Raw genomic sequence first — 62,034 nt, 5'->3', positions numbered from 1 at the left:
TCCACTGTTGCAATGGTGGTAGCAAAGCTACTTCCGTTATCTCTAGATCAAGGCTGAAACTTAGATTTCCTCACACCCTTAATGGCTCTCGTTGATGGATTATCCTGTATATCTCAAAATAACAATCACCTTCTATCTTCACTTGTCTTTCAATGAAGTCAACAATGTCTGTAAATGTGGCTCTCCTGACACGCCTTTCTTGCAACTCCCATGCCACAGTTCTCCATCTGTCCCTATTTTAATAGGGAAACTTCTATATGATGGTTAGCATAGTGGCAGACATGTTCAATTCCCCCATGTGTTCAACTTCTTCCATGGCATTTTCTCAACATCCTCTCAGAAGCAGACAGTAGGTCTGTAGAGATTTAACATCCTCTGATTTAATTGCTATCCATACAAAATGCTCTTGTAGCAAAGCCTTAGCCTTGGCGTATACCCTCATGTGACATATGTTGGCGGCTTCTGACAAGCTCCCTTGGCTGGTGTACGGTTTGATTAAAAAGTATAAGCAGTCTTAAGGATTGCAGTCTGTTATCTGAGTCACTTTACACCAGATTTTTTGTCTTGGCTACTTTGGTTTAAACATTTTTGAATTAAAGCAAGACTTTTATTCAGCTTTATTATGTTCACATACAATTTTTTACTTCCCATTACCGATTCCAATACCTAAACTTGCATATCAGCCAAATACTAATCTGAGTAAATATTAAATATTAAAATTATTTACAGTAATTGCACTGTCACGTTTTATTGCATGTTTTATCAGACCTGGTGTGTGTGTCCATGTTCTACTGGGAATAGTGCTAATTGTAAAATCTGACAGCAGCAGGCAGGAAAGACTTGCGGTACTGCTACGTGACGCCGCGCAGATACAGCAGCCTGTCACTGAAGGAGCTGTTCATTGCTGACAGAGTGTCCTGCATGGGGTGGGAGGAGTCATCAATCATGGAGGATAATTTGTCCACTATCTTCCTGTCTCCCGCCACCTCCACTGCAACAAGGGGGCAACCAAGAGCAGAGCTGGCCTTCTTAATCAGCCTGTCCAGGTTGTTCCTTTCTGTCACTGCAATGCCACTGCCCCAGCAGACCACTCCATGGAGAATGCTTGATGCCACCACAGTCATAGAATGTCCTCAGGAGTGCCCTCTGCACCCCAAAAGACCTGAGTCTCTTCAGCATATACAGTCAGCTCTGGCCTTTTTTGTAAAGTGCTGTGGTGTTGTGAGTCCAGTCCAATTTATTTTACAACTTTGTCAGACACACAGCCCTGTGTCCTTATAAACTGAGGTCAGTTGGTGAGGTAGTCCAATATCCATCCAGTGAGATGGAGGTCCAACCCCGTCTGCTCCAACATTTCCCTCAGAAGCGTTGGCTGGATGGTGTTGAAAGCACTCGAGAAATAATAGAACATGACTCTCAAAGTAATTCTAGCCTTTACTAGATGGGTGAGAGATAGGCAGAGAAGTTATATGATAGCATCATCCACCCCAGTGCCAGGTTGATAGGCAAACTGAAGTGGGTCCGTGGATAGGCTCATTTGGGATGGAGATGGACCAGGACCAGCCTTTCCAGAGTCAGTGCCACCATCCTGTAGCTGTTGAGATCCTTGGGATATGGGGTCTTTGGCACAGGTACCACGCAGGATGTGTTCTAGAGCCGTGGCACCTTCCCTAGCTTCAGGCTCAGGTTGAACATTGGTCGAACTATCCTGCACAGCTGATCTGCACAGGATTTGAGAATTGGGACAGGCCAGCAAAGCGAGGTGGGGGGGAGGGCAACTGGAGCGTGTAGCCCTGTGTTATTAGCTTTGACTCACCATCCTGGCCTTCATCCGGTGTGCCTCAATAAATATTCTTTGCAAAATGCAATGAATATTTACAGAGTTGACCATGGCCAGTTGAGAATCAGAGGGATGGAAAGGTGAGGCCAATTTGATACCACTGTTAGCAGTTCTATAACAATACCCATTGATTATTGGTTCAGCATTATTACAAAAACACAGTATAATCAAGACAACAAAATGAAAAACTTTATTTAGTTTAAAAACAATCATCATTACTCTGAAATCTAAAAGATAAAAAATGTGGTTGTCCACTACACCCTGTTCTCTTTGCAGGCAATACAGACACATGGCCTACAGGACTTGGTGAGCTGGTGCTGGGGTTTTCTTGGTAGAAGTGTTCGTGTCGTGATCCCCTCTTGTGTCGTGCTGCGTATACGGAGGGAGTTTCTGGATGCTTCAGGGCAGTATGTCAGTTGGGTGCCTGTCGAGCTGAGCACAGGTCCTGGGCCCATGAATCTGCCGGACTGCTTCCAGAAAGGAAGGGGGATGGATGATCTCCTCGAAAACCAGTCGCATCCGGTCTAAGACATAGCCTGTGTTGGTGAAAAGTCATTTTTAGCACCTATACCATTGCACATTCAGATTTGTTGTTTGAAGTGTGTGAAAAGTTATGTTTAGTGCTATATGACGCACATTTATTTTTTGTTTGTAATAAAAAAATATTGAAACTTACAATTGTTGGCTCTGTCTTCACTTGTGTGACGGTGTAACCTCCCCTTTTGGCCTTTGGGAACAGACGTCTGTAATTAGTTTCCCCTTGGCGTCTTCCATTGTGGCTGCAAGATCACACCTGAAACAAAACATAAATTTTGTAACATAACTGTATTACCTTTTACACCAACAGCAAAATACTCCCGTTAACTCACAGCAAAACAGTTGTCTTACAAGTGTCTAACAGTGGGAGCATCTTAAAACTGAAATGATTACATTTAGATGGCGGCAATTAGGCTGATTTCTCTAGGACCATTGCTCATGGCTCACTCCTTCACTGAACAAAACCAGTTTCTGCAACAATTGTCCCCCATTCACATTTGCCTTTTTAAAGACTTGTATGTGAATGAACAAGTTCATAGGGGTGTACAGCCTGCAAAAGGATCTTCAACACACAGTCTAGCATTCAGTCATACCTTTTGTATACAAACACATTCCTGCCTATGCAAATTATTTTCACCAGCCTCCCCCACAAAAAGAATGCAATGATTGAGATCAGACCATCAGTGATAATCCAGATGATAGTTCTATTCCTACTTTAAATAGTTCACTAATGTGTTGTGAAAAGCTCACATATTTGATAAAAGTCACTCACTCATCATGGTAACATTGTTAGATAACACTGCTCTGCTAAATGCTACACAGTCACAATCAGGGCTGCCAACTTTTCCCAAAACCTTGGAGTGAGATTTGGGGGGGCAACCCATATTTTGCCACGTACAAAGCAATTTTTTGGGGTCTTTATCCTTCAGGGTTTAAATTGTGATTTGTGATATGTGGGGGGGTGGGGTTCTCCCTAGGGGCGTCTGGGGGTATGCCCCCCAGGAAAAAAAATTGAAAAATAAACCATTAAAGGGCACTTTCTGGAGAGTTTTTTTGCAAAAAAAAGGAGAAATCAGCTTACATGATATGTGCAAAACTGTAGGGTTAAGAACCTTTGCATTGTTGTAGTATCAACAGGTTTTACGGCATTCAGCATTTACATATATACATTTTATTCTTATGATATAAGAACTGACCCAGACAACGTGCCAAACATAATGAACCACATGATGAGACAGTAGCAAATCTCCTCAACAGCTGAGAAGATTGGGTCTGTGGGGAACAGGTCCAGGGGTCCCTGGTGTTGGGACAAGGGACCCAAAGTTAATTAATGTTGAGGATCAACTAAGACCAAGAAATTCTAAAGAATAAGAACCACTGATCTAATAAATTCTATCCTTTAACCTTTGTGCCAAGGTTCAGTAATGTTTGGCCTCACCTCTGTGCCTCACTTATGGATTTACTTTTGGGAAAAAAAGACTATTGTTCATTCATAAAAAATCAATTAATTTTACAGTTACATTTGAGATGCACCGAGGTTAGAGAAGCACAATAGTGGCCCAGTTGAGTATATATTATAGTATGTGTATATATGTAGTATATTAGTATAGCTCAGATGTGTTTCACCAGATTTCTGCCCATGTTTACAACTTTGTGCACATTCAAAATAAATCCTCCCATCTCTGTTTTCCGAGATTTGGAGAGTTGTAATATAGTCGTGTGCATGTCATTTCTCCGCTGATATGGTGGATCTCATTCAGACCGTCTGCAGACACAGACGCCCATTCGGGTCTCTGGTCTCTGACAAAGTTTAGAGGAGGCTGTACGCTGCGCATATCGGAGGACTACACGGAGCACGCGTCACTGTCCAAGCAGAGCAGGTCCACTAACATGAACTGAAGTTGCTACGCTACCAGCCGGCTGCTCACCTCTATTGTTACAGAGAGAGTGACACGCGACGGACGGGTCTGTGATACTCAGAGCTCATACCTAAACGGGGAAATGGGATGGATCGTTAAAAAATGTTCTCAGTTTGCGACAATTCGAAACTTTCACAGACAGGAGCGCTCTTGAAACCCCTCACAGTCTCTGAAAGCACAACTAGTGGCTAAACAGATAAATCTATAGATAAACCATCTACAGAAATTTGACCGACCGGGTTGACACTTCAGCGTGAGAAATCGGGGGTGTGGCGTGTGAGCGTGTGAAACCAGTCAAATGCGTGTCTCACGGCCAATGCGTGAGAGTTGGCAGCCCTGCACAATGCTACACAAACACCATAAGACGTCTGGTTTTGTAAGGATAAGGAGAAAGGTTACCTTGTATGATATGTGAGGTCTTGATGTCTTATGAGACAGTTGTGTCCCCGAGATGACACACTCTGAGCATCTGTTTAGCAAGCTGCATCTTTCGTGTCTTGACTTTCTTCTGTGCTCTGAAATAAAAAAAAACTGCAAATCAATACATTGCAGTCTATATACACACCGTTTTCACGAGATTGACTCGATATCATATGAAATGATAACGTTTCTAGTTCTGTTGCCGAAGCTAACGGGATGATATAGCTAGCTAGCTAGCTGAGTAACGTTACAGCTTAACGCTAGCTCGCAACCAAACTATCAGGATTCTACTCAGCTGCAGTTAGCTTTCTTGCTGAAATACAATAAAAATTAACCTACCAAAGTGGACCAACATGCATGGTGAACTATAGATGGAGCTACATGACAACACGGGGTATTTATTCGAATGGAACAGTTAGGAAAATGAAACGTTAGCCCCTTTGCCATTACAGTTATCAACACACATTCAGCCTATGCTAGCTACAGGCTACGTTAGCATTGCTAATGTTACTGTTAGCGACGAAATCATACTTACAGCTTGATGTTGGGATGACCAGACAGTCGGAACAGCAACCGCAGCTTAGCAAATCCTGCTTTAAATTGTCCGAAGTTTTGAAAACTGTCTTTGGGGGAAAAGTTCACAGGGATCTCCTTATAAACAGCAGCCATGTCCGTCGAGTGTTTGCTTCCTTGGGAAGACTAGCTATGAGAAGTGTCTCCGTTCCCTGTACAGACTGGAACTCTGCATTTACAACCCTGGTTCATTGTCAATATCCTGGGAAATATTCCAAACTTTCTTCTTAGTAAATCCCGTCAGAGTACAGGAGCAGCGTTCTCAGTCGGACATCTAATCGACCTAACGCTAGCTGCATTAGGAGCTGGTCTCAGGTCAGTGGCCTGTGTGTAGATGTTGGGGCTGGACCGTTCTCCTTATACGTCCATGGGCGTGACAAAGCTAATGGTTCTGAGATCCTGACGTCATCTTTTGGCTTTGTTGGGATTCGCCCGTTTTCAGCGGCAGTTTCAAAATGTGGGATTTTCAGAGGAAAGGCATGTCAATGGGATTTAAAGCTTCTATGTATGTCCTATTTACCCACTGAACTGTCGTTATTCACCTATGACAAGGTAAAATCGGTTTTGCATTCTATCACCCCTTTAACATGTCTGTCAGTAGCTTGTTGATCTTTATTAGTTTAGAAGTTTATTACTTCTTGGACTTTAACTTATCATTGCACTTCCAGTAACAAGCGTGAATGTGAGATATTCGAGTCACATGCGTCTCTTCTTTATATCAGAAACAAGGAAATGAATTTGGCGACGTACGTGTGACGTCAACCCGTTCTCACTCCCTCTTGGTCAATGGCTCTCAGAGTCACATACTGAAATTTGCGGAAAGGTTGCAGTGATTGGTAAAAATTGCAGGTCGCACCAAAGTTTTGGTTGGTTGAATTTGCGATGAATTGAATGCGATGAATTTGGTTGAATGGCGCGATCGCGACATCACAAAATCCTGGAGGGACTGTCTATTGACGTGGCCAGCAGGGAGCGCAGAGCCCATTCCGCTGCCATGTGAGGCCTGTGGCCGTGTAGGGCAGCCCTTGGTAGGGCCTTGTTGAAATGGCGGTGGCCGGTCACTGTCAGTTAAGGAGCGCCTCTGCGTGCAGCGAGTGAGTATACTTGTGTGGGGATGTTTGTCAGTGTGATGCTCAATGGAAAAAATACTACTTGGTTGAGAGGAAATTGCTCTTTAGATACAGGGAAGTGGCTCTCAAAAAGGCTGTTGTGGTTCCTGCTCTCAACTGGAGTGTAACAGACGTTCCTTGTGCCCCGTCATTGCCTGTTTCGCTGCATCTTGTGCGGTGGCTCGGGGGGTGGGTTAGACCAGGTGGGGGTTGTCCACACCATTTTCCAGCCTTGTGGAGCCTGCCGACTAGGTGGAGCTGGCTGCCGCTGCGGGGAAGGAAGGTGGGGCAGAGGAGCGGAAGAAGTAGCTGCAGAGGCGTCTCCTCTTGGGACGGTTGTCACGGTGCCAGCGCTATGGTGGGGGTGCCACTCTCCATGAACCAAGCCCCTGTAGACTCTTCGCCTCTTTGGTTGCTTGGCTTATATGGGACATGGTTTTCTGTAAATGTAGCTGCAACATGTGGAGCCAGATGCTGCGCTGGGCCACAGTCTCCCATGCCATAATCCGAGCAAATGCATGGATGCCGTCGCCAGAGTGAGGATGGCGGTCACAGCCTTGCAAATCTCCAGGGCTAGCTCTGGGGGGAGCGTGGCAATGTCAGAGACAGTAGAGGCTAACAAGGCAATGTTATTCTGTGCAACGAGGCCCTGGGCTTCACACTGGTGTGAGAAGTCAGTAACCCGCGCACATTGGTCTCTGGGGGACGGAGGTGTGGGCTTCTGGTGCCCGAAGAAGTTGGCTCTCGGAAGCAAGATGGACGCCAGGCTCTGCTCCATAGGAGGGACTGGCTCCTGGGTATAAACATCTCCGCTCAGATGGCCACAAGCAGGGTCTGGGAGTTCAGCTGGCATTTCTTTGCCTCTTAGGTCTTCCGCTTTCTTTATGATGTCTGGCAGGTCCAAAAAAAAAGCCTTGGTGGTGGAAAGTGGCGCCGCCTGTGGCAGAGGGGAAGTTTGCTGAGGTGATGCCCCTGGCCGGTTAGAGCCGCAGAGGGAGGGCGTCAATCCCTGTCTCAAGGTCCAGTCTTTCCATTGGGTGGGGACAGGAGAGAGAACCATCTTCCGAGGGAGTTGAGTTGTTGGACTTGAGTCTGTCCAAGAGGTCCCATCCCTGCGGATTCAAGGTGTTGTGTTCCTGGTCTGCCCAGCTGCCATGTCCCTCATCATCGACCTGAAGCCCCAGAGCAGCGCCTGCCTCCCTTTTAGCTGTGTAAAAGGCAGACGGACGCAGAACTGGAGAGAGGGCTGAGAGGAGAGTGCCACCTTGGCGTGAGCGGGGCGGAGGCAGGACTCGCAGCAAAGGTGGAGGTCCTCCAGAAGGGGGTAGCAGCCGGTCTGGCAGCCAGGGAAGAGGCAAACACGGCTGGATGTAGAAATCTTCATTCTGCTAGCCCTGTAGAAAAAACTGGGAGAGGAACAACGGGTCTGCTCATGTCATATACAGTCTCTGCAGATGTAGTTGAGGGCCATGCTGGACACAAGGGTGGGAAAGAAAATCTTCATGACTGGACACATGCAAAGGGATAAACCCAATAGCGTCAGCTCTTACAGACCGAAGCCTATACGAAATAAAACAGATATTACATAATTTTATTTATTTGTTTATTGTATTTATTGCTCTGGCAGCCGATCATGGCCAAAGTCTTTAGTGTGGATGTTTCATTAGTATGTATGTATGTATGTATGTATTACTATCATTGTTATTATTATTATTCATTAGGCATGCAATGTATGCCATGCAGTTTTGCTGAAACTCTTTCTGAAATAACTCACTTTCCTTTGTTTTGTGATCATATATTTCCTCCACATGATGGCAGTATCAGGCTGTCTATTCTCTCTATTTCCCAGGTTTAAGATAACCTGCAACATTGGGCACTGCCGATGCTATACTTAATGGTTGGTCAAATCCCTAACTTTGATATATTTTTGATAAACCTCTTTCTTTGCCCCTGTTTGGTCACAGCATTACATTGTTATAAAGGTTAAACAGTGAATAAAGGAGTAATTTATTTCTATAGCAGAAACCAATAATGTTTAGTATGTACATCTGCTTATTTTTGCAGTTTTGATGGGATTTCATGCATGAAGAGTTGTGGCTATACAGTACATAGAGTATAAAATGTAGTGTAATTAGTAGTAGGTCAGGTAGGATCAGAAAAAAATAATTTTATTAATTTAAGGTCAATTCAAATAAAATGTAACTTTCCAAAGACATCTTTCAGATAGAACAAGGTATGGTTGATGCATGAACATCACTTATGGCTCTTTTTGCCAATTTACAGGTGTTTTGCTGATTGGCTGCAGGACAGCGGCCTATTCTGCACAGTTGGCAGAAATAGAACCTTGCTCTCTGTTAATGGACCCAAACACTGATTACACTGGTCAGTGGCTTTATGTAGTGGAACATAATAAATCCACCAACACCTACAATACACCTACAACACCTACAATAATTGACACGATCACATAACATAACAGCTTTAGGTAGGATGTTTACCTAAGTGTTAGGTTGAGTGAGAGTTTGGGCTCGGTGCAAGAAGTACCAACGTGTGTTAATATGAGGAAGTTTTCAAACTTATTGCATTATTGATGCCACCAAGGGAGATTTCAGGCCTCTTCAGGCACGTACTCTATTCTGTTCCATAAGCATCTGCTCATATATGGGCATCTTCCTTCCTTCTGCTCAGTTGCACTACACCCACTTCCTGAACATCACCCTCCATCACACACATGTACACACTCCTACTCACGTTGGTTAGCTATGGGCAGAGGCGGGAGTGGCTTTTCCCTGTGCAGGAAGTTATGTGGTTAATACTCATTTGATAACCGGTTCTGATGACTTGCATCCATGACCAGCAAGACAGCTGGTTGTGCACTGACTCATATGTCTGCACGTGAAACTGATTGTTTCCTTCACGCCTCACATGCCCCCACTTCAATTCTTTCATGGAAGAAAAGAAAACCATTTGATCTTTGATCTAACCGTCTTCTTCTCAGCCAGGAGCGGTGTGTACTGGGTGGCCTCCAAATGCCCTGGGTGCATCCAGATACTACTTGAGATTAGCTGCCCTATCTGCATAGCCTATAATGTAGACACATTGGCTTAGTAGACCTCCTTCAACGGCTCTCAATCTCCCCTATCTAACCAGCCCCTCCCAACAGGCGAGCATTCACATATAGCGGCAATTCTACGCGTTTTCTTAAGCCCTGAGATGACATACTGTGAATCAAGGTTTTAGTTAGCTACATAAACATGAACTTGAATTAGCCACAGCCGCTAGTTAAGATTAACAAAAGGCAAAACTAAGGCTTGTGTACTTCATTTACATTTTCTCTCTGGCGTGTCAATTCAATTCAATTTTATTTCTAGTATCAATTCATAACAAGAGTTCTCGAGAAACTTTACAGATAGAGTAAGTCTAGACCACTTTAGACCGCATAATTTTCAAGGACCCAAAAATTCTAGTAGTTTCCTCCAGAGCAAGCATATAATGTGACAGTGGTGAGGAAAAACTCCCTTTTAGGAAGAAACCTGGGACAGACCCAAGCTCTTAGGAGGCTAAGGCTTCCATTAGGACGAGGAGATGCTGAAAAATGTGTGAAAGTAAACGTAAACATAACAAATGAGCCAGTGTTCGTGCTAGGATAAAAGCTAACCCCAGCAGACCAGCTGTCCTGGCTGTTTTCACTGCAAATCTGTGCTCCCTGGACAATAAAAAGAACTTTTTTTTTTTTTTTTTTTACACAATTTTGTTCCTATTTACTAAATGCACATCTGAATTGGCAGAACAGCCAATAGGAATCTCTCTCTAAAATTACCTGTAATTGGTCAAAGTTTCTTGTGACGGCTAGATTTAAGCCCTACATAGCCAAGGACGATGTGCAGGAGTCTAGTTTTCCCTCAGACCACTGGAAGTACAATATGCATCTGATTCAAATTTCTTAGACCAAGGACACCAAGAATAAACCCAAGCTTTAATACTAAAAATGTAGCAAGGATGCTTATTAGCGCAGGAACATTTCCCGCTTGAAGAAAACAGAATGTCCACTGCAGCAAAGATTGTGCATACACAAAACCATGAGCGTGAATGAATTATTACGGCAGTTTCAGTATCAGCCCACTCAACAATTAGGTCACTGCCGATCCTGTTTCCATCGATAGGAATTTCACACAACTGCCTACCAGGTGCTTATTTCACGTTACTGTGGAGAATTGCAAGGAGAGTTACATGTATGTATGTATTGTTTTAGCTAATTCTTCAGCTAATAAAGTGTTACCCAGCGAGCACTCGGTATGTTTGATATGCTGACCTGGTACATACAGGATAATAAAAAGAGCTGTTCAAAAGTTGTGTTCTTACGTTTTCGCCCATCACTACTACTACAACTTTTGTCCAGACTGAAATACCTTAACAACTATTGGATGGATTCAGTCTTCTATGAAATACTTGAAAGCAATACTTGATTAAAAGTACAAGTATCTTACTAAAAAATGACTGTTGTGACTTGAAGTTGTAACTTACGTGCTAAAAACTGTGTCTTGAACGCAGCATAAGGCCTCGATCAGACAGAGCGTGACTTGTACGCTGCAAATGCTTTCTTTACTTTATTAGGAGGAGAGGATCTGATGCTGGAATGCCCTAACTCCCCAGTGGATCAACTATTGCTGCCATTAGACAGGTTAAACCCAGCAGCACCAGCAAGCTGTGACCCCATGCGCTGGGGTTTGCTGCTGGCTAAATTCAAATTTCCACAGCTGGTCGGTCTTCTATGCTCCTAGAAGGAATGTTAGTGTCAGCAGCTGGGAGTGAGACAGAGAGGGACGCTATCGTTCAATCCTGGATCATCAAAAAAAAGTTGTCCGCCATTAGTCACATAGAAACAAAAACGTGAAAATAAGGTCCAAGTTGAAAAGTTCCACTTTAAATTAGTAGTCCTCAGGGGATGAATCCTATTAATTTTAATGATCCAAAGTTATCGATTTTGATTTGTGTGGAATGCATCAATGCATAACTCGCTTAATTCTTTACTGATTTTCATGAAATTTGGTTTGCTTTAAACATGGGAATTTGAAGATACTGGTTATTTGTTAGGTAGCTCTCTGTCTCCATTCTCCCCCTTCCCTCTGTCTGTCTCTGATTGCAGGAGTGGAGTCTGGTGTGTGGGTGTCAGGTGTCCAGCTGCAGCTCATCTACCACAATCATCTCTACTTCTTATACCGGGTCAACCGTCCTTTATGCGTCAGAACTTAGTCAAGATGGTCACATTCTACTGAAATCCCGGCCCTGTTTACCTCTCAGGAAACTTAGTTTCCCTTTTTGGACACTCAGGCTGACATAAGTACTTTGAAATAAACTTGTTAAACTTTTGCTCTGGCTGTGTCTCCTGTCTGCGTTTGGGTTCAACTCTAGTCTCACTCGTGATATTTATTGAAATGAATTTCGGTTACTGGGGGCAAATCTAATCTCTGATCTATGTCTATCTAAGAGGTAATGTGAGTGTAAATTATTCAGAATTTCAGATTTTGTGACGTTCTCCAACAAGTAGATCATCTATACACCCTGAGACGCAAGTCCACTTCAGCAGGCGGGACAGTTGCTATTTCACAAACAATGTCACAAATTGTGTCTCATGTTTTACTTTCAGTATTATTGATTCACTTGAGACGCTGACACAACACAGTATTCTATCATTACTTACAACAATATTGAAAATATATTAAAAGATTTTTGGTAAAAGTTATAGTTAAGGAGTAATCAACTAATCATCACAACCAACCTATCCTCTGGATACCACCTTCAGACCAACGGTCAAGATGAGAGTGCGTATCAGGAGATGGAGACTGCACTTTGCTGCGTCATGGGATCCAACCCTGTGTCATGGCGCTCTATGCTTCCCTGTTTGGAATATGCCCATAACACTGACTAACACTTCCTCTGGCTTGTCCCTTTTTTGTGTGCTCTTGGCTATCAACCTCCCCTGAAAGAAGGCCAGGATAGCCCTGTCCTGAGCATCGTTGTGCATGCAGAGGCAAACCAACCGCCACCAGGCTCCGGCTCCTAATTACTCTCCCGGGCAAGAGGTATGGCTCAAGTCCCATAATCTTCCGCTCAAAGTTGAATCTAAGAAAATGGCACCTTGCTTTATCGGCCTATTTAAAATACTGTCTGTCATCAACCCCTGTGCTGTGAAACTCCAGCTTTCTGCCTCCCTACAGGTTCATCCCACCTTTCATGTGTCCCGGATTAAGCCTTTTTCCATCAGTAAAAAGTGATCATTAGTTACAGCCTTAACCCTTGTGTTGTCTTCCGACTATGAACTTGTTGAAATGAAATGTAAAAAGAATTAAAATGTCGCTTTTATTTGATGATTTTTGGCGCTTTTTAAAATGTTTTTGTCCCTCTTTTCAACACATTAAACATTAAAACCTCCATTATACCATAATACCATTTAAACTTTTTTTCCCAAATGAACAAAATTTTATAAAACAACCAAAATTAAATGAAAGTAACCATTATGTTAACTTGGAAGCATGATGCATCCAAGTTATTTTGGGGCAATTTGGTTGTAAGAAACCATTTCTGATGGACAAATTTGACCCAAGGACAACACAAGGGTTGATCCCCATCAGCTCACCTGAGCTTGTGTTTATTGATAATTAGCAAATGTTGTCCTAGGATTGTCATTGTGAGCATGCTGACATTAGCAATTACCCCAAAACACATCTGCTATCATGGCTGTAGACTTGTTTGAGTTCTTAATTGTCTTCTCCATGTCTATGGATAGAAGCTCTTTGGAGGGAAAGTGCTTCTGCATAGCAACATGTCTCCTGCTATCTGCTCTCTGCTCATGGCTGTGGGGTCTTGACAATAAACACAGCTTGCTTTATCAGCCGCTGTGTCCACTTTGACGCTCCTGTGCCACGTGTCTGCCAGACAAGAATTCCAGCCACCCTGATCTTTGCTGCAGGAGCCATCCAGAGAATGTCACCCTCCAGTTAACATAAGAGAGGAAGACCACGCAGCAGTTAGGGTGTCACTCTGCACAGAAAATCTGCCTAGCCACTGGTTGCATGCCTGGGATTCTTTTCTACAAGCTAATCTTTACTGCTTTTTATTTTTTTCTCTGAAACATTTTCCTCCACCAGACAGTGGCAAAGGAATTTTCCAGTCCAGAAATAAGTTGCTTTTAATTGCATTGCCTTGCAAGTATACACTTTGTGGTCTGTGCTGCTGTAAGAATGTGCCTTTGATTGATGTTATTAGGGGTGAAACAGGGCGGTATGCTGCTCGGCATTGCAGCCGCGTTCCATTGGAGTTACACTGTTAAAACAAACCGCCGCAACCGGCCCACACATAGTTTCCCTGTGAGATCCTGGTCACTGCTTTGAATGAATACAGCAGTATAATGCTCCAAAATGCCCAACTGAAAAAGGCTCAGTCATCATTTGAACTCTGCACCAGACTGTGGGAATAGTGTGAATATCACAAAATGTAGGTCGTTGTTGACTGAAGTAATGGGAACTTTGGTTAAGGTCAATGAGGTTCCCGTTTTATCTAATGAGCAGTTTAACACTGCATTAAACTATTGGCTACCCTTTCAAGGAGCAGACGTCTCTAGATCTTTGTGATCTTATGATGACATGAATGGTCATAACATGTCTTTTGAGAAAAAAATACCAGTTTTCTGGATTTGAGAGGTTGTGGTAGTTGGTGTGCACGCAGGCCTTATAAGAAATACATTTATGCCTTGCAGCATTCCCTTTTTGGGCCTGTATATTTAAACTGTGTTCTGTCAAAATCTTGTGTATTAGCACTCATGCTTTTCAGCATCCTGCGCAATGTGAATTAAACATGCATGTACGCACTACTTAGCTTTTGTACCACAATGTCATACCCTGTTAATGGCCGAATCTGTCTCTGCACAGTGATCTAAACAGAACATACACACACAAGTCCCTCAAGAAAGTCAGATTCTCCATCTGGTCCTTTATTTTGCAACGCTTCACCATGATGAGTTGTGCAAAAATTGTGCCCTAAGTAGAAACTGCTTTGTCTAGTTTAATCTAAGAATCTGCTCTTCTCTCTTTGCCTCAAGATGAAAGATTATTGCCCACTGCTTAAGAAACTCTGTCATGACTTGGAATTGCAGGCTTGGAGCCAAAATCCAGAGGGCACAGATTTGGACGGTTTAATAAATTAATACTTTAGCTCACAAACAAAAAGGTGTCCTGAAGCAGGCAGGTCAAAACAAAAACCAACACACCAATCACAAGGAATAAATTGCACAGGGATAGATCCAGGGAATGACGCAGGAAGTAACAACGATCTGACAACAGAGAAAGCAAAGAGACTAAAAACATAAACATTAACGAGGGACAGTTGACATGAGGGCTGATGAACAGGTTGAACACATCCGGGGCCCGTTTTAGGAAGAAGGTGTGATAGGGGTGGGAATCTCTGGGCACCTCATGATTTGATTCGACTCAGAGGTCAACGATTCGATTCTATACCGATTATCGCTGCATCTTGATGCAGCTATTTTTTTTAAGAACATTTCTGTGCGTAATTTAAAAAATATATACATATAAATTTGAGTTTGTTAGATTTTGACATATGCTGTATTTGTCACACACAAGTTTTAATGAAATGTTTTGTCTACTGAGGTTTTTGTTTTGTAGTCTCATGTATGTGCCTTTAACATGATTGCAAAAGTCACCTCCTCTCTCGGTAATCTGATGATAATGTCAGAGGCTCAGTCATGTTTAAAAGTGGAGAATTGGCTTCTTAGAACATGAAACATGAGGTGGTCAGATTTAATGTGATAAAGTAGATAAATAGCTTTTATGTGTGTTGCCTGTAAGTGTTATTAGATCATGTGTGTATATATACAAAACTTATTAGGGGTTCAAGCCTGAGGGGGCTGGGAACCGTGGTAGCAAAGCAGGGTTGTGGAACCCTATTGTTTTTCTATGGATTATTATTTTTCTCCACCTAAAACTCCCGCTACAGCCTAAACTTTAGGCCTAAATGTTTGGAGTGTACCATTTTCAGGACTGGTCCAAAACTCCGCAAGGACCTCAGGCACAACAGTTGACCCACTTCCACCACTAGGTGGCGTTATAATAGAAAAAAACCGTGTTTGACCCCATAATTCAAACCGTAAATCGCACATTTAAAAACCATATATCCACACGTTTGCTGGATCCAACGGAATCTGCTGATATAGGCCATGCCAATTTCCGCATAGACCTTTATGCGTGAAAAATCACAATTTATCAAAATACTTTTTACCTAACTCCTAGAGTGTGCAATTAATCTGCACAAAACTTGGCACATAGCACTTCCAGACCAACCTGACAAAAAGTTGTTTAAAGAATTTTATGGGATAAATATTTAGCATTCTACGCACAAACAAATTTGTGTAGCTAACTATGAAAACACCAACTTTGCCATATCTTGACCAAAACGAGGCTATCAACGTGAAACTTTAAATTCTTGTTTGCTTCACACATTTTACAAAAAATGGCCACTAGGGGGAGCTGCAAGTAGAAAAAGTTTATGTCTCATGAACAGCTGATCCAATTTTGAGAGGTTACCATGTAAGGCCACTCCTGAGGCCACCCCTACAGTGGGGTACTGATTGGTCAATGTGGGCGTGGCTTATGGGACCCACGTTTGGATTCACCACTTACACTAATGTGAGCAACTTTAAATTTACAGGGCAGATGTACAATTGGTCATCGACCTCATGTACTAAAAATAACATGTGGACCATTAGGTGGCACTATACTGTGTTTATCCTTTAACATTACACATTGCACATTAAAAACCCTTATATACACGTGTTCACTGAATTAAGCTGAATCTCATGATATTGACCATGCCCATTTCTGCTTAAAAGTTTTTTCTCAATATCGTGCAATGCTCAAAAACAACTTTTTCGAACTCCACCTAGGCCTTGCAACCGATCTGCACAAAACCTGGTACTTAGCATCTCCAGCATGCTGCTGGCTCTATAGCAAGTTTGGCAAAGATCGGCCATAAGGGGGCGCTGTAGCCAACGTAGACCGGTTTTGGCCCTTCTGTCCATCAATGTAAATGGGATATTTGCAACAGCAACATACCGCAGAACTACCGCAGACGTTTGCCTCTCCACCGTTACACTGTGGATCTCGCTTTTGCGCGCTCCTTGGGTCGACTCACGTTGGGGGTGACTGGAGACAGGAGGCTTGGACCCCGGTCATAACTGCTTGCAGTTCTAGTTTTGGCCATTTTTGTTTTATTTTTCTGCACTCTTGCCCAAACTCTAAGTTGTTGCCCATTATTCCATCCTTTTTCAGACACTCTTTTTCCGATTTGTACATCTCTGGAGACAGTAACTTTTATATAAAAATCAACACATTTAAAAGAGATAGTGATGCATCTAAGAATCAATTATTTTCTGCACCCCTAAGGTTTAACAAACTCTGAGGCTGAGTTTCATTCCGCATTTTCCTGTCAGTACACTGCTAATGTACTGACAGGAGAATAACCACGTACTGCCATAGTGACCACTTTCAATGGTTTGTATTGTATCAAAAGGAACATTTATGTTAAAACACTTACTGGAAATGACGAGCGTCCGGCTCGTCACTATTAAACTGACCTTTGTTGATTAAAAAAAAACTATTTCTAGCTTAAAATGTTTTCAGAAACACGTTGAGGTGAACTATTTTTGTAAAACTCGAGATTGTATTACGAACAAGCCACCATCTGGCCACCATTATGCTCAATGTTGAAATCCGTGAGAAGTCAGAGCCACTTGACGCGTTTTTCCAATTAGCTACCAGTCAACGTTACTGGTCCCTCCCCTTTCCGCTATGTAGTCAAGATGGCGCCCATTTAGTGTGAATAGGGTCCATCGTTCCACACTTATTGACTGTTTTTAGAGGGTCATCCGAGTACTTTCAGTGCATTTACCTTATGCGTTATCTACGCTTTGCACTTAAAACCAAGTGTTTAAAGTGTGCAAGTGGGGGGTTTGAGACTGAGTCTTACCTTGAACTCTGAGATGATTTTACGCTGAGATGGGAAACTGAGTTTTTGGTTCCAGAACAGCTGATTTGAGTTGGTTCAATCAACTCAGACTAGGGTCCAGTCATGCTGCCTTTTTATCGTGGTGGTGCACCCGCTTAACTCAGAGTGAGCTTACTCTAAGTTGATTAAACCAACTCAAATCAGCTGTTCTGGAACCAAGCTTTAAAGAGGTTTTCATTGTTTAACTGTCCGTCAGCTGCTTCACTGTTTAGGTTCACTCACGGCTCTCCTAAATGGCTGCAGTAGGCAGCTGTTCGGCGGCAGACAATGTTTGTTTTTTTTAGGTTAATTTAATTAATTAGCTGGGGAACATTGGATGGAAGCATTAATCAACTAAAGAGACATATATTTCCCTCAGGAGTTGGTAGGGTCCAAAGGCAGAGCTAAAAGAGAGTGAATATTGGACTGGCATTCATCAGGCGGACAAACTCCAAATTAATGATAATGTTGCTCCATAAATGCTGGATGTGTAAATAACAAGTTGCTGACAAGTTCACTTAGAGCTAAAATATGTAGCAACCCGTTGTCATTCCTAACTTGTCAAATACTGATATTTGGTCAGTTGCTCACAGCGTCAGCTAGCCACTCAAAAATCACCTTCTAGCACAGGCATCTTCAACAGGGGGTCCGGGAACCCTAAGTGGTCCTCAGAGTCAATGCCTCCAAATCATTGCAAAAAGATGAAGTTTAAAAAAAAAATTAAGTCTTAATATCAATCAAACATATTATTAGCAAACATAAATCCCCATTGCTTAATGGCCTATAAGTAAGGTAGTCTCTTAGGCCTTCCACAGATACAGATATTTCTAAGGATTCACTGTGCCACATGTATTTTTTAACAATTAAACATGATTCACAGGGCACTTGGATCACTCATTTGGTAGAGCAGGCCCCCATATAAAGATTTGCACGAGGGCCTGGGTTTGACTCTGACCTACAGTTCTTTGCTGCATGTCATTTCACCTCTCTCTCCCCTTAAAAAAAAAACAAACATGAATTATAAAACCATGCCAACAATTATTAGGCTTAGTATTGTATGCAAAAAAGGTACAGCATGTATAAAGGTTTTAGGCCACCCAACATGTCATTGTAGGCCCAGTTTAATACGCAATTTAATTTTATACAATATATGTAGTAGGGGGTCCCTGCTCCGTCTCTCTTTAAGTTAGGGGATCCTTGGCTTAAAAAACGTTTAATAACCCTGCTCTATTCTGTATGGCATGCACCCACGGCACTGTATGATTGCGTAGTATTCAGAGTGAAAACAGTAGTAAGTGCGAAATCCACGTAAAGAGAAAGGTGGGTCAAAAAACACAGGACTTCCCCCCAGAAGACCGGGGTTTTGTGTTCCATTCTTGTCCTGCATGTCACTTAAATGTACATTTTGTAACCCCATCAATCTTTTCCTGAAGCAAACTGTCCCGGTCTTGTACAGCATGTCAGTTAAACATACATCCCCATCCAGAGCGTCAAAAACTGACGCCAAGAGTCCCACAAAATGAGACTTTTTGCATCACCAACAAACGCCAAAGGCACCTGACCAAGCATCACTTTTTGACAAGTTGGGAGTGAGAATGTGTTGTATCTAGGAGGTATTGCTTATTGTTTGCAAACACACAGTATTCAAAGTTGGCCCCTCCTCCCTGGCTCTACGATACAGAGATAGAGAGAGAAAGAGAGAGAGAGAGAGCATGCAGTGATGGTCAAGCGAGCTAAGAGTGAATGAAAAGAGGTAGTGTCGTTAGTAAGTTAAAGGTCATTAATCAGAATGAATGAATAAAAGGTTATTTTCTGATTACATTCTAAAGCACAAATGTATTATCACATTAATTGAATGATAATAACAACTTGTTTGTTGTCAAATGGGCTGCACACCCTGCACACTGTTATTTGCGGGGGGTTACACACCCTTGTCGTGCACAGAGGCTCTTTGCAGATGCCCATGAACACCCCACATCACAGAAATTAAAAGAAAAGAGAAAATCCAGGCAGCAAAACAAAAGCTGCAGTGAGATTTGATTACAATTGTTATTAAGACCAGTTGAATGTGCAGTTCCCCCAGAATGCAGGACAGCTCAATTCACAGTGATTCACCTAAAAAAGTTAATATCAGCAGTTGGTAAATTCATGCTTTGTACAAATTGTTGAAAACTTGAAACAAATGATTGATCATTAAGCAGAAGAGCACATGGAACTTTCCCGTGGGCTGACGCTAAGACTGTGAACTTTGTCTGAAGTAACCTTTGTGCAGAGCTGGGTAAGGTGGATGCTTTGGATTCTTTCTCAGATAATAATACCTGATACATTACCCTGAATCTTAATATATGCAAACTCTCTGGTAACAATGTCTACTGTAGGTCCAAAGGACAGATTACTAATTTGTCAGGATTGCAGGTTTACAATCAGGTGGCTTCCAGACAGGTGGCTCCTGTCAGTGTGGAAAAGCTGCAGCCACTTGTGGAGCCTCCCTAAACGGACACATTAGACATGGTGTCTACCCAAGCAGCTCTTAAGTCCAAAGCCTTCTCCTCTGCCTCCCCCACGCCTGCTCATTATGTGCAGTTTGGTGCTCACCCAGCTTTGGGGTGCTCCAAAGTATACAGGATGGAAAAGAGATGGGGGTGGGAAAGTTATTCCTGTTACTGAGGTCAGAAGGCTATGTTTTTTTCCCAGCCCTCCCCTTATTCTGTCTCTCTCTGTCTTTTGTTTGTCGAGATAAGCAGTCAGGTGGCAGCAGTGAAGAAGCCTCCCAATCACCTACCAACACTTTACCTCAGTGCTGCAAGTGCTGATTAGCCTTTTTAACTGCACAAACCACAAGACCAGTTTCATTTTGCATCTATTCATTCCCTTATTCTGTTGATGCAGTATTTGCATGCTTCAAAGTATGTGTCATGAAACCTTTTTATTGCTGTAGATATGTTTCAATCCATTTAGTTTATGTTTGCTATTGTGCAAGGTTACTTTAATTTTACTGTAAGTGGGTAGCATTCAATCTCTGACATACATTTTCAGTTGGGAATTTATGATGTCAGCACTTGTAAAATTCTTGCCTTGGCCCTATATGAACAGTATTATAGTTTGTTGGCCTGTTTTATTAGGTCTGTTGTTACTAAATGTTTTAATGAAAAACTGTTGTTGGGGCGCAGGCAAAATTATTTCAACATAAAAGTGCTAGAATTTCAGAAAAACATTACACCCAGGGGTCAATATCATGCTGAATAAACCTTTCCTGAGACTGACTCAATCAAAAATGAACGCAAAGAAAACCTTAGCGTGCATGTAAAATGATGACTGTATGAGTGTGTTTGTTAGTTAGGCATGTGAGAGTGGGGAAAGTAGGGAAAAGGTGAGAGGCAGTGTTAGTAACCTTGGAGGAATGGCATGACAACACCAGCTTTATGTGCAACTGTAAGGCTGGGTTGAAAGAGTTTTCATTTTTAAACATAAGCAATGGGCCGTGTCAAAGAAGCGCATTGGCCGTTTGGATTAACACTTCTCCATGCCCGTCCCACAGCACTGTTTGCATCCAATATTACTGGTTTTGAAGCTTGATGTGAAGCAAGCAGAGCGTGATCTGCGTGTGTTGCAGTTGAAGCCTGTTTCTGCAGCCTGTTTTACATTCCTACACAGAAGTAAAAAGGGCTGCTTCTCATGCACAGAGCACACTGTTTAGTAAAAATACACCAATTTGTGTTATTTTCATGAATGACAGGATGGTGCATTTAGCTGGTGTGTTAAAGCTGGATTTTCATAACAATGAGAGCTGTGACTTGGTTGTTTGGTACCATGTGAGAGCAATAGACTAAAGGTGGTGTGAGAATGAGGGGCTGTGGCTTTACTGAATTCCTATCCGGTGAGTGAAGCATTGGTTTCTGTCTAGACAAAGCTCAGTTGTCGGGGAGACCCGTGCAGATCCACGACTGCCCCGGGCTTCAGGAAGTATTGGTGGGAGAGAGTGGGCCCTTTTTTCTTCCTGCTTACTTTTCCCTCCTTGGGGGATTTTAGCAAATGCAGCCAAACTAACATTTTTTTGTTGGTGGTGGGAGTTTTTCTCCCATGTTAGGGTGGAGACAGCTTGGTGCATTTGTGCAGAGATATCAACTGCATCAAAACCTCTCCCACTCAGCAGGAAATGGCAGCCTGGCCCACCTTGCACACAAAGCATATATATTTGTACACACTGCAACTCACACAAAACTCCCTTAAGAGAGAATACAATGTAGGATCCACCAAATTTGTGACTTTTTACTTGGCACCAAACCGCAAAAGCCATTCTCAAGCTCTCTGTTTATGGAGCCCCTCTGTGTGACGCTATTGTCTTTGAGTGACTGTGTACAGCCACATAAGGCAAAGACAGGTGGCGTGGCGGCTCACACAGCGTCAGACCAGTGAGCAGAGAGGGCTGACTAAGGGTTCATGGGTTCATTAACTGTTACAATCAGCTGTGGCCTGAGGACTCTGAGCTGTGTGTCCCATCTCACTGGAGCAGAGACAAGGTTTTGCGTGCTAGTTATCATATGTTAAGGGGTCTAGAAAGAGCAAAATTGTTCACAAATATAGGATGCAGGACCTTGTGCATGCCAACATCCATTTGAAATAAGCCAATATTTAGTTTGGACCCATTGTCAGCTGTGTAACTGCTTTTATTAAAGAGTGGAACAGAAAGGGTTTTCTCACGCTAAAAGATATTGTTGGACAAGATGGTCTCCTTTTGTTTTAAAACCTTAAAGTTCCGCATTACCACTGTTCTTAAGTCACTCAACTAGCTCCCTGTCACACATACGATTCAATTTAAAATTCTCACTCTTACGTACAGATCATTGCAAGTTCAAGCACCGGCTCCTGTGTCTGAGCTACTTGCTCCATATTTGCCAGCTCACTCTCTTGGGTCTAATAAGTTACATTTTCTGCATCTGTGGACTCTGAACTGTGTGCACGTTTTGTATTATTATGTATGGTGTTATCTTTTGGGTTTTACATGTAAAGACTTTGTGATTTTATCTGTGAAAAGTGCTATATAAATACGTTTTACTTGCTTACATAAAAGTAATCTTAAGCCACCTAATTTGTTTAATTTGTTTTGTTTTACAAAAAACACACTGCACTACATGCTGATGGAGATGTAACCTGGCCTTTTATCCTCTTACTAAAAGCAATGTGCTAAAGGAGAAATCTTATTTTTTTTTACATTTATGTGATTGATTGTTTACATAACATATGGTTGCAAGACTTTATCCTTATACTTGATTTCACATGGTTATTAGCATGGTAAAATAGCATTCCTCCATCGTTAAATGATCCACTATGTGCAAATTCATAGTGTAAGTTTGGCTGAGGCGGAGACACAAAAACTGAGACAGTTTGCAGTCCAGATGTAAAACTGTAAAAATGTCACATCCAGTTCCTGCTCTTAGTTTGTTTTGTTGTTTCACTGACTTCCTTTTTATTGTTGATAAACTGTCTGTCTCTGTTTCAGGTCACTTGTCTTCCGGTCTTTGTCTACCTTCCCGCATATGTGATTACCCTCCCTTCCCTAATATATGTCACCTGTGTTTACTCATCTTCCCCTGTCCCAGTGAATATGTACTCACCTTGTGTCATTCATCATTTGCCAGATTGTTGTTCTCTGGACAGTAAAGCTCCATTACCTTTCTACTCTCTGCTCTGAGTCGTGCTATTGGGTCTGCTGTTGTAGCGTGATAGAAAAAAGTTAAATAAATAACCTATGCCACTTTAACTATAGGCCCTTGTAGGTCTCCACCCTGGCTTCACTCAGTTCCCATCAATCCCCCATGAATTCCAGCTTCTTTTTTTGTCAGCAATAGGGTTGCCTTCAGGGCACTAGTAACCCTGTGACACATAGACTTTTACTTTTCCTCAAGAGTAAATGAAAATAGCTCCTAAATTGCTTATTTTGTTCTAATGGCAAGCCAGGAACTGATGGAAATGTCCAAAGGTCATGAACCAAAGTTTTGCTTAGATGAAGACTCATGAGATCATCAAAGTTCTTACGATTCATCATGAGGGGGACATGAATCTGTGTAACACATTTCATGGCAATGTATCTAATAGTTCAAAGTGAGTGTTACGTATGCAACAGTTTTGCATGATGACCCCCAACCACATTCATCTGTATCACAGCACTTCTTTATTAGTTAAAGCAGCTGATGGCATATAGCATCTGTCTTTCCAGATTTACCTCCAGACATGGTGGAGCATTTTCTTTCTCCTCTGTTTGTGTCAAATCAAAGCAATATCTAGGCTACAGTTTTCTTGCAGTATGATGTGTAGTAGAAGCTTGTAGCACCTGGTATAGGGTGTTTTAGTTGCTTGTCTTCCATTGTCTTCCAATCTTATTAAAGAAAACTTCAAAGAGAGCCCTAATCCATGGATAGTATTCACTAAACCTATTTGCAGGGTGTGTGTGAATATGGATGGAGAGATTTTTTTCAGAGAATCAGAAGCACACTACTCGGATCTTTGAACTTACAAACACACACACAAACACACACACACAGAAACACACACACACACACACCTGTTTTTCTGCACATGGGGCCCAGGTGGGAAGAAAGGACAGGATGACAGAAACTGGAAGGAGAATATATTGTCCTACAGCTGACCTCACCCTAGGCAAAAGTGCTGCATGCCATTGCAGAGCTCAGGAGACAGTGCCGGTGTACAGTGGAATGTGGAGCCCAGAGAGAAACTCACAGCCTGTGACTCAACGGCTTGGAACCCTCATCTCCTGTTTTAATCTGCAACGCAAACACCAACGTTTCTTTTTATGTCGGTTGACTTCACACAGTAGGTCTTCCAAGTTGTTTTGGACAGCACCCATGATGCCTTTAAAAAGCTGTCACCAGCAGAACTTGTAATCCACGATGTTCCTGCAGATTGGAATGTTATTGCATTGGTAATACAGTTTGTCTTCACCAAACCCAAAAGCCATACTGTCTGTGTTTGTTTCTCTTTGGGAGGCCACTGTCTCTTTCCTTTGCATGCCTGAATGGACAGTCTGGCTCCCAGATAGCATCAGGCTGTCTGAGATTAACGTTCATGAGGGCACAGTTAAAGTTGTAAAAGCCCTGGCCTCCTGTTCTGCCTCTGTTCTACACAATCCCGAATAGCAATCATGAGTGTGGCACAGCACTGATAGTCTGTCTGCATTGTCACCGTGCCTCTCAAATGTGCTTAAGCCTCAGAGCTTACTGCAGATCCCAGCCCAGGAGCAGACTGTGGTGACTGCCAGTGTTGTTCCCAGGCAGTAAAGCAGTGTAACAGACAGATAATGGAGTTGCTCAGTGTCCCATGGACATACATTTTTTGAACTGGACAGCTGATAACTAATCATTTAGGCTGTAGCACTCTGCCTGCCTCTCTGTGTTTCAGACACTGACTAACACCTCTGTAATCTGTGAGCAAAATGTACCTTTCATGGTTTTTATTGTTCTTTTATTACAATATATATGTAATAAATGCAAGCAGTTTTTGAAGTTTATGTTTCATCTCAGTGGTGAGGAGATATGTCAGATCTAACGTATAATAGTGGAACACAGTTCATTGTAATCTCTATAAAGATTTGCATATTAATACAGAAGAATATTTTTGCCGGGAGTATTCTGGTTTATGTTTGTAGTCCATTTAAAGTCTGAGTAGTATTGACCAATCAAATGGGCTGGCTTTGGTTGCATGCAGGTATACAGCCTGGCTAAAGAAGCCAAACGCATTGGCCGAAATGCAATCTTGGAACCCCTGGGCTATCATCTGACAATAAGTTAGCTTTTTATTAGATTCTTTTTATTTCTTTATCTGTATCCATATGCAGATATATTTTTATGGAGATTAGCCAAAATGTTGTCTGGACCTAAAAACACCCACAAGAAATATTCTTGTAGTTCTATACTCCAACTGTAAACAATGGCCAGCACATGAGAAAGAAAGTCTTGGCCTGGATATCCGACAGCAACACCAGAACCCTAGAAAAATTGGCCCCCAGAGGCAAAATCATGATCAGACAATAGCCGATGGGGTTTGGGATTGAGTTTTTGCTCAATGGGTTGACAAGTTTGTCTTCAAACATTTCTCAAATGCCCACATGTATATTTTTGGGTTTTGGTTGCTGTTTTTGTTCCTGGTCAGTTGTTGTTTTGAAAAGTATTAAATTTGAAACTGTACAAAGCCTAGAAAATGAAAAAGATTTGAGAACTAGAAGCAAGGAAAATTTGGCACATTTCTTTAATAAATGACACAAAATTGTTTTGTCAAATTTTCCAGCTCATATATATATTTATCTTATATTAACCAATATTTGATATATGACTTTACATACATTTGCCATGTTGTGATTTATATTTATGATTTATAATTGATTAGAACTTTTTGCAAAATATCACCTAGAGATGTACAATACCCCTCCACTCTGCTTGTATGAGTTTAAGTATTACCCCACTGTTCAGTACACAAATGTACATTTAGTCCTGTTGGCACTGTGGGAGCCCACCTGTGTAAAGCCCCATAGCCACATCAAAGAAATGACACCACTCTGAGACAAATATATTTGTATCAATGTTTTCAGTGTGCCACATGTTTACATTTACTACACATGCTGGATGCAGACAGGCCCACCACAGCTGAAGGCATTGCAAACATTCTTTTGGTTAGAGGGATTTTAAAGGCTAAATCCTCATACAAAGAATTACACAGCCCTGCAGTGACACATTCCCCGGCTTCTTTATGTTTGTTTTACTAAAATGAAGACTCTAATCACTCATACATTTGTTGGCTGAGGCAAAGATTCTCTATAACTAAAGAGTGCATTAAACGCTGCACCAATGGTATGAAGTACACACCTCCTGTCTCATAAATGGGCGTGGCCTTGGTTGAAAGTGTAGTGAATGTCATGTGGATGGATGAAAAGTTGTATTTGCAGGATTTATTAATATTTTCTTTTGCTAACATTAGATATTTAAGCAGCTAAAAGCCATATGAAACATTACGAAATATGGTTTTGTTACAGCGTTGAATGCAGTTAGCTTATTTGTGTTGACAGATGTTGCAAGAGTTTGTTGCTGAGACAGAAACATTGCTCATACAATTCATTTTATTGTCAGAATGTTCAGTAGATTTGTGACATGCGAAAAATATGACCAATACTTACTTTGGTAACTATGGGCCAAAAGAATTGTTCATAATCTGTGTCCATGTTCACTTCTCCCATTGGAATCATTACACTCAGGACCTGCCGCTAGTCTCCTAAAGAGGCGTAGCGGTGGAGAAACCCACGTGACACAGATACAGGAAATGACTCTGCGTTGGAGCATTCTAAATCGCCTCTCACTGAGGTCTTGATCCCACAATAGAATAAAATGTCAACTAAGCAATAGCTTAAAACATGTTTATATTGTCCTTATGCAGCTTCAGATTTTGCACGCAATTGATGGTCTGCTACAAGTGTTCACTGTAGAAATAGTCTGTCACATTTACTGTCTGCTAGTCTCACATTGCCAGACCGTCTTCCACAGCGCAGTGAAGGAGGTTCTGAACCTGCTCTGGTTTATTGGCATTTCTTTAAACCAATCACAATCATCTTGGCCGGACAGCCACAATGCTTCTGCAAAATAATCTCAGGAAGGAAATTGTTTTGGTGTAACGTGCACGTACAAAAGTTGTTTTAGTTGTTTAACAGCAAACTAAGATAGGACAGATAGTCTAGCTAGCTGTCTGGATTTACCCTGCAGAGATCTGAGGTGCAGAAATCCACTGGAGTTTACAATTACAACACAAAAAAAGCGGAAAGTAACGGACATCTGGCCAAAAAGAGTGACATCCGGCGCATTTTCTGGTGGCAATGGAGCAATTCCAGAAGTGGAACGTTGTGGATATACAGTGAGGGAAAAAAGTACTTAATCCCTTGCTGATTTTGTACGTTTGCCCACTGACAAAGAAATGATCAGTCTATAATTTTAATGGTATATTTATTTGAACAGTGGGAGACAGAATAACAACAAGAAAATCCAGAAGGACGCATGTCAAAAATGTTATAAATTGATTTGCATTTTAATGAGGGAAATATGTATTTGACCCCCTCTCAATCAGAAACATTTCCAGCTCCCAGGTGTCTTACAGGTAACAAGCAGAGATTAGGAGCACTGTTTTAGCGGGAGTGCTCCTAATCTCAGTTTATTACCTGGATAAAAGACATCTGTCCACAGAAGCAATCAATCAATCAATCAATCAATCATATTCCAAACTCTCCACCATGGCCAAGACCAAAGAGCTCTCCAGGATGTCAGGGACAAGATTGTAGACCTACAAGCCCATTCCAGACTGGAAACATTATGCTTTGGGGGTGTTTTTCTGCTAAGGGGACAGAACAACTTCACCGCATCAAAGGTACAATGGACTGGGTCATGGACCATCAAATCTTGAGTGAGAACCTCCTTCCCTCAGCCAGGGCATTGAAAGTGGGTGGTGGATGGATATTCCAGCATGACAATGACCCAAGACACACGACCAAGGCAACAAAGGAGTGGCTCAAGAAGAAGCCCGTTAAGATCCTGGATTGGCCTAGCCAGTCTCCAGACCTTAATCCCATTGAAAATCTGTGGAGGTAGCTGGAGGTTCAAGTTGCCAAACGTCAGCCTTGAAACCTTAAAGACTTGGAGAAGCTCTGCAAAGAAGAGTGGGACGAAATCCCTCCTGAGATGTGTGTAAAACTGGTGGCCAACTACAAGAAACATCTGACCTCTGGGATTGCCAACAACGGTTTTGCCTCCAAGTACTAAGTTGTGTTTTGCCGAGGGGTCAAATCCATATTTCCCTTATTAAAATGCAAATCAATTTATGGCATTTTTGACATGTATTTTTCTGGATTTTGTTGTTGTTATTCTGTCTCTCACTGTTCAAATGATTCTACCGTTAAAATTATAGAGTGATCATTGCTTTGTCAGTTGGGAAAGGTACAAAATCAGCAGGGGATCAAACATGTTTTTCCCTCACTGGAGACTACTGTAGTGGGGGTTTCAGCAATAAACCAAAATCTCCACTATGTCTGTTTGCTATATCCAAAAGACCGTTAGCTTAGCTTTGAAGATTGATACTTGGGAAAACAGCAACAGTTTGTTTTTGGGGGATTTCACAAATGAGATATAATGTGTTAATTTGTGAGCTTTAGAGCTTTTGGTAGGCAGACATCTTTCCCCTTTGGCAGACCCAGGCTATATACATATACATATACAGTATGTGTGTGTGTGCATGTGCACATTTACAACAACCGACAACCTGAAAATAATGTAAATAGATTGTACTTGCTCAAAGCCATGAGGAGAAAGTTTGTTTCACTGTAACTTTTCTCATCCTGTTATACAAGGACAGGTATAGTATAAATATACAAGACTTTGCTCACATTGCATTGCGATAACATTTTTCTTGCGCTAAATGCAACGCAGTATTTATGTACAAGCAAATAATGAGACAAGATGGAGAAGAAGAGTTCAAAAGAAAGACAAAAATCAAAATGTAATGTATTTATATAAAATAAATGATTCAATGTAATGCAATTGCATCTTTAATTTTCATCTTTGCACTGTGCATGACAGTGGATATCAGTTATGATCAAGTGGTATCAGGTTACTTGTCTACATACTGCCACTTTCAAGGCAATAAGACAACCTCATATACAACAATGGAACAGTTACTGCAGTCCCTGCAGATGTTGGTTGATGAGGAAGAGACCATCTGTGATGCAGCTCTCCCTTTTCCTGTGTCCATTCATGCCTTGCCCGTGCAGCTGAAGGCTTAAATACTACAGCTGTGTTGATAAGAGAGCCACGACATGGAGTGTTAAGTGGAAAAACGTGTGCACAGTCAAGACAGCTAAAACTATTAAATCTATTTGTATTAGTCTGACTGTTACAAAAACTGCAATTAAGGTGTTTTAATATCATGTTTCTTTAGAAATAAATAGTCTCTCTGCCGCTATGCTTTCTGTTTCTGTGGTTACTGGCCCGTGTGTGTAGCTTCTATTTTTAAAGCCTCCACATATTTTATCATTTATACTTACGAGGGTAACTGGCGATACTGCTTCCTGTGTAGGAAGCGGAAGGGAGTGGGTGGGGGGATTAGAGGGAGGCATGGTCTTGTCTCCCTTCTGTAGTCGGATCTGTAGTCCATGTTTCATCTGCCTTCCGTTTCAGTGTGTCCCCCCGCCTTTGTAACATCCTGCACCAAAGCAGAGAGCAAACAATTACCACACCACATGTAAAATATTATGTTTGTCAGTCCTACAGAGCCACTTTCTGCTGTGTTTTCTTAACTTGTTCCAGCAACAAAAGCTGTAAGTTATCAATGCAATAAGAATTTCTCTTTGTTGGGTACACAGAGAAATTCTCATTTTTTGCTCAACAGCATGTACAGTGTTCTACTATGAAGTGAACACACAATGTTCTTTTAAGATTATTTTTTAACAGAAAACAGAAAAGAAACTTCAGGGTCCAAAAGCAGCTTCCTCTTTGAGCTCTGCACTGCTGTTGGCCAGAGTGAAAGGTAGAAAATTGCAACGGTGCAGCCTCTCTTTCAAGTATTCAGGGAATGACGTAATGAGCCAGTAAAAGAAAACCATTGTGTCCTGGAAGTGGGAATTGTGAAACAGGAGTCCGTTAGGTTGGGCCACAGCTTTTACGCACATTGAGTGAATTCCAGATTAGGTCAACTGTCACTTCTGGGAAGTTGCACAGCTATAGACATTTGTGCAGTAACATTTTAGTAACTTCACTTCTTATAATTTCTGCAATATTGTGCAAAAAGCTGGTCATTCATTAAACTAAATGCTGCAACCTATGATGCAGCTTTCATAATTGTTTTTAAATTTTTAGTGGTATAAATAGGGGCATGATACAAGGATGGTGATGCCCGTCGGTTAGCCGGTCAACTGTTTTGACCAAGACTAAAATTTAAAAAAAAGATTACCAAAAAATGGTTGTAAAGACATTCCATCACTTTTCTGCTAGCCAGCTGCTCAAGGTTTTTTAACTTACCTTGAAAAATTACTAAGATCGGCACAAAATGCCCCCATATGATGATTCATCATTCATCATTAAAATTGGTTTTAGTCCAATACTTAGGTTTATTGATTGATTGATTGATTGATTGATGGATAGGGCATTTTGGGACAAAACTGTTCTGGGGACTCCCTGAGCGGAACTGCCCACTGGGGAGATCCCTCTAGAACTTTAATTCTGTTCACATTGGCACCGCCACTTTTTAAAATAAATACCATGTGCAGACAATCGATTGTCACATTGCATCATCACATCACTACACTAGTTTAACAACTACAATGCTGCTACAAGTCTTTGATCTATGTTGTTCATAAGTGGACTAAGTGGAAAACCATTTAACTATGTTGACTACTTACTTCTATGGAAGAAGCACAAATATCCTGGAAAAATTACCAAAACAACAAAATCTGCGAGTAAGGCAGGCAAGACGCTCCAGCTCAACATATCACAGGGCGTTAGTTTCTAAAAGGCGTACATTATTTTGAATTTGAAGGCAGTGGTAGTCTCTTTAAATAATCTTCAGGAACATCTTGTTTCCAGGAATCATGTAAGTATATGTATTACACTGTGGCTTTGCTGGTTTCCTCTGTGCAAATACCAAGTGTGTCTCCACAATTAATGCATTAATGTAAAGTAAGTGTATTTTGTTCCAATTCATGTTTGTGCACAGCTGTCCAAGTACTCCAGCAGCACTCCAGTAGCATAGCTCGGGCCAGGCGGATGGTGCAGCAGCTGAGGATAGATGCCAGCATTGAGAGGATAAAGGTGCCTTTAAAATCAGTTATTCACACGATTCTGAGTGACTTCTGTATGTCAAGGTAGATCAGCGTGTGGACTGATTTTTTGCAGGTTTCCAAGGCTTCATCAGACCCAGGGCAATAGTCAAGAATGATTTGCTGCTCGTGGCCATCCCAGCTTCAGGAAACCCTTTCAAGGACAAGACCCCTTGCACTTTGAACTCTTGCTGCTTCCCTTTGGATTTATGTGAAATTTAAAAAAAGGAGATAGTAAAACCATTCACAACTTATCTTAAGGCCAGTGTTTCCCCAGTACCTTTTCGCATGCCTGCTAAAGTTCAAGGACTGTAGTCCTCTCTGCTTTGCAGTCAGATAGTAGTATCAGCAAAGAATATGCCCTGAAGCTGTGGCCTAAAAGGAGCTGTGCCATGGATGGGAGATTTCCTGACTCTCTAATTATCACAGTAAGCATAAACAAGCACCCTTAATCATTGGTCCAATCAGATTTAGGCTTTCAGCTTTCACCTCTTACTTTGATCGGGCTTGCTTCAGGAAACTGTTGTTGTAGGTTGTGTGCTACTGATAATGAGCACCAGAGATAATAATATCCTGTCGCCGGACGGGTTAACTGTGCTGTCCATTAAATGGAGACAAGTAGAAAGAGTGGAGGTCCATTGCCACTGATGCACAGCTCTTGCTCCTTTTTTACCAGCCACGGCCTTAATAATGAAGTGATCTGGCTTCAACCTCACAACTACCTTTAATCACATTAGTGCGATTGTCTTATACAGTGAAGTCTCATACTATTGGCTGTTGTGTGTATGACAAAATATTTCAAAATGGCTCATGTTCAACAACAAATTCCATTTACATACGGACCAAAACTATGGTGATGGAATGGTAGCTGGAGAGGTGCCAGTTCACCTCCTGGGAACTGCCAAGGTGCTCTTGAGCAAGGCACTGAACCCCCCCACTGCTCGGGGGCGCCTTTCAATGGGCAGCCCCCTCACTCTGACATCTCTCCATTTAGTGCATGTATAGGGACTGAGCAGGTGTAAATTGTAATTTACCCTTGTGGGACTAAAAGGATACATTATTATTATAATTATTAGTACTTTTATATATCTCATATGTCCATATATATTATTGCAGTGCAGTATGTTGTGTGTATACATACAGCATGTTACAGAGTGTATACTCAACAGAGTGTATACTCAACCTCAGTATCTATTTATTACATATGGCATGCTTTCTGCTGGTATCCATGACATTTAGTCTTTATTTTGCGGGTAGTAACACTTCCCTGCTTACACTGCAAGAGAGATGCGTACAATAACTACTCTGACCTAATTTACACTCAGTAGTCCATTTTTGTCCCATTGTTAACCAATTGTCATGCCTTTGTTGGAGTCACAGGTCCCCGTGTTCAAACAAGAGGATTAGGGTCTGTGTGTATCAGGTCAGATGCACATAAACATTCTTGTTTGCTCTAATTCAGTGCTCCTGAACCCTGACATGTCTGTTATGCAGCTCTGAGCAGCCCTTTCTCTCCTTTCTCAGTCTCCTCAGGTTTGATGTTACAACCAGGTCAGGCCAGATTTGTTGGCCTACATTGATGTAACCTTCACTTGAGGCAGATGATGGATAGTGCTGGCTTTGTAGCAGCACTATCCATGATTGTATTACCTGTCAGTGCAGTGGAGAAGCTCCGGGATAAGCCATTAATCCAGGATCTCTAATACCTCACCTACTTTTAATGAAGCTTTACTTTGTCGTGTTTTGTGCCTCATCCAGTGCAGTGTGCACTTGGCTCTCAAAACTTTTCAGTTATGCTGACTGCCAGCTATGCTGAAAAAGACAGCAGCAAAACCTCCGTGTCATTGAAAAAACAAAACTATTGTTATGCTGTATACTGTGGAGCTGAAGGGACTCTAACATCAGTTAAGTGGAGTGTAGATCTGCATGTTTATGCTTTGTGCACATTTGTTTGCACATTTGTTTCTTTAACTTTGGTCAATTTACACAAACCCTCAGGCCACTCTGTCACAACCCACACTATTCTCCAGTCTTCCTGCATTTTGACACACTTTTCCCTCCCAACTGCTTTCCACCACCTAATAGGACCATCGGGAGAAGACTTTTGTCCTCTTAATATCCCCGGCTACTCTGCAGCAGGTCAGCCTCTCTGCACACTGCCTGTTACTTAAAAGTGTGACTATTGTCACTGGTCAGTGGGAACGGCTCTTTTCACACAGGGCTATTTTTGCCATGAAGCTAAAGTACTGTATAGCGCTAGCAATGGAGACCTGAATAGCCCTGACTCATGCATCTATTGTTTTGTGGCCTTCTGTGTAGAAGGCTTTGTCCCTCCCCACTCTGCGCAGGCACCAATCATTTCTGGTTTTATCTTTTTGCATTGTCTGGAATGGGTCTTCAATATGATTTTTTTTCCCATAACTTTCTGCTATTTTTAATCCAGCTAGCAGTAAATTTAGTTCTGATTGCGTAGGTGCAAAAGGCCTTAATTAATGAGCTGTCACCATGATCACCATCCCACTCAGAATCATTCTACAATGGGAATGCTCCTTTCCTGTATGTAACTTTTAGATCCTCAGTATGTGCAAAAGGTAAAACGTTTACTAATATTACCATGCAGAAAAGCTGATTTAAGCACCTTTACTCAAGTACAATTTTGAGATACTTGTACTTTGAGTACTTCCATTAGGTACTGTTTTATACTTCTACTCCACTACATATCAGAGGCAAATACTGTACCGTTTACTCCACTACATATATTTGATAACTTTAGTTACTTTGCAAATTCTGATTAATACAAGCCAAATTAAATATGATGTAGTATTATAGGTTTAGATCAAATTAGCCAGCTGCAACAATTAATGCATAAGAAATTATAATCAAAAAATAAATGGGCCGTTCTGCATATTGTGTACTTTTAATTTCAATAGTTTAAGAATATTTAAATGCAAATACTTTTGTACTACATAAGTAGATTTTGAAACGCAGGACTTTTACTTGTGAGTAAATAGTATTTCCAGTGGTGCATTGCAGCTTTTACTTAATGTCTTCCACCATCTCTCCTAGCAGATTTAGCCTACAACAAATTTCTATGTCATGTTGTACATAACATAATTTTGATTCTAAACTGAAGTAAAAAGTTGGTAATCATTCTAACATTATCATGCTTTTGGTAAAAGAGATGCATGCTGCAGTTAGAAATGTCATGTTCCTTCTTTAACCTGCCCGGTGACATGCCAAGACAAAATCCAAACCCTGTGGGGCAACATGTTAAGCTTCATATGTGCTAGCTGTGGGCGCAAGAGGCATGCACTGATCAGGACACTGTGTGACTTCCTACAAGCGTGCTAAACTTGTAGTATACCTGCAAAATTATCAAGGCAAAACCACCCTGTACATTGTTGGTTGTTTGTTTATTTCATTCAACTTAACAAGGCAGAATTCAATGAACTATGCACAATAAATAGATTCATTAAATTAATAACACATCAAAACAATATTAGTGGACAAGTCTAAACATTGCATTGCCCTTAAAATAATAACAATAAACTGAAAACTTTCCCTTTTGAGTTATCAAAGTGACATGAAGTCTTAAATACTATTACATACATGTGCTGTTAAAGAAATGCAAGGATTTGGTCGAATTTTCATGAGGACTTCTTCAAGCTGAGAGCTGTGACTGGTCCACTCCAGCAGAGTCCAGTTATTGGAGTTTCTCTGTCGAGGCTCTCTGTCTGTTTTGACCCAGTCCTGGCTTGTGCTCAGCATCACGTGTGCTGGTCTGCTCACATGGTTCAGTTTCCTGTAAAGGCTTCTTTCTCTGCTGAGAAAGGGCCTGTCATACATTGGAAATCCTGGGACACAGACTGCTGAGTCACTCTTCCTTGGCCCACAAGTTCACCATGACCTGGGAAATTTGTTGGAACATTTTGCTGCTTCCTTGTGTTCCTTTTTTCTGCCCCTCCCGTGTGTCTCTCTCTCTCCCTCTCTGAGGCCCTTTCCGAAGGAGTCCAACACAGACATTAACACGGGCCTTGTGCAGTTACTTTTTGCCCAATGCACACAACAACTATTCATATTCCAAGAAGTTTCATCGGTCGGGAAGGTTGATAACAGGCACCCACTGATCCAAACAACGGCTTTCTCTGCAGAATCTGGTCACTTTGCTTAGTGCTGGGTCCTTCCACAGTGATGACTGGGGATTCTGCATAAGAAAGAACAAAGTAGTTACCATCTGCTGATTTATGAAATGTGCACACAGACTGAAATCATTCTGACTGCACAACCATTGTTAGCAATTGTTCCTTGCAAGTAAAAAAAAATGACCTTGGTACTTAAACGGACACTAAGGCAAAACAACTCTCTTTTCAGTCTGAAGGGAAGTGAGCCTTATACAGCAGTATTATAGTAAACAGCAGACATGACACTTACAGTAACTAAAACACAGTGCAGGTCAATGGGCTCCCCTCCGGATTTCACTCCTCCGAGTATTTCTGCCAGACGCCTCAAGTTGCTCACCCGCAGGATGTTGATGTCATTCTCACAGCAAAATGCCTGAATCAAGGTGAAATGAATCTGGAGAGCCACATCCTCCTCATCGTCTGTGGCCAATAGACACAACACCACATTGTCTGGATCCCTAAAAGTAAAGACAAGAACGAGTTGTAAGGAAAATGAAATATGTCTCACGTTTCTTATAAGAAGATTAACTAACTTAGAGTGGTTACTGTTAACTTACGCATTTAGTGACTTTGCTGCCTCATAGACTCCAACGGTGATGCAACCCTGAGGCAATGCAGAGCTCAGGACCTCTTCTAATGCTTTAGGCACCGATTCCATCCTAAGGAAATAGACATTTTATACATTAATATCAGCCAGCAGAACATAAAACGCAGAGCACAGTCAATGGGATAGCTAACTGCTATTTTAGATTTATATGTCCATATTACTCAGTAATGATATGCACAGACAATTGTCTTAAGACATAACAATATGAACATGTCTGCGACAGTAGCCTACAGATTTGACTAGGAAATATTGAACACGTTGAGCTATTTAAACAAGTAGCACAACTAATTTCAGTTAGGTTAACGCTAAAGCTTAGCTAGCGACTTGATATTGTTGCACTTGTGTTAACTAGCTAACGTTACACTAACGTTTAGTCTATGGACAAACTATCGCTAAATGACAGCCAAAGCTCACAGTATGAAAGAAACCTTAGGCCTACTTGGCATAGACAGTAAAATAAAACGTGTCCAGGTTAAGGTCATAAACTATTCCTGTCCTGAAGTATACATCTAAAACATGAAGTATACATCTAAAACAAGCGAGAACTACAAAGGCAAAAGCGACGAGAAATGCAAACAGTTAAACAACACGAGCTAACCTTTCTGAAGAATTCTCTCCACTGGTTTCTTCAAAAGTCATATTGCACATCCGAGCGGTTTGGTGTTGTAAAATATCCAGAGCGAAACCGACTGCTTCTGTGTGCTGAGACTTTCACCGTATGCCTGGCAAGTCGAATGTTTCGAGTGAAACCCGCTGTCCCCACAACTTATTTGCATAAACCGCTCCCATTGGTCCCATGGAAATGCAAGTTTCCATTCCATCTGATCTACGTGATTCTAGCGACACCCTGTGACTGTGGCAGTTACTAGCCTACTGGGACATAATCAGAACATGATAGTTGTCATTGGGAACTTAAAGCAGCTTTAGAGTGTATCCAATGCATCAGCACACACAAAGAGAAGTCAGTGAGCCATAAGAAGTAGCCTAATTTAAAATGTTACTATACGGGCTACTGCAGTTCCATATCAACTTGAAGCTGCTGGTGCGATATTTTCTCACGCCATCTAGTGACAAATTACTGAAAAGTAAGACTTCTATCGTTATAAGAGTCAGTGGAGATGTGAGGCTCCCTGTTCTCTTCATCTTTTTTAAACACAAAGAGCAAATTTGGACAGAAGAAAACAAGGAGCGGGACAAAAATACACAATACTATACTTATGTTAGTAAGTAATTAGTAAAACAATGGATATGGAACATACCATTTGAGATATGGAAATCCATTCAGCAGCTTCAGGGTCCTGACTTTGGCATGCCGGCTCACGGTCATTCATTTCATGGGGTAATAGGCCTCTACCAGTTTTTTACTATGACAATTCAAAATGACTGCTGTGAAAAATACATGGGCTATATGGCACATGAGAATCCAGGAAAAAATGACATTATGCATTATTAAGGATGAAAATAATGTAAAGGAGTTCAATATAAAGTAGCTCTGAGGATTGTGAGTAGGCCGAGAGAGTATGGTATGGTGTACTGTAAATCTAACAGGCCATGGCCAGAAATGTCATACACATTGCATCAATTTATTCAGAGGCTGATACAAAATGAATCTGGAAAAAAAAATGGCATTAAGTATGGAGTCAGGCCGTTGACTAAGGACTTGAAAGGCAGCGTTTCTCAACAAGCCTTTATGAGTTAGAGCGCCTCTGGTGGGAATGTAAGAAAAAAGTTCAGCTTCAAAGTTGTCTGACTAGAAATCAGTTTTATTTCAGCCATGTGTTCTAGGATCTTCACTAAAACTGACCGTAGACCAGCTTAACCCCAACTCTAAAACACCGACTGTGGCGATCCGCTGCATCTTCTCTACCGGCAACGTGGCAACACTCAGCACTTCAAAGTTTTTTTTTTAGTTTTTTTCAGATGTACTTTATAATCCGAGGACTCGTTTAGTCGTGTAGAAATGACTACAAGTTCTGACAGAATTTTTTTCTGTGCGAATTAGACTAAAGATGGACGTCATTTCTTTTTTTCCAGACTGCAGCTGTCAAACTCCTCAGGGCGTGCTTCGCTGTTTTCTCAGCTCCCTGAGAATACTCAGCCTGGGATACACAATGCAAATACAACGGAGGTGAAGGATTCATGGAATGATTTAGATTTAAAAGTATCCTTCAGTAAGGTTTTTTCTCTCTCCTTGGGATCATTTACACTCTTTTTAGCACTGGTTCATGTGCAGTAACAACACATGGGCCACGGTATTTTGTGAACTTTATCCTCTTGTTATCATGCCAACTTGTTATCAGCTGATGTTGGGTTTCCTGTGAAATGATGTGGCAGCCGTGGATGTACTTTGACTGCATCTGGCATGTACGAACTGAAAGAACCTAAACAAAACACATTGATACTGTGTGGCTTTTACTTTGAAATAAGGATTTCTTGGATACAGAATTTCCTACCTTGTGTGAGGGGGTCATCATGGATCAGAGAGGTAACAGAGATCCCACCCTGCCCAACTCGGGCCGTCACTCCCGCAAAACAAAAGACAAAGAGGACCTCTACAGGTATTCTCAGCAGGACAGGGATCAGAGCTACCCACTACAGAACCCCAGGGTGAGGAACAGGCACTGGGCTCAGGCGGATGCCCGCTACAGGGCTCACTTCACCGGTCCTCCTGCCAGACCAGAGCAGTATCCTCACAACACTCAGCAGTATCCTTATGGCTATGGCCGTCCGGAACACCAAAGACCCCAGTCCAGGTGGGTACAGAAATGGGACTGTGCATACAGCTCTTTGAATCCTACTGCTTAAATTGAAGAGTTTTATATAGATTATATTTGGTATTACCTCACACTGATTATCCTAAGTATATGGATTGTGCCAAGTCACTGCAAGATGTTAATAATAATTTGAGTGTAAATTGGCTAATCCTAATGTACAATACAAACATAAAAGTCTTCATAGTATTATGCGTATATACACAGCATGGTGGTGCAAAAGGTCAAAGTACGTAGCACATTAGATGCATGCTGAGATACAGACACCTCTTACCATGAGGATGGTTACGGGAAAAAGGTGGAAAAGAAGATCAGTTTTTGAATCAATGCAATAATAAATTAAATTTTAGCCTGAACATTTTTTTGTATTCTAGTTTCACAATATAGTTTTCTATTTTGCATCATAAATTGAAGGTTTCTGACCTCTCCAGAACACACTCTTTCTCTATCAATGTGAAAGACATATGTTGTGGTTTCTGGTGTATTGTTTTGTATTTTAAAGAACGTGTGCAACATCAAGCAATCAAATCAAAAATGTAACCAGAGGCTTTCATTTCCAGGCATGGGTATGACTATCCACCCCAGAACCACTGGGACTACAGAGACAACTATGGTTATTATGACCATGACTACTATAAAGGACATCATGGACAACACGGTGACACAAAAGAACTCAGTGAGACGGAAACATTTTTATTAGCAATGTACTACACACTATTTCTTGGTAAAAACAGAACCACAAAATAACATGGTATTTGTACTCATTAAGATACTGGCCAGTGGGTTCCCCAAGACTCTTTGAGAACTGGTCCTTACCTTGACAATACATACAAGCTGGACCATTCAGCGAGCTCCTACACTGAGGACTACAGGTAAGCTGCCACCCTTTTATTGATCTATAACTGACTGTAACAAATTAATTTACTATAATGTTATGTATAAAATCAAATAACTTATATATGTGTTATATGTATACAACTAACTTTATTTGTATAATCCTCTTCTTAACAATGTTACAAATGTTTTACAGGCAAAACAACATATAATGAAATCATAACGAAGTAATACAGAAACAAACAATAGAATCGTAACACACAAGTAGGACAAAAAATAAAATACAAGTTGCAGGGGTGCAGTGGTAAAACAGAAGAAACATGTTAAGTAGTCAACAAAACCTATACAATTATAATATTTCAAATATGTAATGAACTATCATGAATTCATGCGTAACTTCATGCATGAAAAAGCATGAATTCAGTCATGTAGTACTTCATGAACTATCAGTAATAGTACAAGAATTAATAGTATCTCATGCATGACTTAATGCAGGAACAATACATTAATTAATTCATCAATTAAGGTAATTCAATCATAATTACTTCTGATTTATTAATGATGCCCATTTCTTCATAGGTAAATCTTTAGGTAAAGTGAATAAATTTGAGTTGTAGTGTTGTAACCATGATTAATAAAAAAGTACTTCTTCATTACTTCATCATGTTTGTGGCCCTTCAATAAAGTGTTGACTTGCTCAATCTTTAGCATTCATAAATAAGATGTTATTAATGGTGGCATATGCAACAATCATCTTTGTGACCCCTGAAATAAATAAAATGTCCAAGATATTTCTGGTTTTCAGACACTTAGAAGTTAGTAAAAAGTAAAATTCATAAATATCCCACTTGGGTGAGCATTATTCTCAGTCATTACTGAATAGGTTACTTATGTTGTTGTGAATAAACAATTATGAAAATAAATCTGCAGTGCACTGTATTTTGTGTCAATGTAGTGACCTCAGTATCATTTTCACAACCCACTTCTTTAATTCTTAATAAATTAAATGTTATACCACCATTAGTCAAATCTTATTGATCGATGTCAAAGATGGACCAGGTCATCACTTTATTTTAAGGGCCACAAACATGATGAAGTAATGAAGAAGTAATGTTTAGTTAACCATGATTACAACACTGCAATTCTTCAGAATACAGTATATGTACACTACTGTGACTGCTGTGACAAGACATGAAGATCATTAATAAATCAGAAACCACTATGATTAAACTATTGTTCTTGCATTACGTCATGCATGAATTCATGCTTTTTCATGAATGAAATCATGATAATGCGTGTACTGGTTAATGTCTTAAAATGTATGGTGGAATTTTTAAAATCAATGCAAAATCCAACAGGAAACCAATGTAAGTTTTTTTGTGTGCCAGTTATTTAGACAGCACAGGTGGGAGCTCTAACAAATACCAGAGTGATGTTAGTCACAGTTGTTGAGGAGACAAAAGATAAAAACAGTTCCATATGTAAAGGAAACAAAATTATCCAGAGGTAACTTAATAACAACGGTCTTTTGTGTGTCTGGTCAGACATAAACTCCACTGAGGTCTTCCTCTTAACATACTGATACTGCTTGTTGCTACTTCCTTCTCTGTAAAATGTATATGTGCTACAGGGTGCTATCCTGCAAAGACAAAGCTGCTACTGTCCTATATTACTGTAACAAACGCAAATGTGTCATGACTTACGGCTGATTCATTATGCTTTGTAACAGCAATACAAAGTATCAAACTGAATATGTATTTCTATAAAAATGCAAAATACTGTGGTTTTTATTCTTTCAGGTATGACCAAGGTAGAGACAACTCCCAGAATTACCTCAATGACTACGAGGATAATCCCTCCAGAGACAATGAAGAGGTTTCCTCTTATTACCCGGGGACATTAGAAAGTTCTAAAAACTCAGGGCTATCCTCCAGCAGCTATGAGCCAAGTCAGTACATCAATGGAGCTGAACACAGCGAGCCTGTGGCACAATCTGTTTACACATCTGATGCAGGTGAGCGTACAAGTAAAACTGTTTTCTCTCAGGTCCACTTTACTGAGTTTTTATCATGACGCCTTCTTCTTATCCCCTCAGAGCATGGACCGATGCATCAGATGGCAGCTCCTCTGAAGTACTCAATCCCTCATGCGGTTGTCAGCTTTGGGCCAGCAGGCCAACTGATACGGGTCACTCCACGCTTGTCCACACAAGAGAATGTCAGCCAGCTGGAAATTCACAGTCTGGAAGTAGGTTCAACACTAGCCTGCCTTAAAAATATAAGATTTTCATTTTTTGAACCACTAGAACTGTATTCTTGAATAAAAATGAAAGAGATTTGTTTTTCTCAATGTATCCACAGATAATTCTGGGTGAGACAAAGGAACAGCAGGAAATGAGAAGCTTCCCAGGGCCCTTAACCAGGTATTGCTTTGTCATTTGTTGTGCAATTCTAAGATTGAAATTCTCACCACTAAATAATCTAAACCGGGGGTCTTCACAGTTTTTAAGCCAAGGACCTCTTAACTGAAAGAGAGACAGAACAGGAACCCACAACTACATATATTTTGTAAAATGAAGTTGCATATGAAACTGACCTACAATAACATGTAGGGTGGCCTCAAGCCTTTATACGCATCTTTTTTTCATAGAATAATAAGCTATTAAATAGCCTAATAATTGTTGCCATGATTTTATAAATCATGTTTTAATGTTAAACATACACAGAAAATCCTTAGGATAACTGTGTCTGTGGATCTAAGTGACTACCTTACAGATAGATTAGTAAGCCTATCATCAGTGGGGATTTATGTGTGCTAATAATGTGTTACATTCATATCAGGAATTTTTAATTTAAAAAAAACTTTATGATTTTGAAACCCCCCTGCATTGACTCTGAGGACCCCCTAGGAGTAAAAATTGTTAGTAATCGCATGTTTGAAGGTTGTATGAATTCAGGTTTTGTCATGTTTTTGAAGGGAAGATTTGCACAAAGTAGATGCTATAGAGTTTGCCCACCAGAGGGCAGGCGCCTGCATGAGTGATGACAAGCTGAGTGATAAGAGTTCTGCTGCTCTCTTGTGGAATTTACTCATCCTGCTCTGCAGACAGAATGGAGTAAGTGGATCATGTCTTGTTATTATTGTATGTGGAAATAGTTCACATTTGCATCAAACAGCCATCAAAGTAATTATCATGTTTTTACGATACAATTATGACTGCATTTCCATTGTTTCAGCAAATAGTTGGCTCAGATATCGCAGAGTTGCTGATGCAGGGCTCACATTCAGATGGAAGTTGGGAGTCAGAGACTCCAACACTTATTGACTTCAGTGAGGGCACAACTGCTGAAGCACCACCTTGCACAGGAGATGACCTGCTCACAGAAAACTGGAGCAGCTTGAGGTCTGAGACCTCTGAGACCAACCTGAAGAACTACACTAAACTTCTGCTTTCTGGAAGAAAGAAGGTTTGTACCTTTTTAACTCTATATGCATTTGAAGTTTATTTTTCTTTTAGTTCCCTTCTGAAGTAAAAGCGCCAAAACCACAATATAAAACTATACAATTCCAAATGTCCTGCATTTAAGATCTTACTTAAAGCTTTAGTGCATAACTTTTTGTGCATGGTCCCGGAAGGCTTGTATCATGTGGACGCGCCAAGTTTTGTTGTCATTACTTTGAATTCTACTTCTAATTACTCAAGTCAGTTCTGTGTGCTTGTGCAATTGCCAGTTGGAGTAGCCGCCGGCATCCATCTTGGCCGATTTGACTTGAATTGGCCAGTGGGCAGTCAGACTCAATGACCAATCTGATTGGTGGAGTGCTAACCTGTTACTAGCGAATCAGTGCCTCTTCCACAAGAAGAAGCCTGAGAGCTGACAACACCAGTATCTTCTTATTACTAGCCATCAAATTTTCTTCCATTCAGCAAGTAATATCAACAGTGATCTTTGTTGACTACTATCAACACTCTCTGATGAAGGGCACCCGTATAGCTCCATGTGCAGAGCAGGCACTCATATATAGAGATTTACTCCTTGATGCAGCGGGCCTGGGTTTGACTCCAGCCTGTAGCCCTTTGCTGCATGCCATTCCCCCCCCCTTTCATCTGTCCTGTCAAATAAAGGCCTAAAATGCCCCAAATATAATCTTAAAAGAAACACTCTCTGATGGTGCTCTGTGTTTACATGTCTAGAGAGATTTTCCAAATTTCCATTTTTTGGGAGACAATACAGATTAGCGCCGCCTGCTGTTATGGAGACGTATTACATCTTGCACATGTGCAGAACGTACGCTCAAGTCAGCATCACTTCACTGGTTCCGAGGCACTTTTTTAAGAGACGGGAGCCAACTGATCAGTCCAACTGCCTTTTCTGCCGACAGTCTGCTGTCGGGTCACTTGCCAAATTGTACTTACAGTGTACGGGACACGTTCAGTCCCTACAAAACCGTTTCTTGAAACTGAAATGGTGGTTCTTTGAGTGCCTTTTGTTACCACAAGCTTACATTGATGTCACCGCTGATTGGATAACATCGCTGGCACAACTACTAAATGAGGGAAAACATACCTCAAAGCCCATTGCACATTAATTCAAACCGTTCCGATGAAACATGTCGTTCAACCCAGAAACCAGGATTGAACGTGCCCCAGTACTTACCTAATTGTACCTACTTACTTTACACCACTAGTAATCTCATCGAATGCCATAATGTAATTGGTTGCTCTCCAGGGCAGGATATACAGTATAGACCTGATCACAATGTTTACAATAATTTCTGAGTAGAAAACCCCAGCATCTCGTACATTAAATTAACAAGGCTGAGGGGACAATGCGATTTATACTCTCATCTCATTCATCTAAAAGGCATGTTGGATGCTTTCATATTTCAAAACCTTTATTAACATTGGGCCTAGACCCAATTTAGCTGTTGGGCCACAGACTAGAGAAAATGACAAACCCAAACTAGCAGTCAGTCTGACCGGCAATGAGATGTTACTGTTTGTAACACTAGATTTGGTCTATCGAAGACACTAGCAAAGCGAAATGGTACAAAAAAATAACCTCAGATAGGTAAGACCACAGTGTTTAACTTTATATGTTTAAACATTACAGTTAACGCTAAAAATTACAATATTAATAAACAGACCTGTGAGTACTGATTACTAATTAACAGAGTGTAAATTGTAACTTCCCCACTGGGGATCAATAAACAGTATAAATTATTATTATTTGAGTCTATACTGTAGACCGAATCACCATGACTATGTGGAGATGTGAAATGGGCAAACTTCCCATTTCACATCTCCACATTGTCAACATTGTTGGTTCAAGGGACTTGAACCAACAACCCTCTGGTTCCCAACCCAACGGACTGAACTACTACCACCCCAAAAAAAATGTGGTAACGCTTCACGAATTTGCGTGTCCGCATATCATTCAATAGTTCAGGAACCTGGTATGATACACCCTTTAACGGGGGTTTCCAAAGGTTTGTGTTACATCCTCATCCCAGTTGCCCTGTACTGTGTTGGGATCTGATTGTTTGTCCCATGGGGTTTCCAGGAGGCCTTGGAGTCAGCTATGAGCAGTGGCCTGTGGGGACATGCACTTTTTTTGGCCAGTAAAATGGACAATAGATCCTACACCACTGTGCTGAACAGGTAAGAGAAGCAAAGTCATCCAAGACATGACAGCTGCAAGAAATCTGTACACAACTCTACACACAAGCAGTAATTGAGAGATGATTATGAGCAGTCAGAGGAAGCTCTTATGATATGTTCTTATGATATGCTTTAATTGACAACATATTCTACACCACTGTGCTGAACAGTTGAGAGAAGCAAAGTCATCTAAAACATGTCAGAACAGACAGAGGGATCTCTTATGATATGCTTTAAACTTGTTTTACAGCTACAATAAAATGGAGACTATTTCTGTCTAGTAGTATATTGTCAGTTTCCTGTGTATGTTTTAGCCAAGACTCCAGGAATGCAGCAAGTCCATGAAGCATTTTGCCATGGTGGGGCCTAAGTAGCTGCAGCCTCCCAGAGCTGCTAGCGTGGCCTTGAACAATTTTTGGAATTTAAAATTATCACGCCATTTCTTTGGACAAAAGCATTTTTGACATTTTGGTAATTGCATCTCCAATTGAAAAAAAAACAAAGTGCATTTCCCAGCAGTCAGAATTAAGGGAGGAAGACTCACAGATTACAAATACTACAAAGAAGACAGGACAACATATGCATCAAGCCCTGTGTCTTTCCGTACCTCTGTGTCCAAAAAATAATTCCCTTTATTTAGAGTCTAGGGAAGGTAATTACAGGTGTGAAAACAAGGGGAGATCAGATCTCTGGAACACTTCCTTTTTGTGAACATTTAAAACAAAATATTAGCTTTTGAGTTATTTATGACTTGAAGAGGGTAGTGGAGTACATAACAGAGCATTACCACTTTACCAGAGTGTGTACATAATATTGCTTGAAACACAATATGAGTTTTTAAGCTTTTTAATCACTGCATAAATCACATAGGAACAAAAGTTCCAAACATTTCCAATATGTCACGAAACTACACTTTCTGTGAACTATTTTTCATGTTACCCAATCCATTTTTTTACAAACTATTTGGGCATCAGCAGTATGTCTCACCGTCACTAGAGGAATGTATGTGGGGGGAGGGTACATAATCAGGCTTTTTTTCATTTGTGACTGACATCATCATGCCGTAGCACTTTTGTACAGAGTAGCAACATGGATTCTTTTTAACTGTGATGGCTTTTAGTACGGTAGCTCTTCTTCCAGCACACAATAAAGCCTTTGTTAAGATGTGCAATGAGACAACCAGCTCTTTGGCAGGTTTACAGGCCAGCTAACAGCCAGTGATCCCCTCCAGACTCTCTTCCACCTGCTGAATGGGAGAATCCCTGCTGTAGCCGTGGTAAAACATCCAGAACATAAAGTCTCCTAACATCCTACTCAACACAATTGCAATTTTTGTTTTCCTAAAACATCAGTCTGTTTATTATTAGCCAATAAGTGTCTTGATAGTGATGCCCTGTGCCCAGTGCTGTGGAAATGAAAAATGGGGAGACTGGAGGCCCCATCTAGCTGTTATGCTTTCCAATGAGACAGGAGATCCTGGCATCCAACAGAAGGCCATCGTCACTATGGGAGACACACTCGGTATGGATGCACTGACAGGTTGAGGTTGTAATGTTGTTTCTCCACAGATACAGTATATGATCTAGTTGTTTTGTGTTGTTCTTCCTTGTGCAGCCTCCAAAGGCCTTATACATGCTGCCCATGTGTGCTACTTGACAGTTAGTTTTCCCTTTGGGGTATTCACACAGAAGGCAGAAAGACTAGTGCTTCTAGGCAGCAGCCACAGGTGAGTTGTGCTTGCTCCTTGATGCATTGATCAGTTCAATTGCCGATAATGTAGTCATAATTTTGATCAGAGATGAATAATTTAAAACCGCGATCTTGTGTTTGTTTTAGCTACTGTGTTTGCTGAGGTGATCTTTCTTATGTCTGGTTTGCTGTATTCTCTCCTCGCCTTCAGGCAATCATTTGAATACTTTGCCACAAACCTTGCCATCCAGTGCACTGAGTTGTATGAGTACTGTCAGAAACTTGGGGGCAAATGCCTTTCAATAATATCCTTTCAGGTAGCTTTTTATTTTTATTGTATTTTTCTCATTTACAGTCCTATTTAAATAAATCTGATATAGAAGCATGTGATGCTGACTCTTGCTACGTTGTGTTCAGGTGTATAAGTTTCTGTATGCCTGTCGACTGCTAGACTGTGGGCTTGCATCTCAGGCCTTTCACTACTGCGAGGTGATAGGACAGGCAATCCTCAGACAGAGGGAGCCTTTTTTTGTGCTGACTGGAGAGGTTATTAAGGTATTACCTAATCCTCATATACATACATACCTATGGTGTCTTATACAATTGAGTATTGTAATTAAAAGGTGTCTATCAATTAAATTGTACACAAATACTGTACATGTGTGTCCTTTTTCCTGCAGCTGTCAGACAGGCTGAGACACTCTGAGGGTCCGTTCAGTGAAGCAGGTGTTAGCGGAGCCGGGCAGGAACCTGACTGGCTGAAACAGCTCCGTGCTAGGCACCATAGTTTACAGGTTAGCTTCTCTATGGCTTTCATTTCAGAAAAATGTATAATCTTAAGGAAAAAATTGTTTTAGCTAAACAGAAATGCAGGATGAACAGGAACCTCAAGTGGTTGGATAAACAGAAGCTACTTTAATGGCTTGGATTGGGCCAGTATTGTCTGGTACTGTAACGAATGGATTAGAGCCTATATTTCTGCTTGCGCCTGAAATTCTCAGTCCATAAATCTGTACAGAGATGGATGCATTATGTATACTGAATAAGTAATTTGTAGTGTCACATTTGTGGGTAAAATTGCGCACAATTCCCTCCCCAAATGCTAAATGTATAGGCCTATGCTGTGCTAGGTGCTGGTTACTGGTACTTGTTTCTGTTTGAAAATTGATATTGGGCTTTTCTTCTATGTTTTTTATTTTTATATTTTTTTATGCATGGTAGGCTACTTTAACGCTGCAGGCAAAATCGGCCCAATTCTGATTTATTTGCTCACGTGACTCAAATCTTATGGAATCTGACTTTTTCAATTCAACACATTCTTTTATATGTGGTCCTTACATCATTCACTCACTCGCTTGCTCGCCGGCTCACTCATTCACTCACTCATTCACTCTAACCTCTTGTCTGCCAAATCAGCCTAACAATATGTGCTTTCTAAGGGAGATGGGTTGCCTAAATTGAGTGTCCTGCTGCGTGAGTCTTGTGAAGAGACGCTTACGGATTTAGTTAAAAGTCCTGAAATTTTGTATAAAATATATTTCGGTGAAGCCTTTCACTTCACAATTCCACTACTCCAGGCTCCAACTCTGCATCAGGAATAAGGGACCACAGTTGTGACTAGCTAGTTCCTTCGGCCTGAATCCGAGAGATTGCCATACCCTCTTTATTTTATATTTAAAATTGAAATAAAAAGAAAGGAAAATAACTAAATGTGATATTATAAAACATGCATAACATGCTAAAATAAGAGTGAACATGTTAAACATACCTACTAAACATCAGCATGTAAGCATTAGAAAATTAGCATGCTTGCGTTAGTGCAGTGTGCTTAAGTGCAGTTTGGTTGTTGTACAGCATCACAGAGTCACTGTAGATTCTTGTTTGTCTATATAAGTGATCTCTCCATTTCTTTTTTTATTCAGACGGGGAGTTACGACTATGCTGAAACATACCAGCCACCTCAAAAGGGAAATAATTTGGCCCACAAGGACAGCAAAGTTTTCTTAGGTCATTATAAATCCTCTTATTACTTAAAATGATGCACTGTGTGGCTAGTTTCACACTGGAATCAGTGTATCCTCGCACTGCTTTCTTGTATATCTAATGAATATTCTAAGGATACTTCTGAATGTTGATTGCATTTATATTGTTTTACAGAATCGGACTTTGATGACCTAAACCATGACATCCAGAGTCCAGAGCCTGAACTCCTTTATTATAGAGGCACTGGGGATCAAGAAAAACATGAGCATCAAGTTGAACAAACTACTAAGGAAATTGGCGCGTTGTCCTGGGATGTTACCAACAATAAGGACTGGTACAACAAGTGCAGCAACATGTCTTATCAGTGTCTGTCAACCACATAGATGAAACCTGTCATTACACATGTGATATCCAGTCCTAATACACTTATGTCACTGTGATCTCTCTGTTGCTTGTCTAGGCCATCTGCCAATTCTCCGATGCCAGTAACATTGGTTTATGCACCCCCAACGCCCAGCGTGGCTGCAAATCAAGACTTGAGTTATCATAACGTAGATACTGGTGAAGTCATAACTGCCGCACCACACTGTCTGCTGAGTAACCTGCCATCAGCAGCAGAGGGTGAGAGTTCAATGTCAGACAGCGTTCGTTCCCTTTTTTATTCAGATGTTTACTATGGGCTGGGGGGAGTTGGCTTGTGTGTGATGTTTTGATACGATTGCTTCTACAGGGGCTGGGTCACCCTCTGAAGCAGGCAGAGTGAGTAATTTTTGTAATATTCTGTACTCATTAAAACAAAAGCAACAACACAAATACGGCAACCTCCTGGTTTGATGTCACTTTTGTCACCCTTTTATAAATTTAAATTTCTACAATTAAAGGAACATGCCACTGTTTGTTAAAATAAGGCTTATCACAGTCTCCCCCCCAGCTGTAGATAGGTGGGCCAATGCATTTTTTGTCTCAGTACATGCATTGTTTTAGTAGCGTGCAACCACGGCAGCGCTACCACTAGTTAGCTTAACGTAGTTTATGGAATCATATGTTGCCGGTTAGCATGTTGTGAGTAAAACTAAACAAACAAAAAACAAAACAACCTAATTACCTCTTGTGGCCTGTGTATTCACAACAAGTACAAATAGCAATGCAGATTAAGACTAGACAATTTCCTAGGCAGATATTGGTCATTGTCATTGTCTGTATTTGCTTTTGAAGATGGGGGTTCAGATGCTGGATGTCAACTTCAGTCAGCAGCCGCAATGCCAGCCAAGCATCCCACAAGTATTAGAGGCTTCTGAGCAGACCAACGAGCCTCCTAAACAGGTGGGTGGGTCATCCTGACACCTGTATGCTATTTGTTTGACATGGGTCTCATTTGTTTTCTGTTTTATGCAGAACACCAAGGCAGGATGGTTTAGTGGTTGGTTCAAATCAAAACCTCAACCTGTTCAAAAAGAGTCTCCAGAGCAGAGTAGCCTAGCTCAGATGGTAAGAGTCAAGTAAATATACATACTGGTGATGATCTGGTGATGTAAGATATATATATACATACATATTTGTGTTTTGTTAGGAGCTACCACCGACTGCTAGCTTCTGTCCTCCTCCCCTACCTGCCATTTCCTCCTCTGCGGGCATGTTTCTACCCCAGCCTTCCTCTGCTGGGATCAACCCCTTTTCAAGGAAAGCAGGTGGATTCTTTTGTTAATGTCAACTATCCTATTCATAAATATGTTGCCAAGTTCTAAATTCGTCATGTAGCCTTTTTATGTGGGATTTCTGAGATCACTGACCCTTTTAGAGGAACTGTGTTCCTACTTTGTCACTAACAAGCATGTCCAAATTTAGATTTGGGACGACTGACAACCTTTTACCTACATTAGGCCATGCAAATGGAATATGATATGTTCAGGTCCTTCATAGCCTTAAAGAGGGGTTCCTTCTGGGTCAGTGACAGGCATGTGCAATTGTGATACAGTCATGATATGCAGTTGAAAATTGCAGTGGCTTGGCTGCCACTAATGACATTTAACCTATATTAACCTACGCAAATGTGACAGTTTTCCTTAAATATCCATATCGTCTTCATAGGCCAGCAGCTGGGGTAGAAGCTCTGTCGAGACCACTAGCCACAGGTAAATAACTCACCTAAATATCAATATATGTTAAAATCTATAAAGGATTCACATAAAAACAACATTTCCATTGTTTTTGTTTGTAGGACCACTGACTTCACTAGAACCAAAGTGGGGATATCACACAACCTACTACTAATAGTGTATTTATGTCAAATGAGAACTTCACATGAGCCAACATTTATTTTTAAAGGATGACCTTTCAAACCCCACAGCCTGCTCACTATCATGTTCCATATTAGAAACAGAAATACTCTGAATCGACTGGCATAGTAACTGAAATTGCAACAAGTGACCGCTGAGATGTGCTTTGTAAAAGCTGACTGCAGGGAAATGACCAGTGGAGGCAGGACATACCATGTTTGGGGGAAGGGGTATCTTAATTAACCCCAATAACCATTTATGTATGAGGCATTTGACCAGTGATGCCAGCAACATGGAGCGACGGTCCATCTACGCTAGTGGTTCCCAACCTTGGAGGAAGTTGCGTATCTCTTCATCATTTCCCAATGTTTGTTTCAAATGTATAACACTGTTCCTTATATAATAGTGGATAATGTTAATTTTTATTTGTCAATATTAAGATGCATTTTTTAACGGTTTATTCATAATCTTTAGCTAAAAATTTCCATCACTTATGCAATTTTGGCCATTTAGCCAATGTCTTTAGCTTTTTATACCTACCATTTATTTATTACTTTTGGTTACCTGTTTGAACTTCTGTGCTCGGTTCCAAACATGTTTTCAAACACTCTCACATAACTACAATATCTAATGTTCAGGAGTTACAACTGATATACACTTCAAAATCAAGTCATAATTAATAATAGTTTTTTCAATTATTATGTGAGCTACTTCACAATCTTTCACTGTACAAATACCCATGGTTGGGAATCACTGATCTATGCGACTGCCCACTGACTACATTATCACATTCTCACTACTCCATCAGTATCTGTTATACTATATGCTGCAAGAAAATTAACTACATGTATTATGTTATTCAGAAGTATATATCCTGCTATTGTATTTTTAAAATCTCATGTACACTTAAACACACTTATCCGAAAATTAAAAATATAAATGTAATCTAATGCTGTGGTCACTTTAATCTTCCGAGCTCAATAAGCAGTGTTTGCAACCTGACTTTGCAGGGCTGGTAAATTATGGCACAATGTGAAAATATTTGATCATGTTTAGCATCTGTAAACTGGAATTATACACGACTTAAAGAAAATAAATGAGATGCCATGCTGCCTTGATTATACCACAGGGTGAGAGGGAGAAGGATTGGGAAAGACTTCTGCCAGGCAAATACCCAACATACCCTACACCCCCTTTACACCCGGCCAACATGTCAGGTGCCATCTTCTTTTACGATTACTCTGCAGTAACCAAGTGTGAGTGGGACACACTGACCTGGAATTCAGCAAACACATAGCCAGGATGTGAGTTGATGCTTACTGCCTGCCAATTATGTGTACAAGCATAGACACATTTAGAATGGATAGCTTTATGGAAGACAGTTTCAAATGGCAAAACAATCTCTCCAAAAAAAAAAATACTGACTAGAGATCATAGATTGAATAAATGATGGACATAGTAGCAAGGATGTCACACATCGGTTTGTGGACTGCCAATTTGAAGCATTGGTTTTGGCAATCTGCCATCGCCATATTGGCAGGTGACTTTTCCCTAAAATACCAGTTAATGTTAACTAGCTAGGTTGGTTTGCAGAACATCCAATTCAATCCAAATGTTCCAATTAACTTTAATGAATTGAAAACACAAGAGGGTTCAACTTTAAGATAAAATCACTAACACCCCAAAAAAAAGCTATTTCCAGCTATTTCAATGTACAGACAGTGTTATGAATACATTGCTAAGTCTCTGTCCCTTAATCTAGGTTGGCATATAGTTCATTTAAAAGGTGCTCTAAGCGATGTCACACGTGTTTAAGGCTACAACATTTGTTGTCACAGCGTGTCCAGTTTTAGATTTGGGATGAAATACAGTCATGTGCCGCTTGTAATTTAAAACATTGCAGTGGCTTGGCTGCCACTGATGGCGTTTTACCTACATTAGGCCATGCAAATGGAATATGATATGATCAGGTCTTAAATAGCCTTAAAGAGAAGCTGGGTTCCTTCTGGGTCACTGACAAGCACGTGCAATTGGGATACAGTCATGATATGCAGTTGAAAATTGCGGTGGCTTGGCTGCCATTATGACATTTAACCTTTATTAAGCTAAGCAAATGTGAGAGTTTTCTTTAAATATATGTTACATGTAGGGAGGACCCAAATGCAGAGATGACAGGCAAGCAAAAGAGCGTTTGACCGGGCTTTATTACACAAAAAAAGAAAGTCCAAACCACAAAGGGATCTCCAGAAAAACAAAGTAGCAGTCCAAAATCCAAAATGTCCAAAACAACAGAGACAAAAATCCAAAAGGTCCACAGGGAAACAAGAAAACTAACTCAGGGAAGAGTCCAAAATGCAAAGCAAAATGACAGGAACAGGTGACCGGGGAAACCACACAACTCACAAAACAATCTGACGAGAGACAATGGAAGCACAGACCCAAAATACACTGGGTAATGAGATAATGAGAGGCAGGTGACAAAAGGGCTGGGAAAAAGGTGGAAGACATCAGGTAATCATAGGAGCAGGAAAACACAGATAGTTAAACTAAAGACAAGACAGCAACCTAAAGGCCGAGGGCACAGGGAACTGAGGACACTGGTGACCAAGGAACTAAGGACCAAGGGCACTGGGGAACTGTAGAGGGAACGAGAGGATGAGTAAGAGGGGGAACGAGAGAAGGGGAGACAAGGGACAGAGGGCACGTGGGGCTGAACAGACTCAGACGGGACAGGCTTGGACACAGACAGGACGGGCTTGGACACAGACAGTGTTACGACCAGGCCTGTTGTAAGGTTGGGCGTAACATAAAATGGATGAATTTGGAGGAACCAAGGCAAAAACGGAGGAGAGGTCACGGTAAAAAAAAATATATATATATATTTTTAATTAACATGTAAAGGAATATCAAATCACAAAACACAAAAAAAGCTATATGGGTGCTGCCTATATAAACAAAGTAATTTCTAACTACAACTAAAAGAGCACAGCACCCATTACCAAATTACAATGTGTATAGAATGTAAACAAAAAGACTGCCTTGTAGCACAACAAGCTCTAACAAACTATTAACCCTTAACAGTTTGTACCAACAACAACAACACCACCACTTCTTTCACAACAACTCTAACAAAAGGGTAGTTAGATGGACAGCATGGCGGACTGATCTCTACTTTCAAGAGCTTTTTAAACTCCAGCTGGGCTGATTGCAGGAAGTTGATTGCAGTGACAAGCATGGGCACAGAGATGGGCACAAAATAGGAATGGAAACGAGAACAAAAACGGGCACGGAGACATGAACAGAAATGGGCCCGTGGGAACTGGGGCCAGGGAAACCTCGATTAGGACCCAGGGAACCAGGACCAGAGGGACCCCGGGAACTGGGGCTAGGGGGAACTAGTGAACGGGGACCAGGGGGAACTAGAAAACAAGGACCCGGGGAAACTAGGGTCAGGGGAACCTCTGGAACTGAGGCCAGGGGGACCTCGAGAGGGACCCCAGGAACCATGGTCAGAGGAACCTTGGGAACTGGGGCCGGGAGGCGTCCCAGGGGTGGTCTCAGGGGCGCTGGAGAGTGGAAAAGTCACTGGGTTGGTCTCAGGGGAACAGGACCCCAAACAGGGTTCAGGGAGGCTGAACATCCACCGGGAATCAGGGGAGCAGGCCGCCAGGTGGGGGCTAGGGAAACTGGATGCTGGTTCAGGGTCAGCGGGACTGGACGCTGGCTGGGGATCAGGGAAGCAGGTCGTCAGCTGAGGGCCAGGGAAGCAGGCTGCATGCCAGCTCGGGGTAAAAAAGAGCTGCACGCCAGCTTGGGGTCAGAGGAGCAGCACGCCAGCTCAGAGTCTGTAAGACTGGCCCGCACCAGCTCTGGGAGACTTGCCTGCGCCAGCTCTGGGAGAGGACCGAATTTCTGCTCCACCTCCTCCCAGCAAACCAGCATGAGGTGCCATGTGAGACTTGGATCCGCCTCAAACAGAGAGCAAAAAAAGGAGGCCATCTGCTCAGCCTCTGGACTTATAGGGTGGAGGAGAGGCTTTAATTTGTACTCTGCTTTGTCCATGATCTGGCTGGATTGTTCTGTTACGTGTAGGGAAGGGAGGACCCAAATGCAGAGATGGCAGGCAGGTAGGAGAGCATTTGACCAGGCTTTATTTCACAAAAAAAGAAAATCTATTCCACAAAGGGATCTCCAGAAAACAAAGTAACAGTCCAAAATGAAAAAGGTCCAAAACAACAGAGAGACAAAAATCCCAAAATGTCCACAGAGAAACGGGAAAACTAACCTCAGGGAAGAGTCCAAAAAGCAAAGCAAGATGACAGGACCAGGCAAAGCAAGATGACAGGACCAGGCAAACGGTGAACGGGGAAAAACACAGCAACACACAACTCACAAAACAATCTGACAAGAGACAATGGAAGCACAGACACCAAATACACTGTGTAATGAGATAACGAGAGGCAGGTGACAGGGGCTGGGAAACAGATGGAAGAAATCCGGTATTCACATGAGTAGGAAAACACAGTAAGTAAAACAAAAGACAAGACAGCACAGAAAACTAGACTATGAAAATAAAACAGTAAACAGAACATACAGACACTCAAGGGAAACACAAGAGGAAACTAGGACACAAGGAGACAAGACAGAACCAAAATACCAAATAAGGAGGAACAAGATACCCGAACCATAACAGTACCCCCCACTCCATGTCAAAAGGGCATCTGGGATATATGGAGGAGCTGGGTTCCTTCTGGGCCATGAGTCATGATATGCAGTTGAAAATTGCAGTGGCTTGGCTGCCACTAATAACATTTAACCTATATTAACCTACACAAATGTGATAGTTTTCTTTAAATATCCATATCTTCTTCATAGGCCAGCAGCTGGCATAGAAGCCCTGTCGAGACCACTAGCCTGTGCCACAGGTAAATAACTCATCTAAAAACTAACATATATTAAAGTTCTTTAAAGGATTCACATTTAAATTGTTTTTGTTTGTAGTACCACTGACTTCACTAGAACCAAAGTGGGGATATCACACCACTTACTATTAATAGTGTATTTATGTCAAATGAGAACTTCACATGAGCCAACCTTTATTTTTAAAGGATGACCTTTCAAAACCCCACAGCCTGCTCACTATCATGTTCCATATTAGAAACAGAAATACTCCGAATCGACTGGCATAGTAACTCAAATTGCAACAAGGGACCGCTGAGATGTGCTTTGTAAAAGCTGACTGCAGGGAAATGACCAGTGGAGGCAGGACATACCATGTTTGGGGCAAGGGGTATCTTAATTAACCCCAATAACCATTTATGTATGAGGCATTTGACCAGTGATGCCAGCAACATGGAGCGACGGTCCATCTACGCTGGTGGTTCCCAACCTTGGAGGAAGTTGCGTATCTCTTCATCATTTCCCAATGTTTGTTTCAAATGTATAACACTGTTCATTATATAATAAAGTGGATAATTTTAATTTTTTCATGCCTGTTAGATTGTCAGTATTGAGATGCAATTTTTATACGGTTTATCCATAATCTTTAGCTAACTATTTTCGTCACTTATGCAATATTAGCCATTTAGCCAATGTCTTTAGCTATCTCTTTCTACCATTTATTAATTACTTTTGGCTACCTGAACCAATTATTACTCTTAAATGAGAGTAAATGTTTGAGGATTTGCAGAACATCCAATACAATCCAAATGTTCCAATTAACTTTAATGAATTGAAAACACGAGAGGGTTAAACTTTATCTTCTGTGCTCGGTTGTTTTTGAGCACTGTCACATAACTACAATGTCTAGTGTTACAACTTGGAGTTACAACTGATATACACTTTAAAATCAAGTCATAATTTCTATTTACTTTTTAAATTATTACGTGAGCTACTTCACAATCTTTGGGAATCACTGATCTACGCAGCTGCCCACCGAGTATTTGCAGCCTGACTTGGCAGGGCTGGTAAATTATGGCACAATGTGAACATATTTGATCATGTGTAGCATCTGTAAAGTTGAATTTTATATGACCTAAAGAAAATAAATGCCATGCTGCCTTGATGATACCACAATGTGAGGGGGAGAGGGATTGGGAAAGACCACTGCCAGGCAAATACCCAACATGCCCTACACCCCCTTCACACCCGGCCAACATGTCAGGTGCCATCTTCTTTTAGGATTACTCTGCAGTAACCAAGTGTGAGTGGGACACACTGACCTGGAATTCAGCAAACACATAGCCAGGATGTGAGTTGATGCTTACTGCCTGCCAATTATGTGTACAAGCATAGACACATTTAGAATGGATAGCTTTATGGAAAATAGTTTTAAATGGCAAAACGTGAACTACTGACTAGAGATCGTAGATTGTAAAAAAAATATAATGGACATTGCAGCAGGGATGTCACACATTGGTTTGTGGACTGCCAATTTGAAGCATTCGTTTTGGCAATCTGCCATCGCCATAATGGCAGGTAACTTTTCTCTAAAATACCAGTTAACACTAATGGTAGCTAGCTAGGTTGGTTTGCAGAACATCCAATACAATCCAAATGTTCCAATTAATTTTAATGAATTGAAAACACAAGACCGAAATTACAGCATCTTCTTATGATACATTTGGACTGTTTGAACTTTACAAAGCTCTGGAGTTGTAAGTGTTAGGAAAATGTTTGGATCACATGAGTCAGACACAATCCTACGCAGCCACCCCTGAAATCTAATTAAACACATAGTACCAAAATAATAGTATGAGTATAGCCTTATTTTTATCATTAACTGTGTGAAATACAGGGTTAAAAAAAGCTGTGCAGCATTCAAATGCTGATTTAGAGTGTGTATCAATGTTATGAATGAAGCATCAAACAAATCTTTATTGATTCCTTTTAGAACAAATAAAAATAAATAAAAATAAAAGAGCTAATTTTGAAATGACCAAACATGTTTATTGAGATTGATTTTCAGACATTAATTTAATACTAGAGGTGTACAATTATGTTTCCTTTTTCCTTTTTATCCACTGGAGAATAACCTCTTACATACTCCCACAAGTTTAAAAGACCATCTTCCAAACCATAAACGTTTATTGTGCCTGGCAATTATTAAATATATGTATTATAAATATAAAAAATATAATCTATAATAAACACATTTAAATATATCCTCCTGCATGGAAATAGCTGTACTTAGAAACACTATAATGAATAGAAAGCACCATGAAAAGTTGAGTGATTAGCTAGCTTCACTAAACCATAAAACTGGTCTATTCATGTGGTCACAATAATGTGCTTCAGGAGGTATGACTGGCCTATGGCCATGTTAGAGCAAGTTTGCAGTGATAGCTGCTTTTTTTTAAAGAAAATGTCAGCAGCATTCAGAACTGATCCCAACTGGTGGCAATTTTTATCCCGCAACATTCTCATGGAAACTAAGCACCATGGGAAAATAGGCTGTATGAGACTAAATTACAAGTTTTAAAACTCATACAGCACAATACCATTAATACCTGTACATAAATAAACTGGTGCCCTATGACATTTACATAATGTGCCTTGTCTAAAGCTAATAATTCAAACACAATTGCAAATAGAGTGCATAGTACTCCACAGTGATGGATGCGTACAGTACCTTTAAACTGATTTAGACATTGGTGTCCCTGTGGTTCAGCACATGCTGTGCAAGCTTTGCGGCACACTGGAAAGATTTGTTACACTTCATACAAACAAAGATCCTCCCAGCACAGGTTTGCTCCTGGTGAAGCTTCAATGTGTCTAGGTGGCTAAAGTTCTTGCTGCAGCCTGTGCAGTTGTGGGGTTTCTCTTTATTGTGGACATACTGGTGACGAACAAGGCGAGAAGCCATGGCAAACGCCATGCCACACTCTGTACACTTATGGGGCCGTGCTCCAGTGTGAATGGCCTCGTGCTCGGTCAAGTTGGACGACTTCGTGAAACACTTGGAGCAAACCATGCAGATGTATGGACGCACTCCGGCGTGGATCTTCTGGTGCTCTGCCATACGACTAGCCAGAGTAAAGGCTTTCCCACAGTCAGGACAGGAGAATGGCCTTTCTCCCAAGTGCTTGCGCTCATGACGCTTCAGGGAGAGAGGTTTATTAAAGGTCTTCCCACAGTGCGTGCATGGGAAGGGCTTGTCATTGGTATGCATGTTCCGCTCATGCTTTCGCAAGTCAGAGGAGCGAATGAAATCCTTGCCACAAGTGTCACAAACATAGGGCTTTTCACCAGTGTGTGTGCGGATATGCTTGCGGTAATCTGAGGACCAGATATAGGTCTTGACACAGAAGGGACAGTGATATGGTCTGTCACCTGTGTGTAGATGTTTGTGCTGCTGTAATGTGCCCTGATGAGAGTAAGCCTTGCCACAAATATCACACACATGGGGCTTGAGGCCAGTGTGCGTTTGCAAGTGACTCTGTAGGTTGGAGAGTTTTTTAAAAGCCCAGTTGCAATGTGTGCACTTGAAGGGACGGTGCTCTTTGTCAACTCCACCGCGTTTTTTCATTGCTACCAAAAGTCGAGAGATCTTGTTATCTTCACACGTTTTAAGTAATTTCTTAACAGGACTGTTTACATTCTTCTTTTTGGCCTTATTCCCACCTCCACCTGGAGAATATTCTTCCACATTCACCTCTTTGAGCTTAGATGCCCTCTGTTTGGCTGAGAAATTGCTTTGTATGTTATGGTTCTTGAGGTATAGAGAGCAGTTACTTTCATTCTTTTGGGCAGCATCCAAGAGAACTTCATTAGATCCAAATATATTGTTGTGTTTTTGTTTATTGTCAATATTTTTAGTGCATCGTAAAAATCCTTGACTGCTGGGGTCTCTGTCGTCTTTAAATCCTGTTCCTTCTTGTGGTGAAAGCTCAACAAACTTCTCTATGAGAGTCCAGTTTGGTGTTTGGGGGTTCAGATAAACGATTTCAGTGTCACTGCTATCTGAAAGTAGGTTCATACCACAAATACCACCAAATGACGTGTCAGTTTTCACATGGTGAGTGTTAATTAAGATCTGTCCATCTTGGAGAGAAGGAATGACACAATTCCTTTCTTGGTGTTTCCTATTACTTATCTTTTCAACAACTTCCCTGTCAAAATTCCTTGGGGAGATTTCATTAGCCATGGCCACTTGTAGTGGGGCAGGAAATCATCTGCATGAATTTTAAGGTGATCAGGGAATTCCAGACACTATGTCTCAAAGACCTGAAAAATAAATACATTGAGCGCTAAGGTTAATGGGTCTGTATCATAACTTAAATAAAAAATAAATGATCATATAATTTTAGTTGTAGTAGTAGTAAGAGTTGTAATTTCCTGATTACAATTCCTTTCTTGCTGTATTCACCAGGATTGGGTATATCTTTCAAAAAACTTTGTACCTGGTAGTCATATGGCAAATAAATTCCTAAACTTGCACATAGGCTTTGTAGCTTTTTCTTATCTTAAAATAAAAACACACTCAGTCGACCTCATGAATGTTAACTTTACAAATTGAAAACATTTTACTGAGCTACTCACCTTGCAGTCTCCTACAGAGAAGGTCCGATCCAGAAATCCCACAGAGATAGACCACAAGCCCCGGGTCTAGTATATATAAGAGATGTGCAGTGGAGTTAACGGGCGGGGTTTGGCAGCAGCGGCCGTCTCCGGGTCAGCATCTATCCTGCTAGTCAGCAACAACAATGAAATCTTATCTGGCTCAATTACCTTTCACTCTACAGCACTGTGGAGGTCTGGCAATGAAAGACAACTGACTCACTTTCACTGACTAAGCATACCGCCTGTCTGCAAGAGTGTTGAGTAGGGTTCACAGTAAGTAAGCCTACAAGAGACTGAGAACTTAATCTCAGACTACAACACTATTGTTTTCAAACTTTAGGGTTAGGGTACTTACAGTAATGCAGCCGTTTAAGTGAGATACTTGTATAGTGGGGCTCTAAAGTTTGGGCACCCCAGGTAAAAATTTGTTTTAATGTGCATAAAGAAGCCAAGAAAAGATGGAAAAATCTCCAAAATATATCAAATGACAGATTATGCATTTGTATAATGTCACAAAAAGTTAGATTTTATTTCCATTATTTATACTTTCAAAATAACAGAAAACAAAAAAAATGGCGTCTGCAAAAGTTTGGGCACCCTGCAGAGTTTATGGCATGCACCCCCCCTTTGGAAAGCTGAGACCTGACAGTGTCATGGATTGTTCTCAATCATTGTCTGGAAAGACCAGGTGATGTCAATCTTAAGGTTTTTTATGCCCAGACTCATCTGACCTTGCCCCAACAATCAGCGCCATGGCTTCTTCTAAGCAGTTGTCTAGAAAACTGAAACTGAAAATAGTTGACGCTCACAAAGCAGGAGAAGGCTATAAGAAGATAGCAAAGCGTTTTCAGATGCCAATATCCTCTGTTTGGAATGTAATTAAGAAATGGCAGTCATCAGGAACAGTGGAAGTTAAAGCAAGATCTGGAAGACCAAGAAAAATATCCGAAAGAACAGTTTGCAGGATTGTGAGAAAAGCAAATCAAAACCCACGTTTGACTACACGATCCATCCAGAAAGACCTGGCAGATACTGGAGCTGTGGTACACCATTCCACTATAAAAAGATACTTGTACAAACATAGTCTTAATGGAAGACTCATGAGAAGAAAACCTCTTTTACATCCTCACCACAAAAAACAGTGTTTGAAGTTTGC

General features: G+C 41.1%; 3 protein-coding genes across 4 annotated transcripts; 1 reads left to right on the top strand and 2 right to left on the bottom strand.

Annotated features, from left to right (window-relative positions):
• Positions 1–35,187: 35,187 nt before the first annotated feature.
• On the bottom strand, positions 35,188–36,952 carry gadd45ab (growth arrest and DNA-damage-inducible, alpha, b). The gene is made up of 4 exons (XM_032526663.1): positions 36,701–36,952; positions 36,053–36,154; positions 35,746–35,953; positions 35,188–35,518 (listed from the first exon to the last, which is right to left on the bottom strand). Exons 1-4 carry the CDS (start codon positions 36,748–36,750, stop codon positions 35,405–35,407), a joined length of 474 nt encoding a protein of 157 aa, XP_032382554.1. The 5' UTR covers positions 36,751–36,952; the 3' UTR covers positions 35,188–35,404.
• A 912-nt stretch (positions 36,953–37,864) lies between these two features.
• On the top strand, positions 37,865–56,861 carry sec16b (SEC16 homolog B, endoplasmic reticulum export factor). Of its 2 annotated transcripts, none has more exons than XM_032526532.1 (24): positions 37,865–38,855; positions 39,434–39,531; positions 39,643–39,745; positions 41,507–41,721; positions 41,803–41,954; positions 42,068–42,129; positions 42,684–42,822; positions 42,944–43,174; positions 45,272–45,369; positions 46,564–46,645; positions 46,773–46,890; positions 46,984–47,095; positions 47,270–47,375; positions 47,476–47,613; positions 47,739–47,852; positions 48,981–49,065; positions 49,216–49,375; positions 49,502–49,662; positions 49,772–49,800; positions 50,257–50,364; positions 50,437–50,529; positions 50,612–50,729; positions 56,193–56,242; positions 56,319–56,861. In XM_032526532.1, the coding sequence occupies exons 1-23, from the start codon at positions 38,575–38,577 to the stop codon at positions 56,207–56,209; spliced, it is 2,820 nt and encodes a 939-aa protein (XP_032382423.1). In that variant the 5' UTR covers positions 37,865–38,574; the 3' UTR covers positions 56,210–56,242; positions 56,319–56,861. The 2 variants fall into 2 exon arrangements, with proteins under 2 accessions (XP_032382423.1, XP_032382422.1); XM_032526531.1 differs by having other exon boundaries at positions 38,575–38,855; positions 49,216–49,384.
• A 2,087-nt stretch (positions 56,862–58,948) lies between these two features.
• znf648 (zinc finger protein 648) lies at positions 58,949–60,889 on the bottom strand. The gene is made up of 2 exons (XM_032526596.1): positions 60,856–60,889; positions 58,949–60,540 (listed from the first exon to the last, which is right to left on the bottom strand). The coding sequence occupies exon 2, from the start codon at positions 60,460–60,462 to the stop codon at positions 58,960–58,962; it is 1,503 nt and encodes a 500-aa protein (XP_032382487.1). The 5' UTR covers positions 60,463–60,540; positions 60,856–60,889; the 3' UTR covers positions 58,949–58,959.
• Positions 60,890–62,034: the final 1,145 nt, after the last annotated feature.

This window comes from Etheostoma spectabile, chromosome 9 (genome assembly GCF_008692095.1).
Source record: "Etheostoma spectabile isolate EspeVRDwgs_2016 chromosome 9, UIUC_Espe_1.0, whole genome shotgun sequence".
NCBI lineage: Eukaryota > Metazoa > Chordata > Actinopteri > Perciformes > Percidae > Etheostoma > Etheostoma spectabile.
Note: the sequence above shows the minus strand (reverse complement) of the source record. Positions and strands in the feature narration are given on the sequence as shown.

Excerpts from the sequence above, each read along its gene's own strand:
- gadd45ab (XM_032526663.1), bottom strand. The coding sequence starts at position 36,750 with ATGTGCAATATGACTTTTGAAGAAACCAGTGGAGAGAATTCTTCAGAA. Across the intron at positions 36,155-36,700 it reads GGAGAGAATTCTTCAGAAAG|GATGGAATCGGTGCCTAAAG; the intron begins GTTAGCTCGTGT and ends CTATTTCCTTAG. Across the intron at positions 35,519-35,745 it reads TGCACTGTGTTTTAGTTACT|AATCCCCAGTCATCACTGTG; the intron begins GTAAGTGTCATG and ends TTTCTTATGCAG.
- sec16b (XM_032526531.1), top strand. The coding sequence starts at position 38,575 with ATGGATCAGAGAGGTAACAGAGATCCCACCCTGCCCAACTCGGGCCGT. Across the intron at positions 38,856-39,433 it reads CACCAAAGACCCCAGTCCAG|GCATGGGTATGACTATCCAC; the intron begins GTGGGTACAGAA and ends TTTCATTTCCAG. Across the intron at positions 41,955-42,067 it reads TGGAAATTCACAGTCTGGAA|ATAATTCTGGGTGAGACAAA; the intron begins GTAGGTTCAACA and ends ATGTATCCACAG.
- znf648 (XM_032526596.1), bottom strand. The coding sequence starts at position 60,462 with ATGGCTAATGAAATCTCCCCAAGGAATTTTGACAGGGAAGTTGTTGAA.